The sequence below is a fragment of the Mus musculus genome (assembly GCF_000001635.26).
Source record: "Mus musculus strain C57BL/6J chromosome 5 unlocalized genomic contig, GRCm38.p6 C57BL/6J MMCHR5_RANDOM_CTG5".
Lineage (NCBI taxonomy): Eukaryota > Metazoa > Chordata > Mammalia > Rodentia > Muridae > Mus > Mus musculus.
In genome coordinates, this window is record NT_187059.1 from 448,204 (window position 1) to 520,292 (window position 72,089).

Below are 72,089 nucleotides of genomic sequence, written 5' to 3' on the forward strand. Positions count from 1 at the left end.
TAGGCCATCTTTGATATATATGCAGCTAGAGTCAAGAGCTCCGGGGTACTGGTTAGTTCATAATGTTGTTCCACCTATAGGGTTGCAGATCCCTTTAGCTCCTTGGCTACTTTCTCTAGCTCCTCCATTGGGAGCCCTATGATCCATCCATTAGCTGACTGTGAGCATCCACTTCTGTGTTTGCTAGGCCCCGGCATAGACTCACAAGAGACAGCTACATCTGGGTCATTTCAATAAAATCTTGCTAGCGTATGCAATGGTGTCAGCGTTTGGATGCTGATTATGGGGTGGATCCCTGGATATGGCAGTCTCTACATGGTCCATCCTTTCATCTCAGCTCCAAACTTTGTCTCTGTAACTCCTTCCATGGGTGTTTTGTTCCCAAATCTAAGGAGGGGCATAGTGTCCACACTTCAGTCTTCATTCTTCTTGAGCTTCATGTGTTTAGCAAATTATATCTTATATCTTGGGTATCCTAGGTTTGGGGCTAATATCCACTTATCAGTGAATACATATTGTGCGAGTTTCTTTGTGAATGTGTTACCTCACTCAGGATGATGCCCTCCAGGTCCATCCATTTGGCTAGGAATTTCATAAATTCATTCTTTTTAATAGCTGAGTAGTACTCCATTGTGTAGATGTACCACATTTTCTGTATCCATTCCTCTGTTGAGGGGCATCTGGGTTCTTTCCAGCTTCTGGCTATTATAAATAAGGCTGCTATGAACATAGTGGAGCATGTGTCCTTCTTACCTGTTGGGGCATCTTCTGGATATATGCCCAAGAGAGGTATTGCTGGATCCTCCGGTAGTACTATGTCCAGTTTTCTGAGGAACCGCCAGACTGATTTCCAGAGTGGTTGTACAAGCCTGCATTCCCACCAACAATGGAGGAGTGTTCCTCTTTCTCCACATCCACGCCAGCATCTGCTTTCACCTGAATTTTTGATCCTAGCCATTCTGACTGGTGTGAGGTGGAATCTCAGGGTTGTTTTGATTTGCATTTCCCTGATGATTAAGGATGTTGAACATTTTTTCAAGTGCTTCTCTGCCATTCGGTATTCCTCAGGTGAGAATTCTTTGTTCAGTTCTGAGCCCCATTTTTTAATGGGGTTATTTGATTTTCTGAAGTCCACCTTCTTGAGTTCTTTATATATGTTGGATATTAGTCCCCTATCTGATTTAGGATAGATAAAGATCCTTTCCCAATCTGTTGGTGGTCTTTTTGTCTTATTGACGGTGTCTTTTGCCTTGCAGAAACTTTGGAGTTTCATTAGGTCCCATTTGTCAATTCTCGATCTTACAGCACAAGCCATTGCTGTTCTGTTCAGGAATTTTTCCCCTGTGCCCATATCTTCAAGGCTTTTTCCCACTTTCTCCTCTATAAGTTTCAGTGTCTCTGGTTTTATGTGAAGTTCCTTGATCCACTTAGATTTGACCTTAGTACAAGGAGATAAGTATGGATCGATTCGCATTCTTCTACACGATAACAACCAGTTGTGCCAGCACCAATTGTTGAAAATGCTGTCTTTCTTCCACTGGATGGTTTTAGCTCCCTTGTCGAAGATCAAGTGACCATAGGTGTGTGGGTTCATTTCTGGGTCTTCAATTCTATTCCATTGGTCTACTTGTCTGTCTCTATACCAGTACCATGCAGTTTTTATCACAATTGCTCTGTAGTAAAGCTTTAGGTCAGGCATGGTGATTCCGCCAGAAGTTCTTTTATCCTTGAGAAGACTTTTTGCTATCCTAGGTTTTTTGTTATTCCAGACAAATTTGCAAATTGCTCCTTCCAATTCGTTGAAGAATTGAGTCGGAATTTTGATGGGGATTGCATTGAATCTGTAGATTGCTTTTGGCAAGATAGCCATTTTTACAATGTTGATCCTGCCAATCCATGAGCATGGGAGATCTTTCCATCTTCTGAGATCGTCCTTAATTTCTTTCTTCAGAGATTTGAAGTTTTTATCATACAGATCTTTCACTTCCTTAGTTAGAGTCACGCCAAGATATTGTATATTATTTGTGACTATTGAGAAGGGTGTTGTTTCCCTAATTTCTTTCTCAGCCTGTTTATTCTTTGTATAGAGAAAGGCCATTGACTTGTTTGAGTTTATTTTATATCCAGCTACTTCACCGAAGCTGTTTATCAGGTTTAGGAGTTCTCTGGTAGAATTTTTAGGGTCACTTATATATACTATCATATCATCTGCAAAAAGTGATATTTTGACTTCCTCTTTTCCAATTTGTATCCCCTTGATCTCCTTTTGTTGTCGAATTGCTCTGGCTAATACTTCAAGTACTATGTTGAAAAGGTAGGGAGAAAGTGGGCAGCCTTGTCTAGTCCCTGATTTTAGTGGGATTGCTTCCAGCTTCTCTCCATTTACTTTGATGTTGGCTACTGGTTTGCTGTAGATTGCTTTTATCATGTTTAGGTATGGGCCTTGAATTCCTGATCTTTCCAAAACTTTTATCATGAATGGGTGTTGGATCTTGTCAAATGCTTTTTCTGCATCTAACGAGATGATCATGTGGTTTTTGTCTTTGAGTTTGTTTATATAATGGATTACATTGATGGATTTTCGTATATTAAACCATCCCTGCATCCCTGGAATAAAACCTACTTGGTCAGGATGGATGATTGCTTTAATGTGTTCTTGGATTCGGTTAGCGAGAATTTTATTGAGGATTTTTGCATCGATATTCATAAGAGAAATTGGTCTGAAGTTCTCTATCTTTGATGGATCTTTCTGTGGTTTAGGTATCAGAGTAATAGTGGCTTCATAAAATAAGTTGGGTAGAGTACCTTCTACTTCTATTTTGTGAAATAGTTTGTGCAGAATTGGAATTAGATCTTCTTTGAAGGTCTGATAGAACTCTGCACTAAACCCATCTGGTCCTGGGCTTTTTTTGGTTGGGAGACTATTAATAACTGCTTCTATTTCTTTTGGTGATATGGCACTGTTTAGATGGTCAACTTGATCCTGATTCAACTTTGGTACCTGGTATCTGTCCAGAAATTTGTCCATTTCGTCCAGGTTTTCCAGTTTTGTTGAGTATAGCCTTTTGTAGAAGGATCTGATGGTGTTTTGGATTTCTTCAGGATCTGTTGTTATGTCTCCCTTTTCATTTCTGATTTTGTTAATTAGGATTTTGTCCCTGTGCCCTTTAGTGAGTCTAGCTAAGGGTTTATCTATCTTGTTGATTTTCTCAAAGAACCAACTCCTCGTTTGGTTAATTCTTTGAATAGTTCTTCTTGTTTCCACTTGGTTGATTTCACCCCTGAGTTTGATTATTTCCTACCGTCTACTCCTCTTGGGTGAATTTGCTTCCTTTTTTTCTAGAGCTTTTAGATGTGTTGTCAAGCTGCTAGTATGTGCTGTCTCCCCTTTCTTCTTGGAGGCACTCAGAGCTATGAGTTTCCCTCTTAGAAATGCTTTCATTGTGTCCCATAGGTTTGGGTACGTTGTGGCTTCATTTTCATTAAACTCTAAAAAGTCTTTAATTTCTTTCTTTATTCCTTCCTTGACCAAGGTATCATTGAGAAGAGTGTTATTCAGTTTCCACGTGAATGTTGGCTTTCCATTATTTATGTTGTTATTGAAGATCAGTCTTAGGCCATGGTGGTCTGATAGGATACATGGGACAATTTCAATATTTTTGTATCTATTGAGGCCTGTTTTGTGACCAATTATATGGTCAATTTTGGAGAAGGTCCCGTGAGGTGCTGAGAAGAAGGTATATCCTTTTGTTTTAGGAAAAAATGTTCTGTAGATATCTGTCAGGTCCATTTGTTTCATAACTTCTGTTAGTTTCACTGTGTCCCTGTTTAGTTTCTGTTTCCACGATCTGTCCTTTGAAGAAAGTGGTGTGTTGAAGTCTCCCACTATTATTGTGTGAGGTGCAATGTATGCTTTGAGCTTTACTAAAGTGTCTCTAATGAATGTGGCTGCCCTTGCATTTGGTGCGTAGATATTCAGAATTGAGAGTTCCTCTTGGAGGATTTTACCTTTGATGAGTATGAAGTGTCCCTCCTTGTCTTTTTTGATAACTTTGGGTTGGAAGTCGATTTTATCCGATATTAAAATGGCTACTCCAGCTTGTTTCTTCAGTCCATTTGCTTGGAAAATTGTTTTCCAGCCTTTCAGTCTGAGGTAGTGTCTGTCTTTTTCCCTGAGATGGGTTTCCTGTAAGCAGCAGAATGTTGGGTCCTGTTTGTGTAGCCAGTCTGTTAGTCTATGTCTTTTTATTGGGGAATTGAGTCCATTGATATTAAGAGATATTAAGGAGAAGTAATTGTTGCTCCCTTTTATTTTTGTTGTTAGAGTTGGCATTCTGTTCTTGTGGCTGTCTTCTTTTTGGTTTGTTGAATGATTACTTTCTTGGTTGTTCTAGGGCGTGATTTCCGTCCTTGTATTGCTTCTTTTCTGTTATTATCCTTTGAAGGGCTGGATTCGTGGAAAGATATTGTGTGAATTTGTTTTTGTCGTGGAATACTTTGGTTTCTCCATCTATGGTAATTGAGAGTTTGGCCGGGTATAGAAGCCTGGGCTGGCATTTGTGTTCTCTTAGTGTCTGTATAACATCTGTCCAGGCTCTTCTGGCTTTCATAGTCTCTGGTGAAAAGTCTGGTGTAATTCTGATAGGCCTTCCTTTATATGTTACTTGACCTTTCTCCCTTACTGCTTTTAATATTCTATCTTTATTTAGTGCATTTGTTGTTCTGATTATTATGTGTCGGGAGGAATTTCTTTTCTGGTCCAGTCTATTTGGAGTTCTGTAGGCTTCTTGTATGATCATGGGCATCTCTTTTTTTATGTTTGGGAAGTTTTCTTCTATTATTTTGTTGAAGATATTAGCTGGCCCTTTAAGTTGAAAATCTTCATTCTCATCAATTCCTATTATCCGTAGGTTTGGTCTTCTCATTGTGTCCTGGATTACCTGGATGTTTTGAGTTAGGATCCTTTTGCATTTTGTATTTTCTTTGACTGTTGTGTCGATGTTCTCTATGGAATCTTCTGCACCTGAGATTCTCTCTTCCATTTCTTGTATTCTGTTGCTGATGCTCGCATCTATGGTTCCAGATCTCTTTCCTAGGGTTTCTATCTCCAGCGTTGCCTCGCTTTGGGTTTTCTTTATTGTGTCTACTTCCCCTTTTAGTTCTAGTATGGTTTTGTTCATTTCCATCACCTGTTTGGATTTGTTTTCCTGTTTTTCTTTAATGATTTCTACCTGTTTGGCTGTTTTTTCCTGCTTTTCTTTAAGGGCCTGTAACTCTTTAGCAGTGCTCTCCTGTAATTCTTTAAGTGACTTATGAAAGTCCTTCTTGATGTCCTCTATCATCATCATGAGAAATGTTTTTAAATCTGCGTCTAGATTTTCGGTTGTGTTGGGGTGCCCAGGACTAGGTGGGGTGGGAGTGCTGCGTTCTGATGATGGTGAGTGGTCTTGATTTCTGTTAGTAGGATTCTTACGTTTGCCTTTCGCCATCTGGTAATCTCTGAAGCTAGCTGTTTTAGTTGTCACTGTTAAGAGCTTGTTCTTCAGGTGACTCTGTTAGCCTCTATGAGCAGACCTGGAGGGTAGCACTCTCCTTAGTTTCAGTGGGCAGAGTATTCTCTGCAGGCAAGCTCTCTTCTTGCAAGGCAGGTACCCAGATATCTGGTGTTCGAACCAGACTCCTGGCAGAAGTTGTGTTCCACTCACTAGAGGTCTTAGGATCACGTGTGGAATCCTGTGTGGGCCCTTGCGGGTGTCAGGCGACTCAGCTGGCAAGGTAGCCCGGGGCTCGAGTGGAGTGGAAGGGGTTTGTGCCCCAGATCAAGCCCCCGGGTAGCCTGCTTCCCTATGTACCGCAGTCTCAAGTTCCACGCGATTGGATTGGGGCAGGCGCTATGTTCCACTCACCAGAGGTCTTAGGTTCCCGTGGGGAGTCCCGTGTGGGCCCTTGCGGGTGTTGGGCAAGACTCTGCTGGCAAGGTAGCCCGGGGCTCGAGTCTCGAGTCGAGCAGAAGGGACTTGTGCCCTAGATCAGGCCCGGGTAGCCTGCTTCCCTATGTACAGCAGTCTCAAGTTCCGTGCGATTGGATTGGGGCAGGCGCTGTGTTCCACTCACCAGAGGTCTTAGGGTCCCGTGGGGAGTCCCGTGTGGGCCCTTGCGGGAGTTGGGCAAGACTCTGCTGGCAAGGTAGCCCAGGGCTCGAGTCTCGAGTCGAGTGGAAGGGACTTGTGCCCCAGATCAGGCCCGGGTAGCCTGCTTCCCTATGTACCGCAGTCTCAAGTTCCGCTCGATTGGATTGGGGCAGGCGCTGTGTTCCACTCACCAGAGGTCTTAGGGTCCCGTGGGGAGTCCCGTGTGGGCCCTTGCGGGTGCTGGGCAAGACTCTGCTGGCAAGGTAGCCCGGTCTCGAGTCTCGAGTCGAGTGGAAGGGACTTGTGCCCCAGATCAGGCCTGGGTAGCCTGCTTCCCTATGTACCGCAGTCTCAAGTTCCGCTCGATTGGATTGGGGCAGGCGCTGTGTTCCACTCACCAGAGGTCTTAGGGTCCCGTGGGGAGTCCCGTGTGGGCCCTTGCGGGTGCTGGGCAAGACTCTGCTGGCAAGGTAGCCCGGGGCTCGAGTCTCGAGTCGAGCGGAAGGGACTTGTGCCCCAGATCCATGATTGATGATTCTTATCACATCTTCTTCAATTTTGATTCCACTTGTGTTATTTAGTATTTGGTATCAATATTCATATGGCAAACTTGTCTAAATTCTATCAACTTTATTTGTAGAGTCATTGTTGTGTGGTCTGCATATCAACATGGCTGTGACCTCATAGGATAGATAGATAGATAGATAGATAGATGGATGGATGGATGGATGGATGCATAGATACCTAGTTAGATGGACAAACAGATAGTCTGATGAACAGTGTCCTAATACAAACCCCATGTATACTTTTACACATCCATGTTTTAGGCCTGAAACTGGACGCCAAAGCAGTCAAGGCTATGCTCACTAACTGAGCTCAATGGACACACCTGATACTCCACATCCTCTCTTCATTGTGTGGCATTAGGGAACAACACTGGAGCCACACAAAAGTCAGGCAAGCTCGCTGCTGCTTAACATCTCCATTTCAATAAATTAGTTCAGTTTATTTAGATTTTTATTAGATATTTACTTTATTTACATTTCAAAAGTTGTCCCCTTTTCAGGTTTCCCCTATGAAAACCCACTATCCCCTCCCTCCTCCCCATGCTCACCATCCCACCCACATGTGCGTCCTGGCCCTGGCATTCCCTACACTGGAGAATACAGCACTTACAGGACCAAGGGCCTCTCCTCCCATTGATGACTGACTAGGCCATCCTCTGCTACATATGCACCTTGAGCCATGAGTCCCACCATATGTGCTCTTTGGTTGGTTATTTAGTCCCTGGGAGCTCTGGGGTTAATGGTTAGCTCATATTGTTGTTCCTCCTATGTGGTTGCCACCCCCTTCAGTTCCTTGGGTCCTTTCTCTAGCTCCTTCATTGGGGATCCTCTGCTCAGTCCAATGGTAGCTTGTGAGGATCCATGTCTGTATTTGTCAGGCACTGGTGGAGCCTCTCTGGAGACAGCTATAACAGCCTCTGTCAGGAAGCACTTGTTGGCATTCACAAAAGTATCTGGATTTGGTGATATAATATGGGATTGATCCCCAGGTGGGGGAGTCTCTGGACAAGCATTCCTTCAGTTTCTGCTCCACACTTTGTCTCTGTTACTCCATTCATCGGTATTTTGTCCCCCCTTCTAAGAAGGATTGAAGTATCCACACTTTGGTCTTCCTGTTTCTTGGTGGTTTGTGAATTATATTTTGCGTATTCCAAGCTTCTGGGTTAATATCCACTTATCAGTAAGTACATACCATGTGTGTTCTTTTGTGATTGTGTTATCTCACTCAGAATAGTATTTCCTAGATCCATCCATTTGCCTATATCATAAATTGCCTATTCCATAAATGTGTTGGTTTTAATAGCTGAGTAGAAATCCATTGTGTAAATATACAACATTTTCTGAATCCACTACTCTGCTAAGGGACATCAATGTTCTTTCCAGCACCTGGCTATTATAAATAAGGCTGATATATGCATCAGAAGATGGCCTAGTCGGCCATCAGTGGAAAGAGAGACCCATTGGTCGTGCAAACTTTATCTTCCTCAGTACAGGGGAACGCCAGGGCCAAGAAGTAGGAGTGTGTGGGGGAGCGTGGGGGAGACTTTTGGGATAGCATTGGAAATGTAAATGAAATAAATACCTAAATAAAAAATAAAATAAAATAATAAGTAAATAAATAAATAAGGCTGCCATGAACATAGTGGAGCATGTGTCCTAATTACTTGTTCAAACATCTTCTGGGTGTATGCCCAAAGTCGTATTATTAGGTCCTCAAGTAGTATTATGTCCAATTTTGGGAGGAACCACCAAACTGATTTTCAGAGTAGTTGTAACAGCTTGCAATCCCACCAGCAATGGAGGAGTGTTCCTCTTTCTCCACATCCTTGCCAGCATCTGCTGTCACCTGAGTTTATGATCTAAACCATTCTGACCTGTGTGAGGTAGAATCTCAGAGTTGTTTTAATTTGCACTTTCCTGATAACTAAGGATGTTGAACATTTTTTTAGGTGCTTCTCAGACATTTGGTATTCTTCAGTTGAGAATTCTTTGTTTAGCTCTGTATCCCAATATTTGGTTCTGAGGAGTCTAGCTTCTTGAGTTCTTTGTATATATTGGATATTAGCCCTCTATCAGATGTAGGATTAGTAAAGATCTTTTTGCAATCTGTTTGTTGCCTTTTTGGCTTATTGACAGTGTCCTTGGCATTACAGAAGCTTTGTAGTTTTATGAGGTCCCATTTGTAGATTCTTTTTTGGTTTGTTTGTTTGTTTTTGTTTGTTTTTTTGTTTTTGTTTTTGTTTTTTCGTGATAGGGTTTCTCTGTGGAGCCCTGGCTGTCTTGGAACTCACTCTGTAGACCAGGCTGGCTTCGAACAGAGAAATTCACCTGCCTCTGCCTCTCAAGTGCTGGGATTAAAGGTGTGCACCACCACGCCCAGCCTCCCATTTGTAGATTCTTGATCTTACAGCATAAGCCATTGATGTTTGTTCAGGAATTTTTACCTGTGCCCATATGTTCAAGGCTGTTCCGTACTTTCTCCTCCATAAATTTCAGTGTATTTTGGAATTGAGTTTTGTACAAGGAGATAAAATTGGATCAATATACATTCTTCTCCATTCTAACCTCCAGTTGAGCCAGAACCACTTGTTGAAAATGCTATCATTTTTCCACTGGATGATTATAGATCCTTTATGAAAGATCAAGTGACCATAGGAGTGTGGGAGTATTACTAACTCTTCTATTCTCTTCTATTCATCTACCTGCCTGTCAGTGTACCAATACCATCAAGTCATTTTGCTTTGTTTTGTTTTGTTCTGTTTTGTTTTTTGTTTTGTTTTTATCACAATTGCTATTAGTCCAGATTGAGGTCAGAAATAGTGATTCCACCACAAGTTCTTTTATTGTTGAGAATAGTTTTTGCTATCCTAGATTTTTTGTTATTCCAGATGAATATGCAAATTGCTCTTTCTAACTCTGTGAAGAATTAAGTTGGAATTTTGATGGGGATTGTACTGAATCTGAAGATTGCTTTTGGCCAGATGGCCATTTTTTACTATATTAATCCTGCCAATCCATGAGCATGGGAGATCTTATCATCTTCTGAGATCTTCTTCCATTTCTTTCTTCAGAGACTTGAAGTTCATATCATAAAGATCTTTCACTTGCTTATTAGTGTCACACCAAGAAATTTTAAATTATTTGTGACTAATGTGAAGGGGGTTGTTTCCCTAATTTCTTTTTCAGCCTGCTTATCCTTTGTGTAGAGGAAGGCCACTGATTTCTTTGAATTAATTTTCTTTATATGAAAACATTGAAGATGTCTTTAGACACACCAGAAGAGGGCTTCAGAGCCTATTACAGATTTGAGTTAATTTTATATCCATCTACTTTGCTGAATTTGTTTATCAGGTTTAGGAGTTCTCTGGTAGAATTTTGGGTGTCTCTTAATTATATTATCAAATCATCTGCAAATAGTTTTAGTTTGACTTCTTCCTTTCTAATTTGTATCACTTTGATTACTTTTGTTGACTAATTTCTCTGACTAGGGCTTGGAGTACTACCTTGAATAGGTAGGGAGAGAGTGGGCAGCCTTGTCTAGTACTTGATTTTAGTGGGATTGCTTCAAGTTTCTCTCCATTTAGCTTGATGTTGCTTACAGATTTACTGTATATTGCTTTTACTATTTTTATGTAGGGGTTTTGAATTCCAAGACTTTTATCTTGAAAGTGTGTTGGATTTTGTCAAATGCTTTCTCAGCATCTGATAAAATGATTGTCCTTTTTTATTTCCTTTGAGTTTGTTTATATAGTGAATTACAATGATGGATTTCCATATATTAAACCATCCCTACATTTCTGGGATGAAGCCTACTTAATCATGATGTGTTCTTGGATTCGGTTTGCAAGAATTTTATGGAGTATTTTTGTATTGATATTCATAAGGGAAGTTGTTGTGAAGTTCTCTTTCTTTGTTGGGTCTTTTTGTGGTTCAGGTATCAGAGTAATTGTGGCTTCATAGAATGAATTTTGCAGAGTACTTTCTGTTTCTATTTTTGTGGAAAAGTTTGAGGAGTATTGATAATAGGTCCTCTTTGGAGGCCTGAGATTCTCTCTTCCATCTCTTGTATTCTGTTGCTGATACTTGCATCTATGTTTCCTGATTTCTTTCCTAGGATTTCTTTCTCCAGAGTTGCCTCCATTGGGTTTTTTTATTGTTTCCACTTCCATTTTAAGATCTTGGATGATTTTGTTCAATTCCATCACCTGTTTGATTGTGTTTTCCTGTATTTCTTTAAGGGATTTTTGTGTTTCCTCCCTAAGGGCTTCTACCTGTATAGCAGTGGTCTCCTGTATTTCTTTTGTTGTTGTTTTGTTTTTGTTTTTGTTTTTGTTTTTGTTTTTGTTTTTGTTTTTGTTTTTTGAGACAGGGTTTTTCGGTATGGCCCTTGCTGTCCTGGAACTCACTTTGTAGACTAGTCTTGCCTCAAACTCAGAAATGTGCCCACCTCTGCCTCCCAAGTTCTATATTTCTTTAAGTGAGTTATTTTTTTAAAGATTTATTTATTTATTATATATGGCTGTAGACACTCCAGAAGGGAGTTAGATCTTGTTACAGATGGTTGTGAGCCACCATGTGGTTGCTGGATTTTAACTCAGGACATTTGGAAGAGCAGTCGGTACTCTTAACCACTAAGCCATCTTACCAGCCCTTTAAGTGAGTTATTAATACCCTTCTTAAAATCCTCTACCAGCGTTCAGCGATTTTCGGTGCAATCTCAGCAGAGGGCCCTAAGGTCCCCAGAGGACTCTCCATGCTGCAGGCACCCTAGCACAACCAGGTCCTTGAGGTCACTGGTAAGTGGAATTCAACATCAGTTCCAAAAAACCCAGAGGGTCTTATGCTAGCAGCAACAGGGTCAAAGGACAAAAGCAGGCCCTAGTATACTCAGGATCTTGGTATCACTGACACCAGACTATACAGGAGAGCCTGTGTACAGCAGAAGCAACAGAGCTTCTTGGAGAGGGTCCCTTTGGGCCTTCATCCTTACACAGGAGACAGAGCTGAGACCCAGACCCCTGAACACCTTCCCTGCTAGAGGCAAGTCAGCCTCCAGGTAGGGCTTTGACCCCAGGATTTAGGAGGGGGATATAAGCTCGACACTTCTGTGTACCTTTCCTGCAAGAGGAGCTTTTGCCCGCAGAGAGTGTTCTGACCACTGGGACACAAAAGAGAGTGGGACTCCCAGGAGTGCTGACAGAGGCTAAAAAATCACAGGAGGAACAAGCTCCAGCCAGAGACTCCTAGAATATCTAACACCGGAGATTACCAGATGGCAAGAGGCAAATCCTAGTCAAAAAACCAGGACACTGGGCAGTATCAGAATCTAGTATGCCCTCCACAGCGAGTCCTGGATACCCCTACACACACAAAACGCAAGATTCAGATTGAAAATCATATCTCATGATGCTGGTAGAGGAATTTAAGAAGGAAATGGATAACTAACTTAAAGAAATACAGGGGACCACTGCTAAACAGGTAGAAACCCTTAAAGAGGAAGAACAAAAATCCCTGATGGAAATACAGGAAAAAACTGCTAAACAGGTAAAAGACCTTAAAGAGAAAAGACAAACACACAAACACACACACACACACACACACACATACACACACACACACACACACACACACACACACACAAAAAAAAAAACTTAAAAAATTACAGGAAAACACAACCAAACAGGTCCACGAATTGAACAAAACCATCCAAGATCTAAAAATGGAAAAAAAAATGAAGAAAACCCAAAGGGAGACAGCACTGGAGAGAGAAACACTATAAAGTAAATCAGGAACCATAAATGCGAGCATCAGCAAAGGAATACAAGAGATGGAAGAGAGAATCTCAGATGCAGAAGATTCCATAGATAACATGGACACAACAATCAAAGAAAATGCAAAATGCAAAAAGATCCTAACCCAGCATATCCAGGAAATCCAGGATGTGTCCAATGAGAAGACCAAACCTATGGTTATAGGTATAGATGAGAATGAAGATTTTCAAATTAAACGGTCAATAAATATCTTCACCAAAATTATAGAAGAAAACTTCCCTAACCTAAAGAAAGAGATACCCATGAACATACAAGAAGCCTGACAGAACTCCAAATAGACTGGCCCAGAAAGAAAGTCCTCCCAACACATAATAATCAGAACAACAAATGCACTAATTAAAGATAGAATATTAAAAGCAGTAAGGAAAAAAGGTCAAGTACCTTATAAAAGCAGACCTATTAGAATTACACCAGACTTTTCACCAGAGACTATGAAAGCCAGACAATCCTGGACAGATGTTATACAGACCCTAAGAGAACACAAATGCCAGCCCAGGCTACTACACCCAGTAAAACTCTCAATTATGATAGATGGAGAAACCAAAGTATTCCATGCCAAAACCAGATTCACATAATACCTGTCCACAAATCCAGCCCTTCAGAGGATAATGATGGAAAACACTAACACAATGATGGAAACTACACCCTAGAAAAAGCAAAAAAATAACACTTCAACAAACCTAAAAGAAGACATCAGCAAGAACAGAATCCCAACTCTAACAACAAAATAACAGGAAGCAAAAATTACTTTTCCTTAATATCTATTAATATCAGTGGACTCAATTCCCCAACAAAAAGACATAGACTAACAGACTGGCTACACAAACAGGACCCAACTTTTTGCTGCTTACAGCAAACCCACCTCAGGGAAAAAGACAGACACTACCTCAGGGTAAAAGGGTGGAAGACAATTTTTCAAACAAATGATCTGAAGAAACGAGCTGGAGTAGCCATTCTAATATCGAATAAAATTGACTTCCAACCCAAACTTATCAAAAAAGACAAGGAGGGACACTTCATACTCATCAAAGGTAAAATCTTCCAAGATGAACTCTCAATTCCAAATATCTAGTTCCAAATGCAAGGGCATCCACATTCATTAAAGAAACTATAGTAAAGCTCAAAGCACATATTACACCTCACACAATAGTAATGGGAGACTTCAACACACCACTTTCACCAGTGGACAGATCATGGAAACAGAAACTAAGCAGAGACACAGTGAAACTAACAGAGGATATGAAACAAATGGATTTAACAGATATCTACAGAACATTTTATCCTAAAACAAAAGGATATGCCTTCTTCTCAGCACCTCATGGCACCTTCTCCAAAATCAAAAATATAATTGTCAACAAAACAGGCCTCAACAGATACAAAAATATTGAAATTGTCCCATGCATCCTTTCAGATCACCATGAACTAAGGCTGATCTTCAATAACAGCATAAATAATAGAAAGCCAACATTCACATGGAAGCTGAACAACACTCTACTCAATGATTCCTCTGGTCAATGAAAAAATGAGGAAATTAAAGGCTTTTTAGAGTTTAATGAAAATGAAGCCACAACATACCCAAACTTATGGGACACAATGAAAGGATTCCTAAGAGGAAAACTCATATCTCTGAGTGCCTCCAAAAAGAAACTAGAGAGAGCATACACTAGCAGCTTGACAGCATACCTAAAAGCTCTAGAACAAAAGGGAGCAAATATACCCAAGAGGAGTAGAAGCCAGGAAATAACAAAACTCAGGGGCAGAATCAACCAAGTGGAACCAAAAAGAACTATTCAAAGAATCAACCAAACCACTAGCTGGTTCTTTGAGAAAATCAACAAGATAGATAAACCATTAGCCAGGCTCACTACAGGCCTCTGGGACGGTATCCTAATTATCAAAATCAGAAATGAAAAGGGAGACATAACAAGAGAACCTGAGGAAATTCAAAACACCATCAGATCCTATTACAAAAAGCTATACTTAACACAACAGGAAAACCTGGATGAAATGGACAAATTTCTAGGGAGATACCAGGTACCAAAGTTAAATCAGGATCAGGTTAATGACCTAAACAGTTCCACATCCCCCAAAGTAGTAGAAGCATTCATTGACAGTCTCCCAACCAAACAAAAGCCCAGAACCAGATGGGTTTGGTGCAGAATTCTATTAGAAGTTCAAAGAAAACCTGATTCTGACTCTCCTCAAACTATTACACAATACAGAAACAGAAAATACTCTACCCAATTCATTCTATGAAGCCACAATTACTCTGAAACCTAAATCACAGAAAGACCCAACAAAGAGACAGAACTTCAGACCAATTTCCCTTATGTATATTGCTTCAAAAATACTCAATAAAATCCTCACTAACTGAATTCAAGAATACATCAAAACAATCATCCATTATGATCAACTAGGTTTCATCCTAGGGATGCATGCAGGGATGGTTTAATATATGGAAATCCATCAATGTAATCCACTATATAAACAAACTCAAAGACAAAATACACATGATCATCTCGTTAGATGCTGAGAAAGAATTTGACAAAATCCAACACCCCTTCATGATAAAAGTCTTGGAAAGATCAGGAATTCAAGACCCATACCTAAACATAATAAAAGCAATCTACAGCAAACTAGTAGCCATCATCAAACTAAATGGAGCAATCCCACTAAAATCAGGGATTAGACAAAGCTGCCCACTTTCTCCCTACCTATTCAGTATAGTACTCAAAGTCCTCCCCAGAGAAATTAGACAACATAAGTAGGTCAAGGGGATACCAATTGGAAAGGAAGAAGTAAAAATACCACTATTTGCAGATGATATGATAGTATGTATATATATATATGATCCTAAAGATTCCACCAGAGAATTCTTAAACCTGATAAGCAGCCTCAGTGCAAAGGCTGGATATAAAATTAACTCAAACAAATCAATGGCCTTTTTCTACACAAAGGATAAATAGGATAAGAAAGAAATTAGGGAAAAACACCCTTCACAATAGTCACAAGTAATATAAAATACCTTGGTGTGACTCTAACTAAGGAAGTGAAAGATCTGTATGATAAGAACTTCAAGTCTTTGAAGAAACAAAATGAGGAAGATCTCAGTAGATGGAAAGATCTCCCATGCTCATGGACTGGAAGCATGAATACAGTAAAAATGACTATCTTGCCAAAAGCTATCTACAGATTCAATTCAATCTCCATCAACTTTCAACTCAATTCTTCAACGAATTAGAAAGGGCAATCTGCAAATTCATCTGGAATAACAAAAAAACTAGGATAGCAAAATCTCTTCTCAATGATAAAAATAACTCTGGTGGAATCACCATACCATGCCTTAACTAAAGCTGTACTACAGAGCAATTGTGATAAAAATTTCATGGTACTGGTACAGTGACAGACAGGTAGAGCAATGGAATAGAAGACCCAGATATGAATCCACACACCTATGGTCACTTGATCTTTGACAAGGGAAATAAAACCATCCGGTGGAAAAAAAGACAGCATTTTCAACAAATGGTGCTGGCACAACTGGTGGTATCTTGTAGAAGAATGTGAATTGATCCATCCTTGTACAAAGCTCAAGTCTAAGTGGATCAAAGGCCTCCACATAAGACCAGAGACACTAAAATTAATAGAGGAGAAAGTGGGGAAAAGCCTCGAAGATATCGGCACAGGGGAAAAATTCCTGAACAGAACAGCAATGGCTTGTGCTGTAAGATCAAGAATTGACAAAAGGGACCTCATAATATTGCAAAGCTTCTGTAAGGCAAAAGACATTGTCAATAAGAAAAAATAGGCCACCAACAGATTGGGAAAGAATTTTTACCAATCCTAAATCTGATAGGGGACAAATATTCAATATATACAAAGAGCTCAAGAAGCTGGACTCCAGAAAATCAAATAACCCCATTTAAAAATGGGGTTCAGAGCTAAGCAAAGAATTCTCAACTGAGGAATAAGGAATGATCGAGAAGCCCCTGAAAAAATGTTCAACATCCTTAATCATCAGGGACATGCAAATCAAAACAACCTTGAGATTCCACCTCACACCAGTCAGAATGGCTAAAATCAAAAATTCAGGTGACAGCAGATGCTGGCGAGGATGTGGAGAAAGAGGAACACTAGCCAGGCATGGTGGCACATGCCTTTAATTCCAACACTCGGGAGCCAGAGGCAGGAAGATTTCTGAGTAAGAGGTCAGCCTGTTCTACAAAGTGAGTTCCAGGACAGCCAGGGTTACACAGAATATCCCTGTCTTGAAAAACAAAATCAGAGCGGGGCATGGTGGTGGCACACGCCTTTAATCCCAGTACTCGGGAGGCAGAGGCAGGTGGATTTCTGAGGTTGAGGCCAGCCTGGTCTACAAAGTGAGTTCCAGGATAGCCAGGGCTATACAGAGAAACCCTGTCTCAAAAAATTAAAAAAAAAAAGAAAGAAAGAAAGAAAGAGAGAGAGAGAAAGAGAGAGAGAGAGACAGAGAGAGAGAGAGAGAGAGAGAGAGAGAGAGAGAGAGAGAGAGAGAAACAAAAACAAAACAAAACAACAACAACAACAACAAAAGCCAGGCATGGTGGCACATACCTTTAATCCCAGTACTCAGGAGGCAGATTTATGAGTTCAAGGCCAACCTGTTCTACAGAGTGAGTTCCAGGACAGCCAGGGCTACACAGAAAAACCCTGTCTCAAAAAAACCAAAAAAAAAAAAAAAAAAAAAAAAAAGAGGAACACTCTTCCACTGCTGGTGGAACTGCAATCTTGTACTACCACTCTGGAAGTCAGTCTTGAGGTTCCTTGAAAAATTGGACATTCTACTGGAAGATCCAGCAATACCTCTCCTGGGCATATACCCAGAAGTTCCAACTGGTAATAAGAACACATGTTCCACTATGTTCAGAGCAGCTTTATTTATAATCGCCAGAAGCTAGAAAGAACCCAGATGTCCCTCAACAGAGGAATGGATACAGAAATTGTGGTGCATTTACACAATGGAGTACTACTCAGCTTTTAAAAACAATGGATTTATGAATTTCTTGGACAAATGTATGTATCTGGAGATTATCATCCTTAGTGAGATAACCCAATCACAAAAGAAGTCATTAGATATGCACTCACTGATAAGTGGATATTAGCCTAGAAACATAGAACACCCAAGATACAATTTGCAAAACACAAGAAAATCAAGAAGAGGGAAGACCAATGGGTGGATACTTTATTCCTCCTTAATATAGGGAATAAAATACTCATGAAAGGAGTTACAAAGACAAAGTTTGGAGCAAAGATGAAAGGATGGACTATCCAGAGACTACCCCACCGGGGGATCCATCCCATTATCAGCCACCAAAACCAGACACTATTGCATATGCCAGAAAGATTTTGCTGAAGGGACCCTGATATAGCTGCCCCGTGTGAGGCTCTGCCAGTGCCTGGCAAATACAGAAATGGATGCTCACAGTCATCTATAAGATGGAACACAGGGCCCCCTGTGGAGAAGCTAGAGGAAGCACCCAAGGTGAAGGGGTCTGCAACCCTATAGGTGGAACAACAATATGAACTAACCAGTACCCCCGAGCTCATATCTCTAGCTGCATATGTAGCAGAAGATGGCCTAGTCCATCATCACTGGGAACAGAGGACCCTTGGTATTGCAAACTGTTTTTTTTTTTTTTTTTTTGATTTTTCGAGACAGGGTTTCTCTGTGTAGCCCCGGCTGTCCTGGAACTCACTCTGTAGACCAGGCTGGCCTATAACTCAGAAATTTGCCTGCCTCTGCCTCCCAAGTGCTGGGATTAAAGGCTTCACCATCATGCCTGGCTGGTATTGCAAACTTTATATGCCCAGATCAGGGGAATGCCAGGGCCAAGAAGGGAGGGGGTGGGGAGGGGAGCAGGGTGGAGGGAGGCTGTAGGGAACTTTAGGGATAGCATTTGAAATGTATATAAAGAAAGTATCTAAGAAAAAAAGAAAAAAGAAAACAACCTGTTCTTAAGACTAAAGCTCATTTTAAGGAGACAAAGGCCTTCTCCATGTTCCTGGTTCTCTCATAATCCAGGGAACTACAGCTCCCTACTTTCAAGCTTCTAGAATTGTACTCTCTCTCTTATCAAGTCTAAATATTGAAAACCGTTCCTGTATTGAACCCCAGCACCCATTCTTTATGGTTGTCTCTGTGAAACTGTTTCCATCTATAACCCAGGCTACACTCAAACTAAAGAAGATCCTGTCTCTACCTCCATGTGTAGTATGATCCTTTAGCTTGGCTAGCTCGAGTGGCATCATGTGTACACAATGTCCAAAGTTGTCCCTTCTTGAGGTTTCCCTAGTACGGGCTGAAGAAATGGTTCAGGAGTTAAGAGCACTAGGGATACAGCACACACAAGTTGCCATGTGAATGTTGGGAAATAAACCAGAGCTGTGTGTCAGAGCAGCCAGTGCTTCTACGGAATCCTGAGACAAAGCCAGGTGCAGTAGAACACAAGTGTAATCCCAGCACTTGGAAGGAGGCAAGAAGACCTCCAGCCTGGTCTACTATGCGAGTTACAGAACAGTCTGACTTACAATGAGACCATGACTTGGAAAATACAGAACAAAACAAAACAAAACAAAAGCAAATAAACAAAACAGAAATCAAAGACAAAAGAAAAACACACTAGTTGAAACAGGACAAAATAAACCAACAGAAAAAAAAAGAGAGAGAGACCCAAAAAGAAGAAACAAACAAACAAACAAACAAAAACAACAACTAAAACTATCCCTTACAGATAAAGAGCACAATCAAAGACAGAGGAATCCAGTAAAAACAGGAAATTTGCAACCTGACTATAAAAACAAAGGAACTGTAATTTAAAAGCAAAACAAAATAAATAAACAAAGGGGCCTGATACATTCTTCTCAGACAAAAGCTTTAAAATGCCTTTGAGTTTCTTTGTTTTGGCACCAACTGCTGGACATTCAGGCTCTCCTTAATAGTGGGATTTGCTTCCACGTGGAGACTCCAATTGACTGGAGCAGAGTTTCATCTGCAAGTCTTCATGGATTGGAGATAGCTTCTGTGTTGGGAATGGGAACGTATATCTACTACTTCTCTCAAGGCTGTTACGAGATGTGGTACAAGCTTGTGCAAGCCATATGCATGCTGCTTCAGCCTCTCTGAGTTCATATGAGCATCAGAAGGCCTGGTGTCTTCAGTTGAGGGAGAGTTGCTATGAACAGAGTTGAGCAAGTGTCTTTTTGGTATTGTGGGTCCTCTTTGGTTATATGTCTAGGAGTGGTAAAACTGGTCTAGAAGGTAGGCAGTTTCTCACATTTCTGAGAAAGTGTCAGATTTATTTCACAAGTGGTTGTCCAAGTTTGTACTCTCACCAGCAATGGGAAAGTGTTTCCCTCTTTCCATAAACTCCCCAACATGAACTGTCAGTGGTGGTTTTGATCCTAGCCATAATGATATATGCATAATGGAATCTCACAGTCATTGGGATTTGCATCTGTCAGATGATTTGGAATGTTGAACATTTATTTAGGTGCTTCTCAGCATGTAGAGAATCCTCTGTTGAAATATTCTGTATAATTCTATAGTACCCCATTTTTAAATTGAGGTATTTAGTTTGTGGATATCTAATGCTTTGTGTATTTATAGGGTTATCACCATTTATAGTGATATCACCCCTCTGTCAGATGTGGGTTGGTGAGGATGTTCTTCCAATCTTTAGGCTGCAATTTTGGCCTGCTGATGAACTCCTTTGACAAATAGAAGCTTTTCAGTTTCATCAAGTGCCATTATTCATTGCTGATCTTATTGCCTGAGCTATGGGTTTCTGTTCAGAAATTTATCTCCTGTGTCAGTGTGTTCAAGGCTAATCCCCCACTGTAGTGGATATTTCTGGTTTTCAACTTGACTATATCTGGAATGAACTGCAATCCAGAATTGGAAGGCTCACCTGTGATCCTGATCTTGAGACTGAGAGATACAAGATTCTGCCCTGGATCTTGGCATGGAGATCTCGAGGCATTGTGGCTATGAATCTCAGGAGACTAAAGCAAGGAGATCTATAAATTCAAGGTCATCTGGGGCAAAGTAAGTTCCAGATTTAGGTGTGGTGGTACACACCTTTAATCTGGGCCACACCTTCTACTGGAGACTTACACAAAAGTGGAAGAAGAAAGACTCTCTCTTCTCTGTGTGTGTGGGACTCAGCAACTGCTAGATCCTTGGACTTCCATTCACATCTGCTGCTGACCATTGTTGGGGAGTTGGACTACAGACTGTGAGTCATCATCAGTTCCCTTACTATACAGTGACTACCAGTAAGTTCTCTAACTCTAGAAAACCTTGACAAGTACATCCACTTCCTCTTGTGTTACATGCTGTGTATCCATTTTTATGTTGAGGTTTTGATCAGTTAGACTTGAGAGTATTGGAGGATAATAAATACAGAGCAGTTTGCTTTCTTATACATGCAGATGCCCAGTTAGACAGGCACAATTGGATAGGGATGATTTCTTTTTTACAATGTCTCTTTAGCATTCTCTGTTAAAAGTCTAGCGTCCATGCTTGATAGCTATGTGGGTTTATTTCTGGGTCTTCAGTTAAATTCCATTGATCAATTTATCTGTTTTACTGCCAATACCACACAGTTTTCGTTATACTATGGGCATGTAATACTACTTCAGATCAGAGAAGGTGATACTTCTAGGAATACATTTGTTGTAGAGGATTGTGGTCCTTGGTCTCAGTCCAATGGTTGCCTGTGAATGTCTGCAATTGTCTTAGGTGCTATTAGAACCTCTCAGAGGACAGCCACACCAGGCTCCTTTATATAAGCACATCTTGTCATCAACAATACTATAGGTTTTTGATGTCTGCTGATGGGATGGATCTAAGGATGCCTGTTCCTGGGTGGCTCTTTCTTCAGTCTCTGCTCCAATTTTTGTCCCTGTTCTTCCTTTAGACAGGAACAATTCTAGGTTAAAATTTTTGAGATCGGTAGCTGGGCGGTGGTGGTACAAACCTTTAATCTCAGGTCTTGGGATGTAGAGACAATCAGATTTCTGAGTTCAAGGCCAGCCTGGTATACAAAGTGGGTTCCAGAACAGCCAGGGTTACACAGAGCAACCCTGTCTCAAAAAAAAAAATTTTTTTTAGATGGGTGTGTGGTACTTTCCCTCAACTAGAAGCCATTCCTAGCCACTGGAGGTGGTCTCTTAAGGTTCTGTCTCCCCTCTGTTGCATATTTCATATTGAACTTTATTGTTTGCTTGCTTGGTTATTTATTGTTTGAACGATTTCTTTATTCTCCTTTTTGCTCTTGATCTTCTTGGTTCAAATAATATTCTGAGACAACATGGTTGTTCTTTACCTAGGGATAATTTAGAATTTCAATTCCCAGGGATCTTCTTGCCTTGGTCTTCCGGCTGGAAGGATTACTATGTGAGCCAAGACACCTGGTTATGTTTTCCTCATTTGTGACCAGCATGGGCCAGAGGGAAATTCACCTGGGAGCCATAATATGTCCTTGAAAATACATGCACAAAACCATAAAATACCATTGTAAGAGGGCATGACAAATACCCTTGTGCAGAACCTTTGGGGCCTACTTGTAGGAATTGGGCAAGAATTTGACATTGGGATAGGACAGTGCAGTAGGCTCATATAAGAATATTTATCTTGGGCTAGTGCAAAGCTCAAGGAAAACTCGGCAGAGGAATGTGTGGCAATTGTTTTACCTTGTTCATCTTGATAAGCCCAGAGAAATAGTGATCAGGGGACTTTGTTTGTTTGTTTGTTTTTGTCAATAGACTTTTTATTGGTTATTTTATTTATTTGCATTTCAATGTTCTCCCCTTCCCCATTTTGTCCTCTGGAAACCCTCATCCAAACCCCTTTCTCCTTGTTTCTATAAACGTGATCCCATACCCACCCACTACTGACTCTCCAACCTGGCATCCCCTACACTGGAGCATCAAGCCTTCACAGGACTGAGGGCCTCTCCTCCCATTGATGCCCAACAAGGCCATCCACTGACATACATGCAGCTAGAGCAATGGGTCCCTATGTGTGTACACTTTGGTTGGTGTTTCAGTCTCTGGGAGCTCTTGGGTTGTGTTGCTCTTCCTATGGGGCTGCAAACCCTTTCAGCTCCTCCAGTCCTTTTACTAACATCTCCATTGGGGACCCCTTACTCGGTACATTGTTTATTGCCTTGTTTGTTCTTTGACCTAAAACTGACTTTATCCTTTGCATGTATTTAGACTGGTATAAAAGCAGACTAGAGAAAAGTGAATCTGCTTAGGACGTAGCACTGGCTGGAGTCATGGAATAATGTTGTCTAATGGTCATTGTCTTTTCAATCATCATTCCCAACCTTGAGACCCTGTTGCCTGACAGAGCTGGCTTGATCACATTTTACAGTTATTTATCAGTTCTGGAATAAAGAGGTGAGCTTTATGCTTTGCCAATCGTATACTATGGTAGTACTCAGAAAGCAGAGCCAGGAGGATGGCTTCATCCACCTTGGAGGGAATTCTGTGGTGTGACTCCAGTAGTACAGTCCTTGCTTGGCATTCACAATTAAGGTTATAAATCACTGCATGATCTTGACAAATGGGGCATGCCTGTGTTCCCAGAACACGTGAGTCTGAATAGAGGCTCAGAAATCCAATGGTATCTTTGCTGTAATAGATAGTGTGAGGCAAACCTGTTCTATATTAAAATATTTTCAAAACAAGTTAAAAAGTGTGTCAGGGAGAGGCATAACATCAATGATTCTAAAAAGTCGGAGCAGGTTTGAGAAAGGAAGGATCAGTGGACATGGAGAGATGATCAGGGTTTCCTGGGCAGAGATAAAATCTCTAGGATTAGGAGATTTTCAGAATACCTGATATTTGCAGAACACATAAATTCAATGCCCAACAAGTGTGATTGTGGCTTGGAACTACCTTTAGCTTCAGTGTTTCTGGAATCCTCTTCCCTTTCCTAGACTTAATAAGCACTATGACAACATGCAGACACACACACACACACACACACTCACACAGAGACCTTGGATGATTCAGACCTAAAGGGGAAAGGCTCAGGGAATCCTGTAGAAGAGAACAAAGAAAGAGGAATAGAGTCAGAGGAAATGGTGGACATCAAGGAAGCCAGAGCTTCTTAAACAAACACAGGAGAACTAACACACACAGAGAGAGACTAAAGTAGACTAAAGTAGAATTCTCAGGGCTTGTGTGGGTCTATTCCACATGGGGTATCAGTGTTGAGAAAAAAGTAGACTGACACAAGCTCCTATCCCAAACCCAGAAATTACTGAAAACCATTTACAAATGAAAAATTAGTTTTCTCAAATGGACTCTCCTTGAGGGTACAAGTCTCATTCATATGGGCAGGTCTACTGGCCAACACAAAGTGAACTCAGAGGCCTCTTTGGAGGTCCTAGGTCTCATAATGTTTTAACAGGCCTCTTTTGGGTTTTTTTGGATTTGCTTTTTAATTTAATTCTTTTTTTTTTAATTTACCTTAAATCCCCCACTAACTGTTCTTTTCCAGGTCAGACCCTAGTTCACTACTTCTAGGTACCTTCTTACCATGTTCTCTGAGTAGGTGGAAGTTCCCTGGGTATCCCCACACCCTGGTACTTTTAGTATTTTTAAGGCAGGGCATATCCTCTCCCACTGAGGCCAGGCAAAGCAGCTCAGCTAGAAGAACACACCCCACAAACAGGCAATGGCTTCTGAAGTGGCCTTCAGTCCAGTTGTTAGGGGACCGACGTGAAGACCAAGCTAAAAATCTCCTACATCTGTGTGGGGAGGCCTATGCCCAGCCCATGTTCTCTTTGGTTGGGGTTTCAGTTTCTGAGAGCCCCAAAGGTCCCGGTTAATTTACGCTGTTGGACTTCTACAGAGTTTTTATCCCCTTTGGGACCTTTGCTCATATATTAGGGCTACCAATTTTGTATTTTTATTGGATTCTTGTGTGTGTGAGATCCTGTCCTGTATCTATATGTATTCCTTGTGGTTTTTCATTGGTTCTTTATCCTCCATTTCTTTGTTTTGTCATACTACAATATGTAACAGTTACCTAGGACTTATATTTCATCAATGTCTTCATATTTTTGCTGGATCCCAAAAATGTGTTGGTGGTCTAGAAACCACTAGACCCTGAAGTGGTTTCTCTCCTTAAACCTTTGTGTCCCATTGCTGAATTCAGGCTTGGTAACAAGTGCCATTGATCACTGAGGAACTCACAGCCTACTAAGTAAGCTCCCTTAAAGTTTTTTCTTAGAAAACACTTTTTTGTTCCATTTTTTGTTTTTAGTTTTTTTCAGACAGAGTTTCTGTTTAACAGACATGGCTGACCCAGAACTCAAATTGTAGACCAGACTAGCTGAAACTCCAAGGTCCACCTACATCTGCCTCCTTAATTCTGAGATTAAAGGCCTATTGTAGCATCTCTCACCTAACTAGATTTTGTTTTTATTTGGTTTGGTTTGGGTTTTGAGAGAGTGTTTCTCTATTTTGGAGCCCTCCCTGTCCCACACTTTAATCTGTAGATCAGTCTGGGGTCTAAAGATCCAGCTCCTCCCCTTGCCTCCAGGGTGCTGGGATTAAAGTCAGGTGCTACCCCACTCTGCTCTGCCTTAATTGTAAAACAGACCCTTAGTCCTTAGGCTTCACTGGTTAAGAATTATCTGCTTAGATAAAACTAGCCTTGAACTCACTGTGCCCAGTTTACCTTTACCTACAGAGTACAGGGATTAAAGGTGTTTGCCACCATTCCTTTTACAAATTTAATTCTCTTAAAGATTTAGCCTGGCAGTGGTGGCACACACCTTTATTCCCAACCCAACACTTGAAAGGCAAAGGCAGGCAGATTTCTGAGTTCGAGGCCAGTCTGGTATACACAGTGAGTTCCAGGACAGCCAGACCTACACAGAGAAACCCTGTCTTGAAACAAAACAAAACAAAACAAAACAAAAAACGTTTTGTTCTCCATGTTTTGGTGTTTTTCCTGCATGTATGAATGTTCAGCAAATGAACGCCTGGTGTCCAAGAAGGTCAGATGGAGTTTTCAGGTTTCCGGAAACTGGAGTTACAGATCATTTCAAGCCACCATGTAGGTGTTCAGAATAGAGTATTAATAGGTGCTCATTATTGTGGAGCAAACTCTTTGGCACATGTCCCACTCCTGATTTCATCTTGGGCAAATCATTCTGGTCATATCAAACCTGACACATTATCTGTTTTCTGTCAGCCAAAGGCAACATCTCCCTCAGACCCTCCAATTTCTGTTTGCCTTTAGGTCTATTTAGAAGTAGACTCAAATGTAAGCTCAAGCTGTCCTTCTATTTACCATAAGGCTGAGGACAGCTTTGAATTGATTCCCCGGCTTCAACAGTTCAACTCTTGAACTGTTGAGTTTCCAGGCATAGCCATTATGTCTGCTGCATACAGTGCTGGAGAGAGGAATGGCTGTATGCTGGGTAGCTCCTTACACACTGAGTGCACACCCAGCACACTTGGACAATGTTAATGGAATCAGACAATGCTCCTTCCTCTAACATTTATGTAGGTGCTACTGCAGTTTATTGAAAAAACATCCAATTCAGGCCTTGAGCTCCAGAACATACTCCTGTCTATTAAAAACTCTTTGTCCCAGATCCAGTTACAATAATATCGATGAATTATTTTCTGTCTATGATCATCAATAGATTAAACCCTGATCTGAGGCAAATCAGACTGACTTTGTGCACATGAATAAAATTGGCCCAGGTGTGGTGTTTCTCAACATTAATCCTAGCAGCAAGAACTATGCTGAGGCAGGAGGATTGCTAGAACTTAGAGTTTAGAAACAACCCTGGCTTCACAGCAAGACCCAATCCTGTAGCAACCTCAAAACTATGTAATCATAAGGCAAATGAAGGAGAAAATCTACAAATTCAGTGATGTTTTATTAAGTAACAAGTGAAATGTTTGAGTGGTATGGTATGCTATGGAGGTATTCTCATTGAGAGCTCTGGTGCAATCAATGAAATGGCTGGATGTTACATATAGAATTAAAAGGGCAGAGTTTAACCATCCAATCTAATTCTAGTTTGAGGTTGAATTACATGGCTGCAATAGGAAGGGTTATTCAGAGAGGCTTCAGTGGAGACAGAAAATATTCAGATCTGGAGATTGGGTAACTACCAGGGTTGTCTAGGACTCAGAGACCTATCTGCAGTACTCAGAACTGGTATGTAATTGGTTTCCCTAGGGTCAAGCAGTTTGATTTGAAACCCTTTAGATTCCGGGGTAGTACAGGAAATTTCATTTTCTGTCTCTTTAGTAAAACACATTGAAGACCTTGGGTTTCATTCCCGATGACGTTTTAGCCTCATCTCCACTATATCTCTAAGATAACTTGTATATTTCATTACTGTGCTTGATATATTTTTTGACACAAGAATTTTCTAAGATGTTGGGCGTGTTGCTCTGGGTTAGCTGAAATCAGATCATTCTGACTAATGTGGTCTTTCATATTTCCTTTCACTGAAATGATGATTTTTTTTTTTTTTGTGAGTCCCTAGCTCATGTAACTTTGATCATCTTTAACTCTGATCATCCTGGTAGCTGGAATTACATTCGTAAGTTACTCAAATGTCTTACCTTAGTCTTTGCTTTAGATCATTTTCACATAGCTGTGGTTTTTGGATAACGTCTGCTTTTGGAACCAAGGTGAGCCTGACAGTCTTGGTAGGAACCCACAGATGTTATCCTCCTTACTGGAAATTCAATATTGTTATACAACACAGGAACTTTTTGGTTGTATTATTGTTTCTTTCCTTGTTTGTTTTTGTTGTTGTTGTTGTTGTTTGATTGCTGGTTTGTTTCTTTGTTGTTTGTCCTTTTTTTTTCTTTTTTACTACTAAATTCAATTTCTCTTCAACTTAGTTTTACAGTCCAGTCATTATTCCCTTCCTGGTCTGCCATTTGTTCCTCATCACATTCTTCCTTCTCATCACCCCACCCTTTTGATAATTTTACATATTTACATTTAAAATGTTATCTCTCTTCCAGGCTTCACCTCACAAACCCCCTCCCATGATACTTTCCCTTTACCTCTAAAACATTACACCCCCACCTACCCACACACTCCTGCCTCTCCCTTCACTATGACAATAGGCCTCCAAAGGACAAGGAGCCTCCTCTCTGAAATAAGCCATTTGCTACATATGTTATCAGGAACCATAGATCCACTCATGTATGCTCCTTGTTTGGAGACTTAGTCCCTGGGAAATCTGAGAGGTCCACTTAGTTGATGTTGTTTTTCTTCCTATGAGGTTGTAATCCCCTATATCTCCTTAAATCCTTCCCTATCTCTTCCATTGGGGTCCACATGCTCAATGCAAAGGTTGCCTGTGAGTATCTGCAGTTGTCCTTAGACAGGTGGTGGCACAGCCTCTCAGAGGACAGTCATATGTTGACAACAGCAATAGTGTTTAGGTTTGGTGTCTGCTGATTTTATACATCCCAAGATCCCAGTCTCTCAAGCGCCTAATCTTCAGTCTCTGAACTATCTCTTTTCCCTGTTTTTCCTTTAGTCAGGAACAATTCTAGGTTAAAATTTTTGAGATGGATGAGTGGCCCCTTCCCTCATTAGGGAGCCATGCATATCGACTGGGGTGTCCTCTTCAAGTTCTATCTCCTCTATGTTCCATATTTCAGCTAGGATCATCTGTACTGGGTCCTGGGAATCTCTTCCATTTTGCTTCCTGTTGGGAGCTATTAAGACAACTCTTGATCTCTGAATTGGGCCTCTCCCACCGAGAAGAAAAAGGGGTCAAGAGCGGGCCAGGGACACATGGATTCCGAGAACCATGGGATGTTCTAGCCCTAGGTCATCACTGATGTCCTGACCACACCCTGATACCACCAAGCTTCCTGCTTCCCCGTGTAGCTGCCAAAAGAAAGAATTTCTATTGCCCCCCTCCCATAAGTACTTCTCCTTTTGCCTGTATTGGCCCACCCCTCCCACTGATAAGTGTCTGTACTTCCCCTTTTGCTTGTGCATTTAAGCCTTGGATCTTTCTCAATACATTGGGGTCTTGATACAACTTCAGAACGGTTTCCGTGTCCTTACTCGTACAAGGCCCTCGTCTCTCTCTACCTCCCATTAAGTTATTAGGAGGAGGTCCCCTCGAGATCCTCAAATAACTGGACGTGTTGGACAGGTCAGCTTCCTTTCATTCTTTCCTTTGTAAAGAAAGGGAAACACATAAAAATATTTTGACCCCAAAATTATGTGTCCATTAGAGTACTAGAGAGGCTCCCATGATGCCAGTGTGGGAGTCTGTCTTTACACCACCAGTTTAGGATACAGAAATAAATTGATGTCTCTAGCACTGTAACTCTAGAGCAGTAATTCAGAAACTAAATGGTTAATGTGGTGGTGAGGAAGCAGTATAAAGTTGTCTTGAATATGTATTCTTTTCTAAATGCTTCCCCAGGAGCCTTCTTCCTGAAGACCTGAGAGGATGAGTGGTCAGACCCCACCCACACTCCAGAAGCGAGCAAGGCAGACACAGCTGAGAGATGAGGCTTTGGCCATATCCCCTCTGGAGAACGTGCCAGCTGTGTACATCCCATGGCTGTTCCAAGAGGCCTTTGCTGGCAGACACAACTCGCTCATAAAGACAATGGTGGCAGCCTGGCCTTTCCAATATCTCCCTGTGGGGTCATTGATAAATATGCATAACCTGGAAACCTTGCAAGCTCTGCTAGATGGTGTAGACAGGAGACTGACAAGAAAATTTCCCCCCGGGTAAGCATATCCAAGTATTGTATATGGGAGCGTAAAGAGTACACAGTAGACATTGCCAGGGAGAATGGCTTTGTCCTAAGTCTATTAGATGCTTCTGATTGCATAAACAAGCAGAGATACAAGGTTCTTGAAATCTACTCTTTACTTGTAGAGAGCACATTTGGATATGGATTAGACTTGAATATGGACTAGAGTAGACTTAGCCTCACAGTAGAATGAGCCTATCCCTGGCCTTCACAGTAATAATAATAATAATAATTACTATTATTATTATTATTATTATAGTAATAATAATAGTAGTAGAAATAGTAATAGAAATGATGTATACCTTAGTGAAAGAAAAGTATTCAAGTGTACAGAAGCCCAGGAAAGCTTTTGTAGCATGCCTGAGTCCACCTTGGATATCAAAGTGCTTAAAAACAAAGACTGTAGCAGTGTGGGGCATGGTAGCACACGCCTTTAATCCCAGCACTTGGGAGGCAGAGGCAGTCGGATTTATGAGTTTGAGGCCTGCCTTGTCTACAGAGTGAGTTCCAGGACAGCCAGGGCTAAACAGATAAACCCTGTCTCAAAAAAAAAAAAAAAAGCTTTAGCAGGGAGGAGACCTGAGTTTAGACATATGTATCAAGAAGACTGCTGACATTCATAAGTTTCACCCACAGGAGGCCAAAACTTCAGGTTCTCGACATGAGAAATGTGCACCATGTCTTCTGGAACATAGGGAGCGATGCAAATGACAGTGACTCTGATGCAGAGACCTTGGATGAAAAGCAAGTAGTGAAGGCCCTTCCCAGATATGCACTGAGGCAGCGTCTGAAGATCATAGTTGATCTGTCAATCAGTTCTCAGCTCAATGAAGAAAAAGCATATTTCTTGAATTGGGCCAAGCAGAGAAAGGGGTCCATAAATTTCTGCTGTACAAAGATGAAGATCTGGGATGCACCAGACAAAGTTATCAGAGAAATCATGAATGTTTTTCATCCAGAGCACATTACAGAATTAGAACTGTATACCGACTGGACTCTGTTGCGGCTGGCACATTTTGCTCCCTACTTTGGGCAGATGAAAAATCTTGAAAAAGTCTTCCTGGCACCACTCCACAAGAATACCTCCCCTATTATGAATATAACAGGGGCCTCAAAAGTCAAGTGTATCAAAAAGATTATTTCTCAGTTTTCCAAATTCAACTGTCTCCAACATGTCTTCATGAAACGTGTCCATTTTCTCAGAGACCACCTGCATCAGATCCTAGGGTAAGCAAGTCAGCTACCAAAGCAAATCTGTCTCTCTTCTCTTAAGGATTAGTGGTACATAATGCCTGCCACTCACTAGGAACAAAATTTAGATACTCATAACACTCTGAAAGTTATGTCTTGTTTCCATGTATACTGAGATATGCAAGGGAAATTTTACAAGTTAATTCAGTCAACTGAAATAAGCACTCATGGAGTACAGAAGTGATTTGATCTAAGGGGAGGTCAGTTCTAGTAAGCATGGGTTGTAATTCTTCGTCAATCATGCCCACTCAATCAAATGGAAAGGGACCAGCAGGGGAGTGTGTAGTAAGGTGTCAGGGTACACATCAGCTCAGTGTGAACATGAACTATATGCTCAGATCTGTGGGAACAGCCTTCTATCTCTGCCCAGTTCCCTTGGATGAAATGTTTTGTGCGAGCCCAAGCAGCACTGAGTGCATGGGACAAGGAGTATAACTTGGACTGAAACTTAGAGCCAGCATGACTGCAGAGGGAATGATAGAATGCAGATTCAATGAGTTTATCAAAATCCTGTCAGGGGTTTCTTGGGTTGGAAGCTCAATCTTCTGTGTGCTTGCTTGCTTGCTTGCTTTTTTTTTTTTTTTTTTTTTTTTTTTTGGTCTTTTGGAGACAGGGTTTCTCTGTGTAGTCCTGGCTGTCCTGGAACTCAGAAACCCTCCTGCCTCTTCCTCCTGAGTGCTGGCATTAAAGGCATGTGCCATCAAGCCCAGCTTCTGTGTGCCTTCTTAGCTTAAGTGATGAACTGGTTTTCGGCTTGAGGGTGAGGCCCAAGGGTGAATTGCGAGATTGTCATGACTGAGCAGTTTGCAACAGGAAGCATCACAGATGTTGTCCTTGATCATTTACTTAAACTGACCTTGGGGCACTTGGTTCATTCTATCACTGTGTACATCCCAGCCAAACCTTTACAACACCACTTGCCAGAACTAACCCTCTGGTCTCCTCTATCCCTAGGTGCCTGAGGACGCCCTTGCAGACCCTCTCCATCACTCACTGCCTAATTTCACAGACAGACTTGGATTCCTTTTCCTGCTGTCACAACCTTTTTAAGTTAAAAAATCTGGAAATCAGAGGAGTGACATTATTTGCTCTCGATCTTATGCCTCTGAGAGGTCTCCTAGGAAAACTGGCAGGTACTCTTAAGTCTCTGGATTTTCAGTGGTGTAGCATGAAGGACTCCCAGCTCATTGTCCTCTTACCTGCCCTCAGTCAATGCTCTCAGCTCAACCAGATCAACTTCTACAGCAATGACTTCTCCATGGCCATCCTGAAGGACCTTTTGCAGCACACAGCCAACTGGAGCAAGATGAATGTGGAACAATACCCTGTCCCTCTGGAGTGCTATGATGCATTGGGTCATGTCTCCAGAGAAAGATTTGTGGAACTTTGTCAGGAGCTCATGGATACCCTCAGGGCCAAAAGAGAGCCTAAGAGCATATCTTTTGCAACAAATGTCTGCCAAAATTGTGGCAAGACCTGTGTCTATGGCCAGGGGGCAAGGCTTTGTTCCTGTTTGCAGTAAACATGGATACAGGACTTCTGACTATGAATAAATGACATGCTTGGGACACATCTCTCATCCAAGGTGCTCAGAGACTGTGACTTCAGACACTTCCCATATGGTTAGAAGTAAAGAGATGGGTAGTGACTGGGACCCTGAATGCTTAGATTGAAATGTGGACTATTCCAATAGACTGTTGGACCAGGGGCATGATGGAGTCAGAATAACAGTTTGGCATTTATATGTGGCTTCTGCCCCGACAGTATATATAGATGCTTTTTGTGTACCTATCAACCTGGATGATGTCTCCCCGGGGTCTTGGACTTTTTCCAACCTTACTACCAGGTTCAGTGTCAGGATGATAGAATAGGTCCAGGTTTGGAAAGACACTGTTGTTTTATGAAGGAAGCAAAGTTCCAGGTGAATATGGCATGTATAAAATAAAAGTTTTCTTGACACATCTTTCCCTAGTCTCTTGCCTGGGCTACATGTATAACACTTTTGGGTGGCTGATCAGTTATGTGCACAAAACATTTACATTAATGTGAGCAACATAGACACAAATCTTGTGAAGAGGGATTAAAATGATCACAGATGGTTAATATCCAGTATGTTGAGACCACAAGGCACCTTGGACCCCTCAAAGATGCCTAAAGGTAAGAAGACAACATAGAGCAAAGAAAAACAGGCTTTCCATTCTAGCTTTGAACTCCTGAACTTTTGGTCATGCCTTAATGAGCTTACTAACAAGAACCTCTATATACAGTCTTTATGCCACATGTCACTAGAGCTCAATTCCCTTGGAGTCCCAAACTCTATGAAGTAACCATAGTGTATAAAAAGATGCCCACTATTATGCAGGTACCTTTGCTACATAAAGTATTTACTTTCAAAAAGACGTGTATTTTAAGTCTTCAATTTTATTAAAAGCAAAAGAAAAATCTCCTTTGCCTAGTCATTAACCCTTTCTGTATGGTAAACTATCAATAAAACAATTTATCGTTACTCTGTATTTACGGAACACTTAGAACATGAGTTCTCTGTTTAAATATCATTGTTATTTTCTGCATTGAATAGCATAGCTAAACTTAAGGCCTCGGCAACAGATGCCCTCTGGAGATAAGTCAAAATGTACACATTGATGCAAGGCTTGTCACAATTCAAAAGGTGGATAAAGGAATCAGCTATTGTTGGACACATGGACATTTAGGCTGGCTTAAGGGATAGAAGAAGACAAAGAAACAACAAACCTCTCTCAGGCTCTTTTCTGTCTTTCCCCACAACCTGACTCCCTGTCTGAATGTCCAGTTCTCTGGCCTTGTTCCTTCGGACCAGTGAACTCACCTGAGATTTGCTAATAATAAACATGCATTCAAGTTCCTTAAACAAGAAAGCCATATATTTTTTTAAATGCTCCAAATACAAGGGCAGCCACATTCATTAAAGAAACTTTAGTAAAGCTCAAAGCACACGTTGCACCTCACACAGTAATAGTGGGAGACTTCAACACACCACTTTCACCAATGGACAGATCATGGAAACAGAAACTAAACAGGGACACAGTGAAACTAACAGAAGTTATGAAACAAATGGTTCTGACAGATATCTACAGAACACTTTATCCTAAAACAAAAGGATATACCTTCTTCTCAGCACCTCATGGTACCTTCTCCAAAATTGACCACATAATAAGTCACAAAACAGGCCTCAACAGATTCAAAAATATTGAAATTGTCCCATGTATCCTATCAGATCACCATGCACTAAGGCTGATCTTCAATAACAAAATAAATAACAGAAAGCCAACATTCACGTGGAAACTGAACAACACTCTTCTCAATGATACCCTGGTCAAGGAAGGAATAAAGAAAGAAATTAAAGACTTTTTAGAGTTTAATGAATATGAAGCCACAACGTACCCAAACGTTTGGGACACAAAGCATTTCTAAGAGGGAAACTCATAGCTCTGAGTGCCTCCACAAGAAACGGGAGAGAGCACATACTAGCAGCTTGACAACACATCTAAAAGCTCTAGAAAAGAAGGAAGAAAATTCACCCAAGAGGAGTAGATGGCAGGAAATAATCAAACTCCGGGGTGAAATCAACCAAGTGGAAACAAGAAGAACTATTCAAAGAATTAACCAAACGAGGATTTGGTTCTTTGAGAAAATCAACAAGATAGATAAACCCTTAGCTAGACTTACTAGAGGGCACAGGAACAAAATCCAAATTAACAAAATCAGAACTGAAAAGGGAGACATAACAACAGATCCTGAAGAAATCCAAAACACCATCAGATCCTTCTACAAAAGGCTATACTCAACAAAACTGGAAAGCCATATATTGAGAGAGATTGCTCACAGCTTAAGAGTATGTGCTGCTTTTGCAGAGGACCAAAGTTTGATTTCAGTGGAAATAATCAGGTTGTTCTTTACAGGTACTCAGTCTTCAGGTGATAGGACCCTCTTTTCTGGGTTATGTGGACCCTGGCTTTCACAAGCACAAATCCACATAATACTCATTTAGCTATAGGCCTAGCCAAAGAAGTCTTTAAATAAAAAAAAAAATAATAATAATAAAGACTCAATTTCACAAACAAATAAAAAATGGCTCAATTAATTAAAATGGTGATGTTGATCAGTAGCAGTTTGTTGTGGCTGGCCAGCGGCTCACATGTGTGGGTTCTAGTCTGCAAAGGCATCTTGGAATCTGCAAGAGAAGGAGTGGGGGGCTAGGCGGTGCGATAAAGTTGGAAACAAGACAGCCAGTCTGATCAAGGTTCGATTTTACTATTATTGACACTCGGTTATGAAGCAGGGGAAGGGGCCTTTTCCTGCCAAATCATCCTGGAGTAAAGTTGCAAGTGACCAAGTGTTACTTACTCCAGAACAGTAAGCGGCAGTGGGAGTGGCAAAATGATGGGGCTGCAAGCTCCGCCCTGATGCTCTCTTCTAGCTAACACTGAAACCTGAGCAAACAGGTTTCAGGCTGGGGAGGTGACAGCAGTTGTATGGCTCAGTGAAGAGAGCATGTGGAGTTTCAGGTGTGTCCTTTGACCTCTGTTGGTGAGCAATAGTGTAGGGTGCTCTGGGCTCCAGAGTTTGACATCCTGCACCAGGGGTGAGTGAGAAGAAATTAGGAGGTTGTCAATGTTCAATATTTATTTCTGTATGTTCTTTAAGTATATTCCTGTTCTAGCTGCATGTATGCTTACATGTCAGGAAAAGGCATCAGAACCCTATATAGATGGTTGTAAACTAGCCAGGTGGTTGTGTAGAATTGAACTCTGGTTGTCTGGAAGAGCAGCCAGGACTCTTACTACTGAGCCATCTTCTCTCCCGGCCCATGTTTGACAATGCAAGAAGTACTTGTGGATACACAATCACAAGGAATGAGGTGTCTATTTTACATAAAAACTTACCAGTTTGGCATTATTGTTAATTCATTATATTTCAAATGTTTTTTTTTTTTCCAATTTTTTTATTAGGTATTTTCTTCATTTACATTTCAAATGCTATCCTGAAAGTACCCTATACCCTCCCCTCCACCCTGCTTCCCTACCTACCAACTCCCACTTCTTGGCCCTGGCATTCCCCTGTACTGGGGCATATAAAGTTTGCAAGACCAAGGGGCCTCTCTTCCCAATGACGGCTGACTAGGCCATCTTCTGTTACAGAGACACGAGCTCTGGGGGTACTGGTTAATTCATATTGTTGTTCCACCTATAGGGTTGCAGACTCCTTCAGCTCCTTGGGTACTTTCTCTAGCTCCTCCATTGGGTGCCCTGTGTTCCATCCAATAGGTGACTGTAAGCATCCACTTCTGTGTTTGCCAGGCACTGACATAGCCTCAAAAGGGACAGCTATATCAGGGTCCTTTCAGCAAAATCTTTCTGGTGTATGCAATAGTGTCTATCAAACGTTTTTTGTACGTGTGTGTTGCAGGTTTCCTTGTTGGTTTCTTACATATTCACTATGTAGGTCTGCCAAAGCAATTGCAATATCCGGCCGGGGTCAGTCCAAGAAAGGTCTGGATGTAGTGCACTTCCTAGAGTGTTTATCTATCCACTCACTGGATCTGTGAACCCCATTAAACAGGGTGTTCATAACTGTTTTCTCAGCACCATACAGGTTGAGACTTCAGAGCAGAAATTCAGTATCATTCTATCTACTTTTATAAATACCTACTAGGAAAATTCAAGAAACCTCTTTTTGACATGGAGCTAGTGTCCCTCTGCACTTTCCTTCTGGTCTCTCTTGACTTTATCTTATTCCTGCTCAGGAATGGAATAAAAGCTGTGAAAAATAAGTAAATAAAAATCAAAATAATACAAAACCCTAGCTGGGCGGTGGTGGCGCCTGCCTTTAATCCCAGCACTTGGGAGGCAGAGGCAGGTGGATTTCTGAGTTCAAGGCCAGCCTGGTCTACAGAGTGAGTTCCAGGACAGCCAGGACTGCACAGAGAAACCTTGTCTCGAAAAACCAAAAAAAAAAAAAAAAAAAAAAAACCAGAAAAAAACAACCTTAATGATTTTTATAGTATAAATCTTAAGCACATATTAACAAGAGAGGAGAAAGGAAAAAAGGAAAGAGGGAGGGAGATACAAAACTAAGAATAAATATAACTTTATCTATTTATGTCTGTAGGGAAAGGGCTGACTGAAACAAGATTCTTTGTATAATTGGCATATGCTAATTATCAGTTATAAGTACATACTAATGACAGCCATCAAGCTTCAAAGCAATCTTTAGAACTTTATTTTCTACCAAAGTACTTGCATATTTCATGAGGTTTTTTAGTGTAATTAAAAGTGGCCCATGAAAACATATGTTGCTAACATGTTTCAAGGAAAACATGTTTCATTTCTGTTTGCAGTGGACAAAGTTTAATTGTTTAAAATATCTACCTCCTTCTTTATCGTTTCTTTTGGTTTCCATTAACTCATTTATTCTCTTTACCAGGTGATCACATCATGCCTTTCTTTGCCCTCCAGTCCTACCTACCCTCTGTCTTTTCTCCTCATTTCCTTCTCCCATTCTCCCCAGAAAAGGAGAGTTACTAACAGAATATACAAAATGAATCCAAGACCACCAGTACCTTCCGCCTTCAAAAAGGACTTTCCAAACTGTACTAGCAGGCCAAGTGCAGAGCCAAATAAGGAAGCTGGATGACTAAACAAATGTAAAAACTTAGTTTGGGTGTTCAAAATGATTAAGCCTACAAGCTGCCAAAACAATATTAGCCGTTCTCAGAGAAATAACCATAACAGGATAGCAGCTCCCAGAGAAATCCCCTACCCCGCCCCACACTAAATTCTGAGAAAGACCACAAACCGCACTGACCTTGCTAGGATTCCCTGTGACGTTAGTAGCTGTGACTGACCCATAAGTTCAAAATGTACTATTGCTTTGCTGACCAAATCATAATAACCCACCATGGGGGCAACCAAAGTGAGTCACTAGGTCAGAGGTAGTCACTATACAAACCAACCAATGTCTGAAAGGGTTACTTGCTACACCACAGAGGTAGTCACTATACAAACCAACCAATGTCTGAAAGGGTTACTTGCTACACCAATGAGAACCCTGTTGCTTAAATCTGCTCCTTACAAGGTATAAAAAGTGTGTTCTTTTTTGTTCTGGGTCTCTCCTCTGGCCTGCATACAGAGAGGGGAGTCCCCAACATATTGGATCAATAAAAATCCTCATGCGGTTTGCAGTGATGGCGATCTCTGTGGTCTTTGTGAGTAAGACTTCAACACCTACTCCTCACCCCCACCAGGTACCATACCACCCTGGCACACCCAAGTTCCATCAGGACTAAATGCATCCTTTCCCACTGAGGCCAGACAAGGCAGCCCAGCACCTACCTGCTGGCTGGTAAGGAATTTGCATGTTGGTACTCCTTTTCCCTGAATTAGGAGTAATCCATGGAAATGAACCCTTGCCAATCCCAGTTGTAGACAGCTGCTCAACATAAGAGGGCAATTCAGGTTGTGCCACTCTAAGTCACTGCAGGAATAGCCATAGGAGCTGAAACTTGAATCGCAGGGATAATGACTTCCATTTCCCAATATAATAAATGCACTTCCAAATTTGAAAGCAGTTTTCAAAAAATGTCTGAAACTATTCTTACTATCCAGAAACAGACCAATTCTTTGACAGCTGTGGTGCTTCAGAACTGATGGGGGCTAGATGTCCTGACAGCTAAAGAAGGTAGTCTTTGCTTGTTCCTCCAAGAAGAATGCTGTTTCTAAGTCAACCAATCCAAGATAGTGAGAAATAAAATCCAGTAGCTAGAATCAGACATACAGAATTTCAGGGAACCCAAGACCTCCAGTTCTGGGATTTTCCAGAACCCAACATGGATACCCCCAACCCAAGTGGATACTCCCTTTTGTAACGCCTCTCCTAGCCATCTTCCTGGTTTTATTATTCACACCCTGCCTCATTAATCTTCTACATTCCTTCAATGGCAAATACAAAAAATTTATAAACAAACTATTAATCAGTTCCTGTTACAGGATTACTAGACACTGTCTACAGAGGAGCTGCTGTCAACAGATGAACCTGGTGTGAACATTTACTAAGTAGACCCCAATAGTGAATGTTGGCTACACCCCAAAATTAATGACCACCCTAGACAGCAGGAAGCAGTTTAAGAGAATCCATACCCCCATTCTTTTAGACTGACATTTTGTCCTATTGATGCTGTCCTTTGCCTTACAGGGGATTTTCAGTTTCATGAGGCCCCATTTATTGTTGATCTTAGCACCTGAAATATGGGTGTTCTGTTTAGGAGGTGGTGACCTTTCTCAATTAGTTCAATAGCCCTGACACTATAATATTCTACAAACAGGAGACCTCCATAAGTGTTCTTTGAGAGATTTCACTCAGCTACTGATGGAAACAGATGCAGAGACCTACATCCAAATATTAGACAGAGTTTGGGGAATCTTCTGGAGGAGGGAAAGAAGGATTGAAGGAGCCAGAGAGGTCAAGCACACCACACCACACACACACACACACACACACACACACACACACACACACACACACTAACAGAATCAACCAACCTAGCCCCATAGGTGCTCACTGAGACTGAACCAACAACCAGAGTGCTTGCATAGGATAGACCTGAGCCACCTAGAAATGTAACAGTTCTGCAGCTTGGTCTTCATGTGGCACCTAGGACAATAGGAGCAAGGGCTCTCTCTGACTGTTGCCTGCCTTGGGATCCCTTTCCCCTAAGTGGGCTGCCTTATCTAGACTCAATAGAAAAAGATGCACCTAGGTCAGCCAACATATATTCATGGGAGGCCTCACCTTCTCTGAGAAGGGGAGGGGAGTTGGGAGAAGGGAGAAGAGAGGGAATGATTGAGAGGACGGGAGGGAGGGGAAGCTATGATATGTAAACTAACATAATATAGGGTGTAAAATAAATTAGAGAATGACTGAAAACATACCGTTTTCCTCTTGTTGGGTTCCCTTCTACATCCTTGACATGGAGATGTTTGCCTTGACTTACAGCATCTTGTTTTGTCCTGTCTGGCTGTCATCTCTGGGGAGGAGTGTTTCTGTGTATCTGGAGAAGTTAGTAGGAGTGGAGGACATTGAACTATTTACACTATTGCAGTTTGATTTTGCTCTAGTATCATTGGCACTGTGCCCTGGTCCTTTTCTCTATAGTAAGAAAGTATTTCATTTAATTTTTATTTTCACAGGAGCCCACAATAGAGAGACTGTAAATACCTAACTTCAAACACCCTTTGTCCACAGCATTGGTGTGGGAAGTGCCACACATGGCCTCTTGTTTGCAAGAGCCGAAGGAGGAGGTAGTCTATGTTATTTTTACCTTCCCATACCCAAGAGCCACCAGGAGCTGCAGCTTAAAGAGGAAGTATACATTACAGTGCTCTGGAAACACCTGAGCAAGGGTGAGGAAGAGAGACTGGCATTTCTTATCAATGGTTTCCTGAAGGAGCAAAGACTGCTGGTAGGAAAGGCAGAAGAATCAAAAGAAGAAAAAATGTGGAATAAAATCACTCTGAGGCCCAGGTGAGCTAAACAACCTTGAAGACACGTGAGGACATTGTAGCCCATTTTCTACTGCCAGAAGGATCAGTACAAGCTCAGCTTTTGTTAGCTACATTTTTAATGAGTTTCTATCTAGTTATATTTTCAAATACAAATAAATCATACTTGCACGTGTTGGGGAGGGGTTGGTGGTGATGGGGACCTTCTTAGCCTAGGCCTTGGTGAGAACACACTACCCCCAAGCACTTTTAGTGTGTGTCTGTTCTGCCCTCTACTGGCCAACAGGTTGATCTGAATCACAGTATTGCTTCAGAGCCAGTAAGGATCATTCTTCAAAATATGTATTACCTGAGACAGAAAAGTCACAATCCATTAATAGCTGCATTCTATAGATTTGAGAAGATCCTACAAACCAAATTAATTATCTTACTTAGGGTTTCTATTGCTGCAATGAAAAATCATGATCAAAACAATTTGGGGATGTTTATTTGGGTTCCCAACACAGTTACTTGGGGAAGCTTTTGTGTATTAAATAGCCATGCCTTGTTTCTTCCTACAGGTCCCACTGAACATCCTGTCACTAACAAAAAAAAAAAAAAAAAAAAACAGGACCTAATAGCCTAATAGATCTTTTAAGAACTTATAATGTATTATGTTAAAGAACCCAAGTCCCACCAAAGGGCTTTAGAATATTCTCAGATGCCATCTGAGACCAATATGAATATCTCAACTTTGTTAAACCCACACACTAATGTTTGCAGCAATGGAAATATTTTTAATTTTGTACTGATATACCTAAGAACTGCTTTAACTTAAGACTTTTTTTGAGTTGTAACCATAAGAACTCCATGAAACTGTTTCCATGTTGAAAGATGATATTTGAAGTAACCTAGATCTGTTTTCAGTACATGGCTACTCATAATTGGGCCCAGAAGAAACTATTTTTTTTCTTTCCTTTGAGATCAGAGCCGTGATTTTGTATCAACAAGAGGAACTCCACTTCTCCACTAATAGGTGTCAATCTTAACTCTTTGTTGATGACACAAAGAACCTGAGCATTGCATTGTGGGACATCATAGGATCACTTCCACTAATGATCCTTAAGCCATAAGGAAACTACATCTTGCTTGCAAACAGACCTCTAGGATCAGGCTCATGAAACAGAAAACTCAAGATAATCAAAATAAAAGTACTTTGGTTAGGTAGAAGAAGAAAAACACTCCACTGTGGAGTTAAGCTACATAATAATTTTAAAGTTGTCTTTTAATTTTCTGTTAATAATTTGGTTTAAAACGTTTAATTAAACATTTGTATCTGTGGGTGAGTGGGAGTCCCAAGGGCGGCCAGAAGAATATAATGGATCCTCCTGCATCTAGAGTTACAGAGGGTTGTGATCTAGCAGAAGGGAGTCCTGGGAACCCAAGTATGGTACCCTAAAAGAGCAGGCGGTGCTCTTTATTGTACAGTCATCTACTTATCCCATATTTTTGTTTTTAAAATAATTTTATATTAAAATATGTTTATACGATTTCTTTTATCTCACTGCAACTCTTTTCATGTATGTATCCCTCCCTGATCTACCCCAAATGCACGACTTCTATTTCTTTGTTACAAATACACACACACACACACACTCACACAGGCACAAACAATTACACATACAAACATGAATACACGAGTGTATGTATAGATGCCTAATATATAAATACAACCTGTCGAGTCTTATTTACTATAAACTGTGTATAGAAGGTTGGAGATCTTGGCAGGTTTCGTTGTTTTTGTTATTTGCTTATTTATTTGTTTGTTTTTGTGCTTGAGTGTGGATTGATGTCTATTTGCAGGTGAGGGCAGGAACACTTTAAGTCTAGAGCCTGCAATTGGGCAGAGGATAAAGAGAGCAGGCTGAGAGTTTTAGAGACTGGAGAGATGGGGAGACACAAGGAGAAGGAAGAAAGATGGAGGAGGAGAAAGACTAATAAGATCTAATAAGATCTGAGTGGCTTTAAATAGCCACAGGTAGCTATAAATGTCATATAAGGGATAGATAATGACAGGATAATTTGACTAGTCTGGGTGAACAGTTTATATCAGTATCTATGGGCTCTCAGTTTATTGTGTGGGCATTTTGTTGGTTGAGAATTTTCTGATATAAATCTGACTGATAAATCACAAGCCTCCAGAGTTTTGATTTTACCGGGTTGTGGGGATTTGTGTCAGCTAACAACAGGGGACATATAGCTGGGAATGCAAGCAGGACCCACAGCAAGAGAACTGGGAGTTGGGCAGCCACACCATGAGTACCATGGAAACCTTGAGGGCACGGAGACCTCGAGAATATAACATAATCAACAATAGTGTGGGTGCCTTATTTAATATTTCATGCAATGGTGGCGATCTAACAATTGAAGCCATAATCCACTAGAAATTTAAGATTCTTAGCCCGTGAGTCAGTCATTTAGTCTGGGCAAGCCTCACAGGGACAAGTAACACGATGACTCAAGGGTGCGAACCTTAAAACAGAAAATGGACAGATTCCTGCTTGCAGGCTCTGAGGACCCCTGCTCTGGGGAGTGCAGGCTGCTCTGAGTCACAGAGAGGCAGAGATTGGAAGCTGCCTACTTCTTGGAGCAGATATCGATTGAACTATGAATTTATAACATTGGGATTATTTGCTTTTAGGATAGATTTATATACAGATTTTGACCGAATCATATGGGGAATTTTGCCAGTGGTTCAGAACTAGTATAGGGAAAACTTACTCACTGACTCCAATCAGAGAGCAGTGATAATTGCCAGCTATGAACAGGTATTAATACAACAAATTTCTGTAGCTCTGGGCAGAGAGCATAATGGATAGATGGTCTAATATATATAGTCTACAGGATACTCATATTCTTTGTGGGTTCCATGGGAATTTTGTGTTAATATCCTGGTGTGTCACATTAGAATAGGCCTAGAAATAGGTTTATACAGTATTGGTTTAGTTTCCTTCATTTGTTTTGAATAGGTATTATTATCAAAATTGGTAGGGTTATGAATTTTGTGGTTGTTTTATTATTCCTCTGGAAGAGAAGGAGAGCGACAAGATTTCCTGGTTGCCAACTAGAGGATATGCTGACTTGGGAGAAAGGTTTTGTCTTTGCATTTTTAGAGAAGGTTATTAAACTCTAGACACCTTCCAGAGTTATATGGATCAACTGTGACAGAGGGGGGACCCCCTGAAGAACTAGAGTCAAGACAATCAAACAAAAAAGGTAAAGACTTTTTATGCCATCCTTCACGTGGCACAAACGAAGACTTATGATTGCCACAGAATTTCATCCTAACTAGTCTGAACACCCTACCCAGACTAAAACAATCCATACAGATATATTGATAGAACTAAAATTTTGTTTTGAGATTTCTGTATTACAGAATGCACAGCTTGGTGAGTTTCTTTGCCAGACATGATGAACTGATCTCCTGATCTCATAGACTTTCAGCTGGATCCAGTCAGGACAGGGACACCAGAGGCTACAACAACCATTGATGTAGCCTTTTTAAGACCAACCAACTCTGTCATTTTCCCTAACCCTGCCCATTCAATATCTCTTAATGCCCATATTAGGCTGGGAAAAGTTATGAAGAGTCATCCCACTTCCCTGGGCTTGGGGGCTGGCAGTGATCATTCTGAGGTTGTCTTTCTGGGGAATTTAGTAATGGTCAGACTTTAACAGGATATAGATAGAATTGATTATGTGGCCATAATCTCATTTGGTAGAAATCTTTATAATTGTTACCAACTCGAAGTTATAATTTCTTACACGGGTACAGAATTTATTTTGATGCAGAATCAAGGTTTTTATTAGTATAAATTTCTTCTATTGATACAAAATTTTTGAAAATACAGAGCTAGATCCACTTCTTCGATAAATGTCATTACAAACTGATCTAAAATGCTTATACATTATGAAATAAGGTCCAGATAACAAATTCTTGGCTCTTAGTTAATTTAGATATATTACTTGCAAGATATTTTGTTTAGAAATAGCTGAGTTAATGGAAAACAGTCCAGATTATTTTACATAAATAGGTAGTTTTCAAAAACATCAGAAATCAACATCATGTGACATTTAATGATATTTATTCATTTATTGTTGAGACACATCTGTTCCTGACATCATCATTTCTGGATTCAAAGAAGAAAGTAAGCATCAGTGGAGTTGTTCTAGTTGTGGAGAGACAACCACTAGGCAAGAGTTGCCTCAGTTCATCTAAAGTCTCATATTGTTCATGAGAGGACACACGTTACAGGATAGCACAGCTTAGTTCTGCTAAGACAGAATAAGCTAGTCCTTAATATTTCCTGTTTCAAAGGACTGTCAGATGATCCTGTGCCAGAAGGCTGAAGATTGATACTCCAACTTCCTGACACACAGGGGTGGTATAGGTAAGCAGCTGTCTCTACAACTTGTCTCAGTTCTGGAAGCTGTATTAGGTTTCCTATATTTTCAGATAATATTGTTCCTTCTTGGATTTCTGACAGGATTGAAGACTAGTTATAGTCTCATAGTCAACCCAGGCTATTTAGTATAGAGAGTATATATTTGAGAGGATAGTGTTCAAATAATATGCAAGCTAAACTAGGACATAACAGATATGGAATTATAAGCCTCTATTTAAATGGCAAAAATGATGAACTCTATATTAGGTGTAAGATACAGTTTATAAATTACAAAATGGTAATAGTGGTGTTCAATTTATTTTGTAGAGGAAAGAGCCTTTTAACTGGACAAAAAAGGAGAAATATGGATTGTTGTCTATATGCAGGTGAAGGCAGGCACAAGATAATAGGGCATAACCAGCAATCACTAGAGCCTATTATTGGGTAGTGGATAAAGAAGGCAGTCTGACAGTATTAGAGATGGGAGAGATAGGGAGACACAAGAAAAAGTAAAGAGCCCTGCGCTATCTTGGGTGTGATCTAGTCAGAGGGCCTGAAGGTCCCCAGAGGACTCTCCATGCTGCAGGCACCCTAGCACACCCAGGTCCTTGAGATCACTGGTGAGTGGAACACAACATCAGTTCCAAAAAACCCAGAGGGTCTTGTGCTAGCAGCAACAGGGACAAAGGACGGCTGCTGGCTGGGGTTCATTCTGGTCTGCACCACCCCCATGTCATCTTCTGTGCAATCTCCACAGAGGGCCCCAAGGTCCCCAGATGTCTCTCCATGCTGCAGGCACCCTAGCACACCAAGGACCCTGAGATCACTGGTGAGTTCGGCAACATCAGTTCCAAAATACACAGAGGGTCTTGTGCTAGCAGCAACAGGGTCAAAGGACAAAGGCAGGCCCTAGCAAACCCAGAATCTTGGGATCACTAACACCAATCTAAGCAGGAGAGCATGGGGGCAGCAGAAGCAAGAGAGCTTCGTGAACAGGGTCCCTTCGGTCCTTCATCCTCAGCCAGGAGACAGAGCTGAGACCCAGACCCATGGACACCTTCCCTGCCAGAGGAGAGTCGGCCTCCAGGGAGGGCTCTGACTCCAGGAATCAGGAGGTGGATCTGAGCTCCAAACTTCTGTGCACCTTCCGTGCAAGAGGAGAGCTTCCCTGCAGAAAATGTTCTAACCACTGGGACACAGGAGAGAGTTGGTCACCCATGAGTGATGACAGAGGCTAAAGAATCACAGGAGGAACAAGCTCCAGCCAGAGACAGGTAGAATATCTAACACTAGAGATTACCAGATGCCGAAAGGCAAAAAGAATCTTATGAACAGTAACCAGGACCACTGGACATCATCAGAACACAGTACACCCACCACAGTGAGTCCTGGATACCCCAACACACCCAAAAAGCAAGATTCAGTTTGTGTTGCTTCTATTCTTATGCTTGCCTCTTGCCATTTGATTATTTCAAGTGCTCCCTGCCCTTGATTTTTTGATTGGAGCCTGTGTTTCCTCTAACCCCAGTTGCGTCAGAACTTCTCAAAGTCCAGCTTTCTTTGTAATCCTGTGATTGTGGGATCATGTGATGCTGAGACCCTGAGATCCTGATGTGACCAAGCTCCTGGGATCCTGGGTGTTAGAGTGCCTGGAAGTTGTACCTCCTCTGGGGACTGGGGAACTGTCTGCTGAGTTCAAAACAAATGTAGACCACAGCTAACCTGAAGGAACCTGAGACACTGGTCAGTGGGGTTCCTGTGTCTGTGCTCCAGCTGGGCCCAGGCACTCCTGGTTCTCTTTGAACAGATGTTGTGTCCTACTCACCAGTGATTCTAAGATCCTGGGCATGCTAGGGTACCTGGGGTGGGGGTAGAGAGTTCTCTGGGGACTGTAAGACAGTCCGCTGAGTTTGGGCCCAAGGTCCTGATGACTTACTTGATAATTGACTTACTGGGGAAGAGTGACCACATCTGACTTTTTAGGTCTATCAAGCCTCAGGCTCTGAACATTAGTAGCTGCAAAAACAAATGCTGTCGTCAGAACCCTCACAAGAAACAACTTAAGAGAGAAAGGAGTTTACTTTGCCTGCTATTCTTGGGATGCTACAGCATGGTATTGTGGGAAAGGACTTGTGGAAAGAGGAGAGGCCTGGTCACAGTGTATCCTAACAGGAAGCAGAGAGAATGTGGTGCTCAGCTTGATTTCTCTCTTTAATTCATGTCGCATCTGCTCTCGACCAGAAAGAACTACAGGGCCACCAGTTCTTCTAACAGCAATTTATTCAGCAAGCTTCAGTCTACATCTCTCTCCCTCTTCATCTCTCTCTTTCCCTGAACCCCGGGCCTCTCACTCTTATATACTCTCAGCCCCCATCCACTCACAACAGGCTGCGTCACCTCACCAGGCACGCAGCTTCAGTCAATCAGGCCCGCAGGGGCACATCTCCACCAAATATGGACTTGTTTACACCGCCAGCATCATGGTGCACCTGCGCAGTTCTCACGATGGTCGTGGCTTATTTTCAGGTGTATGAGGAAGTCAGGTGCAAGTCATAAGATTTAGCAGCAGTCCCAGGCATCATCTTGGGACTACTGCCACACCTGCTCCTCACACATTCAGTTCTGGCCTCTAGTCCATTAGATGGTACCACTCCCATTTAAGTTGGTTTTACCTTTCTTCTCAGTCGCAGGTTTTAGGAAATATTCTCAGGTGGATTTCCATACAGATTCTAAATCCATAAACATGCTTAGCCATCACTTGGAACCTGTAGTGGCTATTCCTGGTTGTCAACTTGACTATATTTGGAATGAACTACAATCCTGAATTGGAAGGCTCACCAGTGACCCTAATCTGGAGGCTGGGAGATAGAAATTTCTGATCTGGATCTTAAGGCATAGTGGCTATGGATTCCAGAAGATTAAGACAGGGAGATCTCAGAGTTCAAGGTCATCTGGGATTAAAGGTGTGGTAGAACACACCTTTAATCTGGGCTACACCTTCTGCTGGAGACCAGATAAGGACATTGGAAGAAGGGATTCTCACTCTCTCTCCTTTGCCTGCTTGCCCTGTGGGACTTAGTAACTGCTAGATCCTTGGACTTCCATTCACAGCTACTGAAAGACTCCGAGAGGAGCCCCTCGCTCAGGCCTCAGGACAATAGCGGACACCCAAGAACTCACGACAGACCGAGCTTGTTGCAAACCACATGAGGCTTTATTCGGGGAAAGCCAGAGCTCTGGGGACGACTCATATCCCACACAGGGGTAGAGGAGTCGTCCTCGAGGGGAAAGAGTTCCCAGTTTTTATAGGCCCTCAGGGGGGAAAGGAGAAGAGGGAGAGTAGGGGATTTCCAGATCTAAACAATGTCTATTCTCAAGAAATGGGTATGGGAGGGGTACAAGGAAAGAGTCTAATGAAGGTGCAGCAATGGACACACACCTGGTCAGAACATTGGCAGACACACAGGTTCAAGGAGTGGCCAAAGCATTGTGCACCTCTATTTTTCTAAATCAGTGAAGCTAGTTCTGCTAACACTGACGTCTATCTTGCCAATTTCAGGACTTCTGTGTCCTTTTACATTCTGCCAGGATCTTTCACTACTACTGAACCATTGTTGGGAATTGGACTGCAGACTGTAAGTCATCAATAAATTCCTTTACTATATAGAGACTATCCATAAGTTCTGTGACTCTTGAGAACCCCGACTAATACAGAACCCAAACACCAAAATCAGATAAGTAGATATTTTGATTGGCATTGGGATGAGGTATAAGGTTTTGGCAAAAGAGATCATCTCTCAACTAGACAGGGTCTAATCACCTAAATAAGAGGTTTCTGGGAATTCAGGAGAGTTAGTTTCTGAATTCAGTTAAAGTTTGAAGGTGTGGTAGTTTGAATGTTTGTTACTAGAAAGCACAACTTGCTCTCACCTTTGAGGATTCCATTTGCTGACTTGCTAGGGCTCAAAGAGCAAATCCTTGGAAGTATTTAATGTCTTTAGCCACAGTCTTGTACCTTTTCTCCAACTTCAGTGAAAACTTCTAGTTTTCTACTCTGGGTGCTAAGAGTCATTTATGGGGCTGGGTCTAGTGGAGCTTACCTTCAATACCAGCATCATAAAACAGAGAGGTAAAAAGAGCTCTGAGCCTTGTAGGCTCACCTTGTCTGCAGAGTTCAAGCACAGCCAAAGCTATACAGACAAACTGTCCAAAACCAAAACCAATCAAACTACAACATAAAAAGCATTTATAAAATGGTTAACTTTGTCACCTTGGTGCACTTTAGATACATCAAGCAAACATACCTGATGGCATTGTGAAAAGAGGCTTTGGGCCGATGCTCCAATCTGAATGTGGAGGTACTGTTTCATAGGCTGACCCCATTTGCTGGTGTCATGAGAGAATAAGAAAGGGAGTGTAAACATACTATGACCCTTGCCTTCTCTCTGCTCCCGACTGTGCACATCCTGACCACTTGCCTCTCACTCTTGCCGTGATGTCTTCTTTGCTGTGATGGACAGTATTCCCTTGAACTTTGAGACAACGAAGACCCTTTTCCAGGAAAAATGCTTCTTTTGGGAATTTCTTCACAGCAAGTGTCACTGGTCTTACTAGGAATCAGGCAGAGGTATTGGATTTTTTTAACAGATGCTAAAGGAAATCTACTTTCTCTTGGGCATAGAATGTGAGAGTTGAGTTATACACCTGACCTTGAGAGAACCTGTCATTTTAACCTGCACCAAAAATTAGAACATTACATTATATTATCCCTTTATCTTGTGAGTTAATCCCACAAAGGAGACCATCCCACAGGAAGGCTGGTTCACCTGAAGATATTCCAAGGACATGGGAGGAATGATCAACCCCATAATGAGCTGCTGTTCTTACACTTCCCTACTACCAGTTGGTCACTCATTTTCACTGCCAAACTAGCCTGTTGCCCTGGTTCCAACTCAAAGCTGTGAATACAGTCTTTCTCCTTCCAATACCTGTGTAAATTCTAAACATGCCTGCTGAACTATTCTGGGCTTTTTGCCATTTTCTTCTGTAGACGATCTTTTTCTATTGTGTTTGCAGACCTCCACTGCTGCCCCTAACTCTAAAGACATGACTCTTCCTCATTAGCTCCTTTAATTTTTTATTAGATATTTTCTTCATTTACATTTCAAATGCAATCCCAAAAATCCCCACAACCCTCCCCCAATCCTTCTCCCGTACCCACTCACTCCCACTTCTTTGCCCTGATGTTCCCCTGTACTGGGGCATATAAAGTTTGCAAGACCAAGGGGCCTCTCTTCTCAATGATGGCCAACTAGGCCATCTTCTGATACATATGCAGCTAGAGACACGAGCTCTGGAGGGTACTGGTTAGTTCATATTGTTGTTCCACCTATATGGTTGCAGATCCCTTTAGCTCCTTGGGTACTTTCTCTAGCTCCTCCATTGGGAGCCCTGTGTTCCATCCAATAGCTGACTGTGAGCATCCACTTCTGTGTTTGCCAGGTACTGGCATAGCCTCACAAGAGACAGCTATATCAGGGTCTTTTCAGCGCTCCACTATGTTCATAGCCTTATTTATAATAGCCGGAAGCTAGAAAGAACCCAGATGTCCCTCAACAGAGGAATGGATACAGAAAATGTGGTACATTTACACAATGGAATACTAGTCAACTATTAAAAAGAATGAATTTATGAAATTCCTAGGCAAATGGATGGACCTGGAGGGTATCATCCTGAGTGAGGTAACCCAATCACAAAGGAACTCACATGATATGTACTCACTGATAAGTGGATATTAGCCCAGAAACTTAGAGTACCCAAGATATAAGATACAATTTGCAAAACACATGAAACACAAGAAGAACGAAGACGAAAATGTGGACACTTTGGCCCATCTTAGAATCGGGAAGAAAACACCCATGGAAGGAGTTACAGAGACAAAGTTTGGGGCTGAGACGAAAGGATAGACCATCTACAGACTGCCATACCTGGGGATCCATCCGATGTAAATATTTTTAAATTTTTACCGATATATCTAAGAATTGCTTTATGATTTCTTTTTTGAGTTGCTACCATAAGAATTTCATAAACCTGCTTTTATGTTCAAATATGAAATTTGGTGTAAAGTAAATCCTTTTTCAGAACATGGCTACTCCTATTTGACACCAGAATAAAGTATGTTTTATTCCCTTGGAGATCAGAGCTGGTTTGTCTTGTTTTCTTTTGTTTTATTTTTGTTGTTGTTATTTTGTTTGCTTGGTTTTGGGGGGGTGGTGGTTGTTGTTATTGTTTTCTCATCAACAAGAGGAACTCCACTTCTCCCCTGGATTGATGTGTCAATCTTACTCTTTGTTCATGACGCAAAGAACATGAGCTTTGCATTGTGAGACATCATGGATCACTTCCAGTAACAATACACATACACAATTACACATACACACATGAAATTACTTAAATGCCTAATATATATACCTACAACCTGCTGAGTCTTATTTACTCTTTACTGTGCATATGTGTTTTCAAGTCCAACCACCTGGAACTGCACAGCAATTAGGAGGCTCGGGTTTTTGTAATAATTCCCCCTTCTCTCAGCAGCCCTTAGTTAACTGCAATTTTTGAACTAGAGGTGGGGCTCTCTGAGATTTACCCCTTCCCATCGAATCAAATTGTAGCTTGTGGGTGGATCTGGGGTGGCAAAGAGGAGGAGTGAGGAGGAAAGTGGCTTTTTGCTCCAGAGGAGTCAGGAAAACTTTCAGAGTTGTAGAACCTAAAACTTCAGCCTGTCCTTGCTTGAACTAGGGACACTGTCACCTCAGGTAAGTTAAACCCCTGCATTCTGCAGCCCACCCTTTCACTCCATGCTGAGGACATTAGGCGGCAACAGGCACTGTAATTTCTAACCCCAAATTTGCAGATTAGATATTGAATTCAAACCCAAATTTGTGAGGAGCGGGTGTGGCGGCAGTCCCACAGGCGCCAGGGACTGCAGCTAAGTCGTATGATTTGCCCCTGACTTCCTCATATAAGCCACAAACATCTTGAGAGCTGCACAGGTGTACCAGGATACCGGTGAATCCATTTTGATGGAGATATGCCCCTGCTGCCCTGATTAGCTGAAGCTGCATGCCTGGTGAGGTGGCGTGGCCTGCTATGCATGGATGGGAACTGAGAGTATAAAAGAGTGAGAGGCCCAGGGTTTGGAGGAGATCTAAACAAGGGAGATCTAAACAAGGGAGATCTAAACAAGAAGAAACAGGACTGAATAAACGTGTGCAGAAGGATCCTGTTGCAGCATCATTCTTCCTGGCCAGTTGAGTGCGCGCAAGACAAATTCAGTTTTAGCTTTAACTGAAAGAGTGTTTTCTTTGATAATTTGTAAGTCTTTTAATTTTTGAGACAGCATTTTGCTATGTTGCCCAGATTGGACTGGAACTGACCATGTAGCTAAGAGTAGTTGGAACCTGCAGTCCTTCTGTCCCTGTCTCCTGAATACTTGAGTCATTGGCATGTGTCACCAAATCCAGCCACAGCTCCCAAGAGCTGACATTACAGGCTATTACTCAAGAATCTTCTCTTTCATTTTAGTGTTTCTGGCTAGTTTGATTGCTTGGTTAGTTTTTGTTAAGCTGAAACATGGTCTCCTATAGTCCAGGCTACCCCAGAAATATATATGTATCTTAGATGAGTTTGAGCAGCAGAAACCTTCTGCCTCTACCTCCTAAGTGGCGGGACACAAGTGTCTTAACAGCATGTGGTGATGAAGAGTGCTCAAATCATGCTAGACAAGCCTTCCTGAAACTCACTACATGTCTAGTATATACATTTAAACTTTTATTTCATTTACTTCTTGTCAGCATTCAGGAAACATAGACTCATTAAAGAAAAGTGAAATTCTCATGGTTAAGAGAAATATATAGAAAAATACATTAAATATCTTGAAGAGGAGTTTTCCTCTGTTGCTAATAAGAGAAAACTCTGTTGGGTTGGAATTTGTGTGTGATTGTGTATAAGTGTGTGTGTAAGTGTGTGTGTAGGGAGAGGGAGAGGGAGTGGTGTGTTTTGTGGCAACCTGACACTGGCTAGAGTCATCTGAGAGGAGGGAATATGCCTCCATAAGACTGTGCTATAGGCAAGCCTGTGGAGCATTTTCTTAATTAGTGATTAATGGGGAAGGGCACAGCCCATTGTGGGTAGTTCCACCCCTGGGCTCGTGGACCTGGTTCATCACAGCAAACAATCCCAAAGACATAACCTGGTACTGGCATAGTGGGCTGTTGTTTTGACACACCTGGTCATGTTTTAGGGAGGATTGTGGAAGGACTTTGGAAATTTGGACTCGAAAATCCATAGAGTGAGGAGATCTCAGTTAGATGTTCTGTAGGATGTTGGAAGGTAAGAGCAATGAGAGCAGTACAGATGATGGAGGCCTGGCTTGTGATGTTTCAGAGGGAAGCCAAGACACTACTGAGTCATTTGAGTTAAGACTTCATAGTTCAGATTTTAGCTTAAGAATCAGCTCTTGATTAACAAGTCACCAGAACAAGTAAAGTGAAACCTTTGATTTCCTGAAATATCAACAGGTCAGCTGGGGCTGAAGAATCAGCTGAGATAACAGACCAGCATTATTGAGGTGAGGTCATCTGGAAAGTGTTCTTTCAGAATCCAAAGAAGCTTTATTTGAAGGTTGACAGCTGAACTAGGTAGTGAAAGAATCACCCTGGTGGTGCTGTTTTTGAAGTTACTAAGGGGAGAACAGGTGAAGCTTGGCACTGGAAAGCAGTGCTGGAGTCTTGGAGTCTTGGAGTCTAGGAAAGGCTATGGGTGAAAGTGCTACCCAGTTGAGAGACCCCGGCATTTGGAGATACAGTACCTAGGCATGAGCACCAAGAACAGCAGGTATGGAATGGAGCCAGCCTGAGTCTAGAAGACAAGCTCTGTGTGCTATACAGGGCAGAGTAGAGAAGTGACCCAAGCCCTTTGAAGGAACCCAGAAAAGACGGGGTAGTACCCAGACATTGGACATTGAGTACATTATACTCTTGCCATTGAGGTTGACTCTAATCTGATTGTGACTGTGCCCTGTTTCTCTCCTCTTGAAGTAAGAATTTAATTGACATTTGATTTTCACAGGAGCCCAAACTTGAGAGACTTTGAACTTTGAAAGCAGATTTTGTATTTTAAAAGTGAATGGATATTTTGTTTACAATATTCTTCTCTAATATATATGACACATCTAAAGCACATTTCCCTCTTCCTCTACTCTGCCCAACTCCCTGTCAACATATACCTCCCTCCCCAGATCCAATCCCCCTTTGTTTTCTCTTCAGAAAAAAAGCAGGTTTCCAAGGGATGAAAGCCAGAGACAACAAAGCAAGGGGAGACAAAGGCCCACATATCAAGGCTGTACAAGGGAACCCAAAAGGAGGAGAGACTGGATGATTTCCATTAATGTATTAAGTTATTTATTTTACATCCAGAGTGAAGCTTCCCCTCCCTGTCTTCCCAGTCACTCCCTTTCACCTCCCTTCCCTCCACTCCCAAAGTTTCTCCCCAGAGAAGTGGAGGCCTCCCATGGATTTGCCTTGGTATATCAAGTTTCAGTGGACTAGTTGCATCCTTTTCTATTAAGGTAAGAAAAGGCAGCCAAGTTAGGGGAAAGGGATCCAAAGGCAGTTAGCCCCTGGTCCTGCTATTAGGGATCCCATGGAAAGAACAAGGTGCATATCTGTTACATCTGTTTAGGGAGCCTATTTCTATCCTATGTTGGTAATTCAGTCTCAGTGAGACCCTATAGGGCAAGGTTGGTTGAATCTGTAGGTTTTCTTGTATCCTTGGCTTATCTGATTCTTCAATGTTACCTCCCCCTTTTCCACAGATTCTTCAAGCTCTGCCTAATGTTTTGCAGTGGGTCTCTGCATGTGTTTCCATGAGTTGATGGATGAAGCCTCTCAGATGGCATGTATGCTAGGCTCCTGTCTGTAAATATCCACACTATTGTTACTATAACATCAGGGGTGGTGTTTCTCTCATGGCATGGGTCTCACATTGGGCCAGTCATTCGTTAGGCATTCCCTCAATTTCTGCTCCTTCTTTATCCATGCATATTTATAAGCAGGAAAAAAAAGTTTGTGGGTGAGTTGTTGTCTCCATCAGAAGATTTGCCTAATTACAAGAGGTGACTGGTTCATGTTCCATAGGTCCTATTGCAAGAAGTCATAGATAGCTAGGGTCACTCTCATAGATTCAAGGGAGTTTCCATTGTCCTAGTTATCTAGCTCATCTCAGAGATTCTCCAAAGTCACAGATTCCACTTCTCTATCACCTCATCTTCACCACATGTGACAACTCTGGTTACATTCCAGAATTTCCCTTACACATAGTTCCCTCCATCCATCTACTCCTGATGTATACTTTATTTATGTTCTTAGTAAGATCCAAATATCCTCTGCGGGGCCTTCCTTCTTAGTTCCTTTAGGTCTCTGGATAACAAGGTTATCCTGTACTTTATGGTTAATATTCACTCGTGAGTACATGCCACATTTGCCTTTCTGAGTCTCGGTTTAGCCTGCAAATTTCATGATGTCATTGTTTTTAACAGCTGAGTAGTATTCTGTTGTGTAAATGTACCATATATTCATTTTCCATTCTTCAGTTGAGGGACATTTGAGTTGTTTCAAGTTTCTGGCTATTTCCAAAAAAAAAAAAAAAAACTGTGCACATAGTTAAAACACTATTCTTGTGGTATGATGCAGCATCTTTTGAGTATATGTCCAGGAGTGGTATAATCATTTCTGAGAGAATTATTTCCAATTATTTGAGAAAGCACTGAATTTATTTTCAGACTGGTTGTACAAGTTTGCACTCCTACCAGCAAAGAAAGAGAGTGTTCCCCATGCTCCACACTCTAGCTAGCATGAACTGTTGCCCTTCTAAAGGGTGTAAAATGAAATTCCAGAGTCATTTTTGATTTGGATTTCCCTGATGACTAAGGATGTTGAGCATTTCTGTAAGTGCTTCTTGGTCATTAAATATTCCTCTGTTGAAAATTCTATTTAGCTGTCTACCCCATTTTAAAAATTTGGGCTACTTGGTTTGTTAGTGTCTACTTTTTTTAGTTCTTTAGGTAATTTGTATATCATCCCTCTTTCAGATGGAAGGTTGGTGGAGATCTTTTCCCAATCTCTAGGCTACTGTTTTGTCCTTTTGACCATTGTCCTTGACAAAATCTCCTTTTCCATACAGGAGATTTTTTTTAGTTTCATGAGGTCTCATTTATTACTTTTTGATCTTAGTGACTGAGATGTTGGATCTTTCAGGAAGATGGCTCCTGTAATAATGGTTTCAAAGCTATTACCCACTTTTTAATTATATTTAATATATCTAGGTTTAGGTTGAGGTTTTTGGTCCACTTGGACTGCAGTGTTCTGTATGGTGATAGATATGGAACTATTTGAATTCTTTTACTTGCAGACATCCAGTTAGACCAGCACCATTTGTTGAAGATCTTTTCTTTTTTTATTGTATGCTTTTGAGTTCCTTGTGAAAAACCATTGTCCATAATTATAGTGGTTTATTTCTGGGTCCTCAATTTGATTCAACCTCTCTGTCTTGATACCAATGATTCAAGGTTTATTACTATTACTCTCTAGAGCCACTTGAAGTCAAAGATGGTGATGACTCCAGAACTTTTATTATACAGGATTGTTTTAATTATCTTGTTTATTTTTCCATATGAAGATTATAATAGTTCTTTCCATATCTGTAAATAATTGTGTTGGAATTTTGACGGAAATTGCATTGAATCTGTAGATTGCTTTTGGTATTACAGCTATTTTCACTAGATTGAGGCCATGAATCGATGTATGTGGAGATTTTTCTATGTTCTGATATCTTCCTAAATTTCTTCCTCCAATTTCTTTCAAGTTTCTTTCTTCAAAAACTTGAAGTTCTTGTCATTCATGTCTTACACTTGCTTGAGTAGAGTTACACCAAGATATTTTGTAAGTATTATAAACGGTGATGTTTCCCTAATTTCTTTCTAAGTCAGTTTATCATTTGTCTAAAAAAGGGTTATTTTTTTTTTTACAGTGAGTTTGGTTATCTAGCCATTTTGCTGAAGGTGTTTATCAGCTGTAGGGATTCTCTGATATAATTTTGTAGATCTCTTACCTATACTACGATATGATCTGTGACTAGTGATACTTTAATTTCTTCCTTCCCAATTTTTGTCCCCTTGAAATCCTTTGGTTTTTGCTCTAGTTAGAATTTCAAGTACTGTGCTGAGTAGATAGGGAGAGAGTGGGAAGACTTGTTGCTGGTTTTTCTGAGATTGCTTTAGGTTTCTCTTTTTAATTTGATGTTGCCTATTGGTTTGTTGTATGTTGCTTCTCTTATGTTTACATATCCAACATGAATCCTGATAACCTTAAGACTTTTAACATAATAGGCTGTTAGTTTTTGTCAAAGGCTTTCTCAGCATATAGTGATATAGATGGTCATGTGATATTTTTTCTTTAAGTTTGTATTTATGGTGAAATACATTGGTGAATTTTCATATGTTGAACTCTCCTTGCATCCCTGGGATGAAGCCTACTTGATTATGGTGAATTATGTCTTTGTTGTGTTCTTGGATTCAGTTTCCTATATTTTATTGAGTATTTTTGTATAAATATTCATAAGGGATGTTAGTTTGAAGTTCTCCTTTTATGTTGAGGCTTTATATAAGTTAGGCAGCAGGGAGACTCTGGCCTTAGAATGAGTTTGTCAGTGTTCCTTTTGTTTCTATTATATGGAATAATTTGAGGATTATTGGCATAAGCTCTTCTTTCGAAGTATGGTAAAGTTCTACACTAAAGCCATCTGACCATAAGAATTTTTTGGATGAGTGATTTTTTTTCCATTTTTTAATAGGTATTTAGCTCATTTACATTTCCAATGCTATACCAAAAGTCCCCCATACCCACCCACCCCCACTCCCCTACCCACCCACTCCCCCTTTTTGGCCCTGGCTTTCCCATGTACTGGGGCATATAATGTTTGCAAGTCCAATGGGCCTCTCTTTGCAGTGATGGCCGATTAGGCCATTTTTGATACATATGCAGATGAGTGATTTTTAATGACTACTACTATATCCCTAGGCGTTATACGACTAGACAGTTAACCTGACATTGAGTTTTAACTTTTGTAAGTTGCATTTGTCTTGAAAATCTTCCATTTCATTTAGATTTTCCAGTTTTGAGGAGTACAAGTTCTTGAAGTAAAACCTAATGATTTCTTTGGTGCCTGTTGTCATTATTTGCACTTCTGAATTTGTTAATTTGGGTAGTGTCTCTGCCTTTTGTTAGTTTGACTAAAGATTTGTCTGTCTTGTTGGTCTTCTCAAAAAACCAACTTGTTAGCTTGATTCTTTGTACTGTTCTTTTGGTTTCTAATTGATTGGTTTCAGCTCTATTGTCTACAACTATTGGATGTGTTTACTTCTTTTCTTTCTAGGGCTTTCAGGTGTAGTATTAAATTGCTAGTATGAGAAATCTAATTCTTTATAAAGATACTTAGTTGTTGCGCGCGCCCAACTGGCCAGGAAGAACGACGCTGCTACAGGATCCTTCTGCACACGTTTATTCAGTCCTGTTTCTTCTTTCTTTATATCTCCCTTGTTTATATCTCCCTTGTTTTTATATCTCCCTTGTTTTTATATCTCCCTTGTTTTTATATCTCCCTTGTTTTTATATCTCCCTTGTTTTTATATCTCCCTTGTTTATATCTCCCCTTGTTTATATCTTCCCTTGTTTATATCTCCCCCGAACCCTGGGCCTCTCACTCTTTTATACTCTCAGTTCCCATCCACGCACAGCAGGCCACGCCACCTCACCAGGCACACAGCTTCAGCTAATCAGGGCAGCAGGGGCAAATCTCCACCAAATTGGATTCACCTGTATCCTGGTACACCTGCGCAGCACTCAAGATGTTTGTGTCTTTTTTTTTTTTTTTTCCATTTTTTATTAGGTATTTAACTCATTTACATTTCCAATGCTATACCAAAAGTCCCCCATAGCCACCCACCCCCACTCCCCTGCCCACCCACTCCCCCTTTTTGGCCCTGGTATTCCCCTGTACTGGGGCATATAAAGTTTGCAAGTCCAATGGGCCTCTCTTTCCAGTGATGGCCGACTAGGCCATCTTTTGATATATATGCAGCTAGAGTCAAGAGCTCCGGGGTACTGGTTAGCTCATAATGTTGTTCCACCTATAGGGTTGCAGATCCCTTTAGCTCCTTGGCTACTTTCTCTAGCTCCTCCATTGGGAGCCCTATGATCCATCCATTAGCTGACTGTGAGCATCCACTTCTGTGTTTGCTGGGCCCCGGCATAGTCTCACAAGAGACAGCTACATCTGCGTCCTTTCAAGAAAATCTTGCTAGATGTTTGTGTCTTATATGAGGAAGTCAGGTGCAAGTCATATGACTTAGCTGCAGTCCCTGGCGCCTTTGGGACTGCCGCCACATCCGCTCCCCACACTTAGTGTTATGAATTTACCTCTGAGAACTGTATTCTCTGTGTCCCATAAATTTCGATATGTTGGTTGTGTTTTCATGTTTTTCTTTAAGGACTTGTAACTCTTTAGCAGTGTTCTCCTGTATTTCTTTAAGTGAGTTATTAAAGTCCTTCTTGATGTCCTCTACCATCATCATGAGATATGCTTTTAAATCCGGGTCTAGCTTTTTGGTTGTGTTGGGGTGCCCAGGACTAGTTGGGGTGGGAGTGCTGCATTCTGATGATGGTGAGTGGTCTTGATTTCTGTTAGTAGGATTTTTATGTTTGCCTTTCACCATCTGGTATTCTCTGGAGCTGTGCAGGATACACTCAGCGGGGTCCTGGAACCAAGATGTCTGTGCAGGGTACACTCGGCAGGATCCCGGAACCAAGATGTCTGCTGCTGATGCTCAGGCAAAATGCTCCCACGTCGGGCAGATCCCTATCCTCTGGCCAGGAAAATGGCCAGCTGTCTGGGCAGGATACACTCGGCAGGGTCGAGGAACCAAGATGTCTGCTGCTGATGCTCAGGCAAAGCCCTCCTGCTCCGGGCAGATCCCAATCCTCAGAATTCTTAAGATGGTGTGGCTGGTGTTGTGGGTATCTGGTGGTAGTCAGCCGACTGTGTGCCTTAGCTACCCTGGTGCTGCTCAGACCGGAGGGGGCTTGTGCCCCTACTCAGACCGGGTTTTCTGCTTTCCTAACTAATGCAGTCTTAGGTCCCGCGGGATTGGATTGGAGCAGATGCTGTTTTCCACTCACCAGAAGTCTTTTTTTTTTTTTTTTTTTTGGTTTCCCAAAGAAACAGTAAGTACCGCATTTATTGATGGTAACATACAATGGAAATTCGCAGCAAATTGTAGCACAGGCTAGACACTGTTATAAGCATGTATTTCATTCAATCTTCAGAGTATTATTTCTGTTTTATTAGATAAAGTGGAGTTATGGGCAGATGGGTTGGAAATTTGCCAAATTCTTCCTGTTAGTAGAAAAAAAGCCAAACCCAAACAATGAAACATGGTCAGTGGCTATATCCCTAGCTGGTTTAACTACCTACTTGTGGGTTTCAGTGTACAATCTGATAGATATAACACTTCAAGCTCTGGAGGTCAGGTAGCCAGGTCTGACCCTAAGTCTATGTCCTCATTTGTAAAACAGCTTAGACTATGCCGAGCAGGAAGGAAATACTCTCTAAACCGTTGGTTCTCAACCTTCCTAATGCTACGTCCCCCTTTTTTTTTTTTTTTAATCTGTCCTCCAATTGTTTTTTTTTTCTTTTTTATTAGGTATTTAGCTCATTTACATTTCCAATGCTATACCAAAAGTCCCCCATAGCCACCCACACCCACTCCCCTACCCACCCACTCCCCCTTTTTGGCCCTGGAGTTCCCCTGTACTGGGGCATATAAAGTTTGCGTGTCCAATGGGCCTCTCTTTCCAGTGATGGCCGACTAGGCTATCTTTTGATACATATGTAGCTAGAGTCAAGAGCTCCGGGGTACTGGTTAGTTCATAATGTTGTTCCACCTATAGGGTTGCAGATCCCTTTAGCTCCTTGGGTACTTTCTCTAGCTCCTCCATTGGTAGCCCTGTGATCCATCCATTAGGTGACTGTAAGCATCCACTTCTGTGTTTGCTAGGCCCCGGCATAGTCTCACAAGAGACAGCTACATCTGGGTCCTTTTGATAAAATCTTGCTAGTGTATGCAATGGTGTCAGCATTTGGATGCTGATTATGGGGTGGATCCCTGGATATGGCAGTCTCTACATGGTCCATCCTTTCATCTCAGCTCCAAACTTTGTCTCTGTAACTCCTTCCAAGGGTGTTTTGTTCCCACTTCTAAGGAGGGGCATAGTGTCCACACTTCAGTCTTCATTTTTCTTGAGTTTCATGTGTTTAAAAAATTGTATCTTATATCTTGGGTATCCTAGGTTTTGGGCTAATATCCACTTATCAGTGAGTACATATTGTGTGAGTTCCTTTGTGAATGTGTTACCTCACTCAGGATGATGCCCTCCAGGTCCATCCATTTGGCTAGGAATTTCATAAATTCATTCTTTTTAATAGCAACCAGAAGTCTTAAGATCGCTTGGCGGGTGTTGTGGGTAGCTGGCGGTAGTCAGCCGACTGTGCACCCTAGCTACCCTGGTGTTGCTCGGACCGGAAGGGTGATTGTTTGTTTTTTAAGACATGCTTTCCCTGTGTAACTCTGGCTGTCCTGGAACTCACTTTGTAGATTAGGCTAGACCGCCTCATGGAGATCTGCCTGCCTCTTCCTCTTAAATACTAGGATTAAAGGTGTGTTCTACCACACTTGGCTCCTTCTTGTATTCTTTAGCTACCTGTTTGTTTTGAGAAGAGACAGCAAGGGCATAAATTGAGATAAAGGAGAAGTAGGAGAGGATCTAAGAAGAGTTGAGGGTGGAACAAATATAATCAGAGCATACTGTATTAAAAGTCTATTTTTGACATATGGAGAACACAAAGTGGGGGTTGGGAGATGTCTAAGGAGTCAAGAGCACTGGCTGCTCTTACAGAGAACCAAAGGTCATTTTCCAGTGTCCAACAAAGAAGCTCCCAAATATCTGTAACCCCATTTATGAGCCTAACTACTGATATCCATAAAATACACATAGTACTACATAGTGCAAAGATAAATAAATTAAAATAAGTAGTTTAAAAATTATGTAAATCTGCTTTTGACTTTTATGTCCTTTATTATCTTTTATTTTACCTGCGTTTGTATGTTGCCTGCAAGTATGTTTGTGTGAAGGCATTGGAAGCCCTGGAACTGGAATCATAAACAGTTGTGAGCCATGATAAGTGTGTTATGAATGAACCCATGTCCTCTGCAAGCACATCCCATGCTCATTACTGCTTAGCTGTCTCTCCAGCTCCTACTATATGAATCTTAAGAAAACCACCAGAAAGAATCAGCTTGGCACATTGTCTCGAGCTTGTGGTACCAAATATGGGAGCTAGACAGGCTTAAGGCTCATACTACACAAGGAGGCAGAAACAAGATCCTATCTAGTTTGAGTCTAGCCTGTGGTATAGACTGGAAGTATTTCACCTAGACACCTTTAAATAATATGTACTGGGTTGAGCATCTCAATATCCAGACTTGAAATGTGAGATAGTACAAGTATACAAGCTCTGAATGTTGTAGCTCTGTCACTCCGGATTGGGGAAGAGCAAGCAACATAGACAGGGACCTTGGCTCATTATAGTCACACTGGCCTAAGTTTCAAATCAGGTAAAATTATAGGCTAGCACCCCTCATTAGTTTCTAAGTTGCTCCCCAACAAAACCTGAGTCTAGCTCCAGTCTCTAGGCTAATCCACAACAATACCAGTTTCCAGGTTAAACCCTCAACAAGACCAGTGTCTAAAAGTTATTCCCCCCAACAAACCTGCACCTGCTGATTCTTTCTGATTGTTTTCTTAAGATTCATATAATAGGAGCTGGAGAGATGGCTAAGTAGTTATGAGCATTGGATGTGCTTCCAGAGGACGTGGGTTCATTCACAGGTTGCAAGCTCACCCCTTGCCTAATGACCACCAATGCAGAGGGGAACAAAAGTTAAGTTTATGATATGAAACCCAGCACAAGCAAATTTTATTAAAGGCCACAGTCTCTTTCCAATTAGATGTTTGCACACATACTCTCTGCTTGCTGCTTACTAGAAAACCTTGCCCCATAGACATTCAGGGCTCCCCTACTACCAAAACAGTCCTGCATGATGAAGGTGCTTTGGGGGTCATGAGCTACCTAGAATAGAATAAAAACCCTACTGTGGATAGCATCCTACTGGCTCCTGGGTATGTGTTGGGGGATCACTAACATATACCTGGCACAACATTTTGGTGCATTGGTTGGGAAGTTTCCCATGACACCTAGGACTACTGATGTAGAGGGTCTTGAAGGTGGCAAACTAGTCTAGGTATTTGCATTTTATGTTTGTGACATTGTGTTAAACTTTCTGCTTTTTCCCTGTCTGAGTGCTGAATTTGTCAGAGCTTTCTGTGGGAGATCTACAGAGCAGAACAGAAGCCAGCTTGTGTGGAGATAAATGTTTCCAACCAAGCTCAGATAATTTATTTGTGTGGAACCTGGTGGCTTGTGTTGCCATGGTAATACTTCTAGGTTTGAGCCATGCTGAGGAACCTGAGTGTCAGAAGTTTTCTGTGTGCTCTGACCAGGTGAGCACTTGCTCGTTGGAGCAAAAACTTGTGAATTGTGCAAGAGCTAATTTGTCTGAATGTTAGAAACTTTCTGTGAGATCAAGAGTGTAAGGAAAACCTGTGTAAAGATAACTGACTCACACTACGATGGTGATTTTTCCAGGTCTGAGGAAACATTTGTGCAGTACTGAGGGGTGCCATTTGTGTGTTAGCACCACTTTCTGGTTGGTTCTTGTTACTGAGGGCTGTATATATTTTCTTCCAGATCTGAGTGGTGCCACTTCCACCTTCTGTGAGCAACACTTTCTGGTTGGTTCTTGTTATTTCCAGCTGCTGTATTTTTTTTTTTTTAGTAGGACATGATTTTAAAGTTTTCAACTGTTAATATTCAACAAACATAATTATTTTAAGATATGTCTCACTTTTCATTTCTGAATTTATTAATTTGCATACTGTCACTGCCCCCTCTGGTTAGTCTGGCTAAAAGTTTATCTATCTTGTTGATTTCCTCAAAGAACCAACTCCTAGTTTGGTTGCTGCTTTGTATAGTTCTTTTTGTTTCTATTTGGTTGATTTCAGCCCTAAGTTTGATTATTTCCTGCCATCTACACTTCTTGGGTGTATTTGCTGCTTTTCATTATGGAGATTTTAGGGGTGCTGTCAAGCTGTTAGTGTAAGCTCTCTTCATATACTTTTTGGAGGCATTTAGAGCTATGAGTTTTTCTCTTACCACTGATTTCATTGTGTCTCATGTGTTTTTTTTTTTTTTTTTTTTTTTTTTTTTTGCTTGTCCAAACTGCTTTATTCATGGTGGGTGAGGATGCAAACTAGAGATTAAATACCTTTTGCAGGAAGGGGTGTTCAGGGGTGGTGCTCATTGGCTAAACACTTGGGGCCTATCTAGATACCTCATTAGCTGCAAGAACTCTAAGTTCTATGCTACATTACAGGTTATCATGGTCCCTTAGTGGGGTGTCATTATCTCGTGCTCCAGGACAGGAATCTGGTCAGGAGCTAGTTCAAACTCCTGCTGCTCTTAATTATGAGTTTTATGGGAATTCTGAACTTTGCTACTGCCTTAAAAGTTCTTCTGTCTGTTGGCATGGTCCACTGACTCACAACTCCTTTTCCTTTTTATAAAGGAGAGGTGTTGTTGGAGTGACTGTTGGCTGTTATTTGTAGTTAAAATTTTGGATGGGGTGGAATGTAACAATTAAAATACAGCACAACATAAACTAGAGGGGAAACGGGTGGGGCTGGGAAGACAGGGGGCTATTGAACCAACTTAATTGCTCAGTGGATTGAAATCAAGAGTAAGTCTGTACAAGTTTTTTTAGAGTATTAACATTGGTCTCAGACAACATTTGCTTTATCTGTGTAGAGATCTTTTTCCTTACTATCATGCAAGTCCCCCCCCCCCCCCCCCAATTCTAGTAGCCATTAGGCTCTGGCAAGAGATTCTATCTGTTGCTGGAAGGACCCAAGACTGTCTGTCATCTATGGATCTCAGCTTCTGCATGTCTCAAAAGTCTCCAGTCTGATGATATGTCTGGACAAAGTCAGGTTCATGGCCCCAGGCAGGTCCAAGGAGATGGCTGGTCGGTGTCTGCCAAGCCTGTGAATGCAGGGCTGTCTTCTTCTTTTTGTAGAGATAGACCTGCAGAATAATCATAACTGGGGAGCAGAATCGCAGCAGGGGAATATCTGCACAGGGATGTATATGATTTATATGTATATGTATGTACACACACACACACACCTTAGGAAGGGATTAATGTACATGTTAAACACAGTCCACTGCCCCACATTTTATGTTGTTTTGTTTTCTTTTACCTTTTTTAATTTATTTTTTCTTTTTTTTTAATTAGATATTTTCTTTTTTTCCCATTTTTTATTAGGTATTTAGCTCATTTACATTTCCAATGCTATACCAAAAGTCCCCCATAGCCACCCACACCCACTCCCCTACCCACCCACTCCCCCTTTTTGGCCCTGGAGTTCCCCTGTACTGGGGCATATAAAGTTTGCGTGTCCAATGGGCCTCTCTTTCCAGTGATGGCCGACTAGGCCATCTTTTGATACATATGCAGCTAGAGTCAAGAAATCTGGGGTACTGGTTAGTTCATAATGTTGTTCCACCTATAGGGTTGCAGATCCCTTTAGCTCCTTGCGTACTTTCTCTAGCTCCTCCATTGGGAGCCCTATGATCCATCCATTAGGTGACTGTGAACATCTACTTCTGTGTTTGCTAGGCCCCGGCATAGTCTCACAAGAGACAGCTACATCTGGGTCCTTTTGATAAAATCTTGCTAGTGTATGCAATGGTGTCAGCATTTGGATGCTGATTATGGGGTGGATCCCTGGATATGGCAGTCTCTACATGGTCCATCCTTTCATCTCAGCTCCAAACTTTGTCTCTGTAACTCCTTCCAAGGGTGTTTTGTTCCCACTTCTAAGAAGGGGCATAGTGTCCACACTTCAGTCTTCATTTTTCTTGAGTTTCCTGTGTTTAGGAAATTGTATCTTATATCTTGGGTATCCTAGGTTTTGGGCTAATATCCACTTATCAGTGAGTACATATTGTGTGAGTTCCTTTGTGAATGTGTTACCTCACTCAGGATGATGCCCTCCAGGTCCATCCATTTGGCTAGGAATTTCATAAATTCATTCTTTTTAATAGCTGAGTAGTACTCCATTGTGTAAATGTACCACATTTTCTGTATCCATTCCTCTTTTGAGGGGCATCTGGGTTCTTTCCAGCTTTTGGCTATTATAAATAAGGCTGCTATGAACATAGTGGAACATGTGTCCTTCTTTCCTGTTGGGGCATCTTCTGGATATATGCCCAGGAGAGGTATTGCTGGATCCTCCGGTAGTACTATGTCCAGTTTTCTGAGGAACCGCCAGACTGATTTCCAGAGTGGTTGTACAAGCCTGCACTCCCACCAACAATGGAGGAGTGTTCCTCTTTCTCCACATCCTCGCCAGCATCTGCTGTCACCTGAATTTTTGATCTTAGCCATTCTGACTGGTGTGAGGTGGAATCTCAGGGTTGTTTTGATTTGCATTTCCCTGATGATTAAGGATGTTGAACATTTTTTCAGGTGCTTCTCTGCCATTCGGTATTCCTCAGGTGAGAATTCTTTGTTCAGTTCTGAGCCCCATTTTTTAATGGGGTTATTTGATTTTCTGAAGTCCACCTTCTTGAGTTCTTTATATATGTTGGATATTAGTCCCCTATCTGATTTAGGATAGGTAAAGATACTTTCCCAATCTGTTGGTGGCCTTTTTGTCTTATTGATGGTATCTTTTGCCTTGCAGAAACTTTGGAGTTTCATTAGGTCGCATTTGTCAATTCTTGATCTTAGAGCACAAGCCATTGCTGTTCTGTTCAGGAATTTTTCCCCTGTGCCCATATCTTCAAGGCTTTTCCCCACTTTCTCCTCTATAAGTTTCAGTGTCTCTGGTTTTATGTGAAGTTCTTTGATCCACTTAGATTTGACCTTAGTACAAGGAGATAAGTATGGATTGATTTGCATTCTTCTACATGATAACAACCAGTTGTGCCAGCACCAATTGTTGAAAATGTTGTCTTTCTTCCACTGGATGGTTTTAGCTCCCTTGTTGAAGATCAAGTGACCATAGGTGTGTGGGTTCATTTCTGGGTCTTCAATTCTATTCCATTGGTCTACTTGTCTGTCTCTATACCAGTACCATGCAGTTTTTATCACAATGCTCTGTAGTAAAGCTTTAGGTCAGGCATGGTGATTCCACCAGAGGTTCTTTTATCCTTGAGAAGAGTTTTTGCTATCCTAGGTTTTTTGTTATTCCAGATGAATTTGCAAATTGCTCCTTCTAATTCGTTGAAGAATTGAGTTGGAATTGTGATGGGGATTGCATTGAATCTGTAGATTGCTTTTGGCAGGATAGCCATTTTTACAATGTTGATCCTGCCAATCCATGAGCATCATAGATCTTTCCATCTTGTGAGATCTTCTTCAATTTCTTTCTTCAGAGACTTGAAGTTCTTATCATACAGATATTTCACTTCCTTAGTTAGAGTCATGCCAAGATATTTTATATTATTTGTGACTATTGAGAAGGGTGTTGTTTCCCTAATTTCTTTCTCAGCCTGTTTATTCTTTGTATAGAGAAAGGCCATTGAATTGTTTGAGTTTATTTTATAGCCAGCTACTTCACCGAAGCTGTTTATCAGGTTTAGGAGTTCTCTGGTGGAATTTTTAGGGTCACTTATATATACTATCATATCATCTGCAAAAAGTGATATTTTGACTTCCTCTTTCCCAATTTGTATCCCCTTGATCTCCTTTTGTTGTGGAATAGCTCCGATTAATACTTCAAGTACTATGTTGAAAAAGTAGGGAGAGAGTGGGCAGCCTTGTCTAGTCCCTGATTTTAGTGGGATTGCTTCCAGCTTCTCTCCATTTACTTTGATGTTGGCTACTGGTTTGCTGTAGATTGCTTTTATTATGTTTAGGTATGGGCCTTGACTTCCTGATCTTTCCAGAACATTTATCATGAATGGGTGTTGGATCTTGTCAAATGCTTTTTCTGCATCTAACGAGATGATCATGTGGTTTTTGTCTTTGAGTTTGTTTATATAATGGATTACATTGATGGATTTTCGTATATTAAACCATCCCTGCATCCCTGGAATAAAATCTACTTGGTCAGGATGGATGATTGCTTTAATGTGTTCTTGGATTCGGTTAGCAAGAATTTTATTAAGGATTTTTGCATCGATATTCATAAGAGAAATTGGTCTGAAGTTCTCTATATTTGTTCGATCTTTCTGTGGTTTAGGTATCAGAGTCATAGTGGCTTCATAAAATGAGTTGGGTAGAGTACCTTCTACTTCTATCTTGTGAAATAGTTTGTGCAGAACTGGAATTAGATCTTCTTTGAAGGTCTGATAGAACTCTGCACCTGTCTGGTCCTGGGCCTTTTTTGGCTGGGAGACTTAATGACTGCTTCTATTTCTTTAGGGGATATGGGACTGTTTAGAAGGTCAACTTGATCCTGATTAAACTTTGGTACCTGGTATCTGTCCAGAAATTTGTCCATTTCGTCCAGGTTTTCCAGTTTTGTTGAGTATAGCCTTTTGTAGAAGGATCTGATGGTGTTTTGGATTTCTTCAGGATCTGTTGTTATGTCTCCCTTTTCAGTTCTGATTTTGTTAATTAGGATTTTTGTCCCTGTGCCCTTTAGTGAGTCTAGCTAAGGGTTTATCTATCTTGTTGATTTTCTCAAAGAACCAACTCCTCGTTTGGTTACTTCTTTGAATAGTTCTTTTTTCCACTTGGTTGATTTCACCCCTGAGTTTGATTATTTCCTGCCGTCTACTCCTCTTGGGTGAATTTGCTTCCTTTTTTTCTAGAGCTTTTAGATGTATTGTCAAGCTGCTAGTATGTGCTCTCTCCCGTTTCTTGTGGAGGCACTCAGAGCTATGAGTTTCCCTCTTAGAAATGCTTTCATTGTGTCCCATAGGTTTGGGTACGTTGTGGCTTCATTTTCATTAAACTCTAAAAAGTCTTTAATTTCTTTCTTTATTCCTTCCTTGACCAAGGTATCATTGAGAAGAGTGTTGTTCAGTTTCCATGTGAATGTTGGCTTTCCATTATTTATGTTGTTATTGAAGATCAGTCTTAGGCCATGGTGGTCTGATAGGACACATGGGACAATTTCAATATTTTTGTATCTGTTGAGGCCTGTTTTGTGACCAATTATATGGTCAATTTTGGAGAAGGTCCCGTGAGGTGCTGAGAATAAGGTATATCCTTTTGTTTTAGGATAAAATGTTCTGTAGATATCTGTCAGATCCATTTGTTTCATAACTTCTGTTAGTTTCACTGTGTCCCTGTTTAGTTTCTGTTTCCACGATCTGTCCATTGATGAAAGTGGTGTGTTGAAGTCTCCCACTATTATTGTGTGAGGTGCAATGTGTGCTTTGAGCTTTACTAAAGTGTGTTTAATGAATGTGGCTGCCCTTGCATTTGGAGCATAGATATTCAGAATTGAGAGTTCCTCTTGGAGGATTTTACCTTTGATGAGTATGAAGTGTCCCTCTTTGTCTTTTTTGATAACTTTGGGTTGGAAGTCGATTTTATCCGATATTAGAATGGCTACTCCAGCCTGTTTCTTCAGACCATTTGCTTGGAAAATTGTTTTCCAGCCTTTCACTCTGAGGTAGTGTCTGTCTTTTTTCCTGAGATGGGTTTCCGGTAAGCAGCAGAATGTTGGGTCCTGTTTGTGTAGCCAGTCTGTTAGTCTATGTCTCTTTATTCGGGAATTGAGTCCATTGATATTAAGAGATATTAAGGAAAAGTAATTGTTGCTTCCTATTATTTTTGTTGTTAGAGTTGGCATTCTGTTCTTGTGGCTGTCTTCTTTTTGGTTTGTTGAGGGATTACTTTCTTGTTTGTTCTAGGGCGTGATTTCTGTCCTTGTATTGCTTCTTTTCTGTTATTATCCTTTGAAGGGCTGGATTCGTGGAAAGATATTGTGTGAATTTGGTTTTGTCGTGGAATACTTTGGTTTCTCCATCTATGGTAATTAAGAGTTTGGCCGGGTATATTAGCCTGGGCTGGCATTTGTGTTCTCTTAGTGTCTGTATAACATCTGTCCAGGCTCTTCTGGCTTTCATAGTCTCTGGTGAAAAGTCTGGTGTAATTCTGATAGGCCTTCCTTTATATGTTACTTGACCTTTCTCCCTTACTGCTTTTAATATTCTATCTTTATTTAGTGCATTTGTTGTTCTGATTATTATGTGTCGGGAGGAATTTCTTTTCTGGTCCAGTCTATTTGGAGTTCTGTAGGCTTCTTGTATGATCATGGGCATCTCTTTTTTATGTTTGGGAAGTTTTCTTCAATTATTTTGTTGAAGATATTAGCTGGCCCTTTAAGTTGAAAATCTTCATTCTCATCAATTCCTAATATCCGTAGGTTTGGTCTTATCATTGTGTCCTGGATTTCCTGGATGTTTTGAGTTAGGATCCTTTTGCATTTTGTATTTTCTTTGACTGTTGTGTCGATGTTCTCTATGGAATCTTCTGCACCTGAGATTCTCTCTTCCATTTCTTGTATTCTGTTGCTGATGCTCGCATCTATGGTTCCAGATCTCTTTCCTAGAGTTTCTATCTCCAGAGTTGCCTCGCTTTGGGCTTACTTTATTGTGTCTACTTCCCTTTTTAGTTCTAGTACGGTTTTGTTCATTTCCATCACCTGTTTGGATGTGTTTTCCTGTTTTTCTTTAAGGACTTCTACCTGTTTGGTTGTGTTTTCCTGCTTTTCTTTAAGGGCCTGTAACTCTTTAGCAGTGCTCTCCTGTGATTCTTTAAGTGACTTATGAAAGTCCTTCTTGATGTCCTCTATCATCATCATGAGAAATGTTTTTAAATCTGGGTCTAGATTTTTGGTTGTGTTGGGGTGCCCAGGACTAGGTGGGGTGGGAGTGCTGCGTTCTGATGATGGTGAGTGGTCTTGATTTCTGTTAGTAGGATTCTTACGTTTGACTTTCACCATCTGGTAATCTCTGAAGCTAGCTCTTATAGTTGTCTCTGTTAAGAGCTTGTTCTTCAGGTGACTCTGTTAGCCTCTATAAGCAGACCTGGGAGGGTAGCACTCTCCTTAGTTTCATTGGGCAGAGTATTCTCTGCAGGCAAGCTCTCTTCTTGCAGGGAAGGTACCCAGATACCTGGTGTTCGAACCGGATTCCTGGCAGGAGTTGTGTTCCTCTCACTAGAGGTCTTAGGATCCCGTGGGGAATCCTGTGTGGGCCCTTGCGGGTGTTGGGTGACTCCACTGGCAAGGTACCCCGGGGCTCGAGTGGAGCAGAAGGGGCTTGTGCCCCGGTCAGGCCCGGGTAGTCCGCTTCCCTATGTACCGCAGTCTCAGGGTCTGCGAGATTGGATTGGGGCAGGGGCTGTGTTCCACTCACCAGAGGTCTTAGGATCCCGTGGGGAATCCTGTGTGTGCCCTTGCGGGTGTTGGGCGAGACTCCACTGGCAAGGTACCTCAGGGCTTGAGTGGAGCGGAAGGGGCTTGTGCCCCAGGTCAGGCCCGGGTTTTCCACTTCCCTCGTGGTTTTGGTTTTTGTTGCTGGCTGACTGTTCACAATTGAGTGGCAGCACATCCCTCTCTGTGAGTGCCATCTTCTGGTTCATTCTTGTTACTACAGACTCTATTTTATTTATTTATTTATTTATTTATTTATTTCTAGTTTGATTGATTTTTGTTTCTGGTTCCTTTGTTCACTGACTATAAATGGTGTAACATCCTTCTGGGTACAAGGCCTTGAATTTGTTTTTGTGGTTTGTTATGGTGAGGAAAGATGTATCTGGGTGCAGGGCCAGGAACCATTCTGAGCCTAGGTTTGGGTGGGCATGGGCTCAAATCCCCACCAATCTGTTTCTTTCTTGTGAATGTGCATTGCTTCTGGTTATATTTCCTTCCTACCTAATAAGGAGAGACGATTGGATTTGTGTTTGTGGTGTTATAAAGAGGTGTTTTTCAAAAGTATTAAGTTCTGGTCATTATTATTACTGCCCTGTAGACAGTGAAGTTTTTGTGGTTTTGTGTGTTGTATTTGTGGTTTTTGATACAAAATAACTGACTTTGATGAGATAACTTTGACTGGTGACTTTGACAGGTGACTTTGACAAAGTGACTGATTTTTTTTTTTTACTTTGATTGACGTATTAATATGAGACAGATTACCTCTATCATATTCTACAGGGTGTATTCTACAGGTTCCCTCCACCACAGAAGGTGACAGGAACCAGCTTCCT

General features: G+C 41.3%; 1 protein-coding gene across 1 annotated transcript; it reads left to right on the forward strand.

The window, feature by feature from the left end:
- Positions 1-20,717: 20,717 nt before the first annotated feature.
- On the forward strand, positions 20,718-32,571 carry Gm16367 (predicted gene 16367). Its single transcript, NM_001031622.2, has 4 exons — positions 20,718-20,838; positions 29,016-29,329; positions 29,992-30,582; positions 31,561-32,571. The coding sequence occupies exons 2-4, from the start codon at positions 29,043-29,045 to the stop codon at positions 32,126-32,128; spliced, it is 1,446 nt and encodes a 481-aa protein (NP_001026793.2). The 5' UTR covers positions 20,718-20,838; positions 29,016-29,042; the 3' UTR covers positions 32,129-32,571.
- The last annotated feature ends 39,518 nt before the right edge of the window (positions 32,572-72,089 follow it).

What these genes read in the sequence shown, in the direction of transcription:
- Gm16367 (NM_001031622.2), top strand. Translation starts at nt 29,043, where the DNA reads ATGAGTGGTCAGACCCCACCCACACTCCAGAAGCGAGCAAGGCAGACA. An exon ending in ACAAGAAAATTTCCCCCCGG is followed by an intron (nt 29,330 to 29,991) that starts GTAAGCATATCC and finishes TTTCACCCACAG; the next exon opens with GAGGCCAAAACTTCAGGTTC. An exon ending in CACCTGCATCAGATCCTAGG is followed by an intron (nt 30,583 to 31,560) that starts GTAAGCAAGTCA and finishes CTCTATCCCTAG; the next exon opens with GTGCCTGAGGACGCCCTTGC.